The 71,381-nt window shown below is 48.1% G+C and overlaps 3 protein-coding genes across 5 annotated transcripts; all 3 read right to left on the reverse strand.

Annotated features, from left to right (window-relative positions):
* Window positions 1-723: 723 nt before the first annotated feature.
* On the reverse strand, window positions 724-13,543 carry HMGCL (3-hydroxy-3-methylglutaryl-CoA lyase). Of its 2 annotated transcripts, XM_038757843.1 has the most exons (9): window positions 13,432-13,543; window positions 11,320-11,403; window positions 7,784-7,891; window positions 7,259-7,354; window positions 4,792-4,940; window positions 3,817-3,880; window positions 3,460-3,648; window positions 1,492-1,617; window positions 724-924 (listed from the first exon to the last, which is right to left on the reverse strand). In XM_038757843.1, exons 1-9 carry the CDS (start codon window positions 13,531-13,533, stop codon window positions 823-825), a joined length of 1,020 nt encoding a protein of 339 aa, XP_038613771.1. In that variant the 5' UTR covers window positions 13,534-13,543; the 3' UTR covers window positions 724-822. The 2 variants fall into 2 exon arrangements, with proteins under 2 accessions (XP_038613771.1, XP_038613772.1); XM_038757844.1 differs by lacking the exons at window positions 11,320-11,403; window positions 13,432-13,543 and having other exon boundaries at window positions 7,797-7,872.
* Window positions 13,544-15,967: 2,424 nt separating this feature from the next.
* On the reverse strand, window positions 15,968-31,450 carry FUCA1 (alpha-L-fucosidase 1). Of its 2 annotated transcripts, none has more exons than XM_038758481.1 (8): window positions 31,070-31,450; window positions 27,760-27,894; window positions 24,563-24,700; window positions 22,379-22,484; window positions 19,974-20,174; window positions 19,692-19,882; window positions 18,558-18,657; window positions 15,968-17,056 (listed from the first exon to the last, which is right to left on the reverse strand). In XM_038758481.1, the coding sequence occupies exons 1-8, from the start codon at window positions 31,447-31,449 to the stop codon at window positions 16,922-16,924; spliced, it is 1,386 nt and encodes a 461-aa protein (XP_038614409.1). In that variant the 5' UTR covers window position 31,450; the 3' UTR covers window positions 15,968-16,921. The 2 variants fall into 2 exon arrangements, with proteins under 2 accessions (XP_038614409.1, XP_038614408.1); XM_038758480.1 differs by having other exon boundaries at window positions 18,558-18,660.
* Window positions 31,451-46,967: 15,517 nt separating this feature from the next.
* CNR2 (cannabinoid receptor 2) lies at window positions 46,968-48,005 on the reverse strand. The gene has a single exon (XM_038758645.1). The coding sequence runs from the start codon at window positions 48,003-48,005 to the stop codon at window positions 46,968-46,970; it is 1,038 nt and encodes a 345-aa protein (XP_038614573.1).
* Window positions 48,006-71,381: the final 23,376 nt, after the last annotated feature.

Genomic DNA, 71,381 nt, shown 5'->3' on the forward strand with positions numbered 1-71,381 from the left:
ACAGATTTATTACACTATTTTATTTGTGCCTATCTATTCTATTTATTTTATTTTGTTAGTATGTTTGGTTTTGTTCTCCGTCTCCCCCTCTTAGACTGTGAGCCCACTGTTGGGTAGGGACCGTCTCTAAATGTTGCCAACTTGGACTTCCCAAGCGCTTAGTCCAGTGCTCTGCACACAGTAAGCGCTCAATAAATACGATTGATGATGATGGCAGGGAGCAGAAGAGCCCTCCCCAGCCCTCCCTATCCCGGGGAGGAAACTCTCCGAGTCGCCGGCCAGGGCCAGAGAAGAAACAGCGGCAAGAGCTTCCTGAGGTTCGTCTTCATCCCAGCTTTAATTACATTGACTGGAAAATGGAATCCGACCCATAACGCCGCCTCCGTCATGCGGTAGTTGGGAAGAGCGTGGGTGAGGAGCCCGGCCTCATCCGCGGCTAAAGTGGCACAGGTCTTCGTGGGCACGGCTGCCCTCCCTCCTCCCGCCCGGGGTGGCTGCTGCCCGCTGGATGACTGGAAGCCCAGCGGGCAGGGGGGTGGAGAGACTGGCGCTCCGGTGGGCCGGTGCCCCTAATTCTCCAATCCTCCCCCGCCCCGGCTCCTTTGGGGGCCTCCCAACAGGGGCAACTTCAAGTTTCAGGGCCTTACGCCCCATTTCCAACTATATGTTGCCAACTTGGACTTCCCAAGCGCTTAGTACAGTGCTCCGCACACGGTAAGCGCTCAATAAATACGATTGATTGATTGATTGATTGATTTCCCTGCCCCTTTCCAGGGGCCGACCTCTCCGTCCGCGCCCCCCGGGCCGGGACCCCCCCCGGGCTCACAGCTTGCAGGAAGCCTGGGCCACCTTGGAGTTGGTTCTGCGGTTCAGGGCCCGGCAGATGAAGGCCCCCGCTTCCATCAGCTTCTGCAGGTTCACGCCCTGGGGGAGGACGGGATAAATAATTATAATAATAATAATAACGGCATTTATTAAGCGCTTATTATGCGCAAAGCACACTGTTCTAATGGCTGAACCTGCCACCCAGCTCGGTGCCCGCGGGGAATCATCATCCTCATCACCATCAGTCGTATTTATTGAGCGCTTACTATGTGCAGAGCACTGTACTAAGCGCTTGGGAAGTACAAATTGGCAACATAGAGAGACGGTCCCTACCCAACAGTGGGCTCACAGTCTAAAAGGGGGAAACAGAGAACAAAACCAAACACACTAACGAAATGAAATAAATAGAATAGATATGTACAAGTAAGATAAATAAATAGGGGAATGCGGGTAGCGCGGCCGGCTTCGGTCGGTTCCGGGGTTCTCCCCCTTTTAGACTGTGAGCCCACTGTTGGGTAGGGACTGTCTCTATGTGTTGCCAATTTGTACTTCCCAAGCACTTAGTACAGTGCTCTGCACATAGTAAGCGCTCAATAAATACAATTGATTGATTGACTGATTGATTCCGCCGGCAGCAGCGGGAGGGATTGGGAGGGGCGGCCTTACCGTTTGGACGCCCAGCCCGTGCAGCATGTAGACGAGGTCCTCGGTGGCCACGTTCCCTGACGCGCCCTGGGCGTACGGGCAACCCCCGAGACCGGCGACTGAGGAGTCCACCACTTTCACCCCCATCTGGAAGCCAAGGGACCGTGAGGTCGGGGCCGGGGGGCGGCCTTTTCTTTTTTTATGGGATCCGTTAGGCGCTTACCACGCGTCAGGCACTGCTCTAAGCGCTGGGGTGGATCCAAGCTAATCAGGGAGGACGCCGTCCCTGTCCCGCATGGGGCTCACGTGGCTCAGTGGAAAGAGCCCGGGCTTTGGAGTCGGAGGTCTTGGGTTCAAATCCCGGCCCCGCCACTTGTCAGCTGGGTGACTTTGGGCAAGGCACTTCACTGGGCCTCAGTTCCCTCATCTGGAAAATGGGGATGAAGACCGTGAGCCCCCCGTGGGACAGCCTGATTACCTTGTATCCGCCCCAGCGCTTAGAACAGTGCTTTGCACATAGTAAGTGCTTAACAAATACCAACATTATTATTATTATTATCCCCATTTTACAGATGAAGGAAGCGTTTGGTACGGTTGCTCTGCGCACAGTAAGCTCTCAATAAATACGACTGAATGAAGGGGCTGAGGCACAGAGAAGTGACTTACCCCAGGTCAGATACCAGACTAGTAGCAGATGCAGGATTAGAACCCAGATCCTTCTGACTCCCAAGCCTGGGCTCTAACCACTAGGCCACACCCGCCCAGTGAGTATTCTCAGTTCAGCTCCTCCCTCTTAATTTTTTTTAATGGTATTTGTTTCATTCATTCAATCATTTATTGAGCGCTTCCTGTGTGCAGAGCACTGTAATAATAATAATAATGGCATTTATTAAGCACTTACTATGTGCAAACCACTGTACTAAGCGCTTGGGAAGTACAACAACATACGACTGAATGAATGAATGAATTTATGAAAGTACAAGTTGGCAACATTTGTTAAGCGCTTACTATGGGTAGGGACCGTCTCTATATGTTGCCAACTTGTACTTCCCAAGCGCTTAGTACAGTGCTCTGCACACAGTAAGCGCTCAATAAATACAATTGAATGAATGAATGTGTCATGCATTGTACTAAGCACTGGGGTGGGCACTTCCCAAGCGCTTAGTACAGTGCTCTGTACACAGTAAGCGCTCAATAAATACGATTGAATGAATGACACAAGTTAATCAGGCTGGATACAGCCCATAGCCCATATCCATATTAGAGAAGCAGTGTGGCTCAGTGGAAAGAGCCCGGGCTTTGGAGTCGGAGGTCATGGGTTCAAATCCCGGCTCCGCCACTTGTCAGCTGGGTGACTTTGGGCAAGTCACTTCTCTGGGCCTCCGTTGCCTCATCTGTAAAATGGGGATGGAGATTGTGAGCCCCGTTTGGGACACTGGCCTGTGTCCAACCCTATTTGTTTGAATCTAGCCCTGCGCTTAGTACAGTGCCCGGCACATAGTGAGCACTTAGGTACCGTAATAATAATAATAATTATTATTAAGTCACTTCACTTCTCTGCGCCTCAGTTACCTCTTCTGGAAAATGGGGATTAAGACCGAGTCCTAGGTGGGGCGGAGACTGTGTCCACCCTGATTAGACTGCGAGCCCGCTGTTGGGTAGGGACCGTCTCTCTAGGTTGCCAACTTGGACTTCCCAAGCACCCAGTAAGCGCTCAATAAATACGACTGAATGAATGAATCATCATCAATCGTATTTATTGAGCGCTTACTGTGTGCAGAGCACTGCACTAAGCGCTTGGGAAGTACAAATTGGCAACATATAGAGACGGTCCCTACCCAACAGTGGGTGAATGAATGAATGATTAGCGTGCATCTACTTTAGCGCTTCGTACAGTGCCCGGGCACATAAGAAGCGCTTAACAAACGGGATTAAAAGAAAGCAAAACACAGAACTCGGGGCCCTCCCGCCCCGCCCGACCGCGGCTACCTGCAGAGCCATCAGGACGTTGGCGAGGGCTTGCCCGTACGTGTCGTGACAGTGAACGGCCAGGGCCTCGCCGGGCACCTCGCCCAGCACGGCCGACAGCATGTCCTTCATGCCCCCCGGGGTGCCCACGCCGATGGTGTCGCCGAGCGAGATCTCGTAGCAGCCCATCGAGTACATCTTCTTGGAGACCTGGGGGGCGGGCACGGCGGGCGCCCGCGGCCTCGTGAGCCCCGGGAACCCCGGCGGAGGGACGGTCGGGGCCCGCGGACGGAAGACGGCCGGGTTCGGCAGGGACGGCGGTGCCCAGCTCCCTCAGCCGGACGCCCGGTGCCCCTCGGGGGTGGGGGAGACGCTCACCTCCGCTACCTTGGCCGGTGCCACCTTCCCTTGGTACGGGCAGCCGAGGACACAGGACACATACCTGCGGGGACACGCGGGCAGCGGAGATGGACGAGGCCGGCCGGTGGGCCACGGTGGCATCCAGCACACTCCCCTTGGGACACTGGCAACTCAGGGAGGAGAGCCCCCTCCCCTCCCCCTGCCGCACCCACGGAGCCTGGTGCCCTGCACACGGTAAGCGCTCAATAAATACGACTGAATGGAGCCCCTGCTCCACTCACCGGATGAGACAATCTCCCCCCTCATTCATTCAATTGTACTGAGCGCTTACTGTGTGCAGAGCACTGTACCAAGCGCTTGGGAAGTACAAGTTGGCAACCGTCTCTATATGTTGCCAACCTGTACTTCCCAAGCGCTTGGTACAGTGCTCTGCACACAGTAAGCGCTCAATAAATACGACTGAATGAATGAATGAATGAATATAGAGACGGTCCCTACCCAACAGTGGGCTCACAGTCTAGAAGGGGGAGACAGAGAACAAAACATATTAACAAAATAAAATAAATAGAATATGTATAAAGACAGCAATAAATATAACAAAATAAAATAAATAGAATATGTATAAAGATAGCAATAAATACGTACAAACATATATACAGGTGCTGTGGGGAGGGGAAGGAGGTAAGGCGGGGGGGAAGGGGGAGAGGAAGGAGGGGGCTCAGTCTGGGAAGGCGTATTTATTCATTCATTCATTCATTCAATCGTATTTATTGAGCGCTTACAGCGTGCAGAGCACTGGACTAAGCGCTTGGGAAGTCCTAGGTGGCAACATCTAGAGACGGTCCCTACCCAACAACGGGCTCACAGTCTAGAAGGCTCCCCCTCCCCCAGGAGGGGCACGAACTAGTCTCCCGCTGCCTGTGGGGCCGGGGAGAGCCCACCCTGTGGCAGGATTAGCACCCAGACCCCTAGGCCCGGGCCGGGGCCACTCACCCCCGGACGGGAACACCAGCCCCCTTGGCCGCGGTCAGGACCTCCCCGAACCGCTGCAGGCTCTCGTCGATGCTGCAGTTGATGTTCTTCTTGGAGAACGGCTCGGAGGCGGCGCCGAAGATGGACACCTCCGTGGCCCCGGCGGCCAACTGACGACAACCGGACATTTCCATCGGGAGGGTCACGGGGGCCCGTCCCCTTCCTCCCCCCGACCCCGCCAGCGGCGTCCCGGGCTAACGGAGAAGCCCGGTGGGCTCGTGGGAAGAATCTGGGCCCAGGAGTCATGGGACCTGGAGAATCAATCAATCAATCGTATTTATTGAGCGCTTACTGTGTGCAGAGCACTGGACTGTACAAGCTGGCAACATAGAGAGACGGTCCCTACCCAACAGTGGGCTCACAGTCTAGAAGGGGGAGGGTCTAGAAAGGGGAGGCAAGCGTGGCTCAGTGGAAAGAGCCCGGGCTTTGGAGTCGGGGTCATGGGTTCAAATCCCAGCTCCACCACTGTCAGCTGGGTGACTCTGGGCAAGTCACTTCACTTCTCTGGGCCTCAGTGACCTCATCTGTCCACTGGGGATGAAGACTGTGAACCCCCTGTGGGACAACCCGATCACCTTGTAACCTCCCCAGCGCTTAGAACAGCGCTTAACAAATATCATCATTATTAGTATTAGTATTATTCTAACCCCGGCTCTGCCAAATGCTTCCCGTCTGACCTCGGGAGGGTCGCTTTTCTGGGCCACAGTTTCACCAACTGTGAAATGGGGATTCATTCATTCATTCAATTGCATTTATTGAGCGCTTACTGTGTGCAGAGCACTGGACTAAGCACTTGGGAAGTCCAAGTTGGCAACATCTAGAGACAGTCCCTACCAAACAGTGGGCTTACAGTCTAGAAGGGGGAGACAGGCAACAAAACAAAACATATTAACAAAATAAAATAAATAGAATATGTACAAGTAAAATACAGTAGTAAATACATACAAACATATATATATATATATATATATATATATTCATTCAATCATATTTATTGAGCGCTTACTGCGTGCAGAGCACTGTACTAAGCGCTTGGGAAGTCCAAGTTGGCAACATCTAGAGACGGTCCCCACCCAACAGCAGGCTCACAGTCTAGAAGGGGGAGACAGACAACAAAACATATTAACAAAATAAAATAAATAGAATATGGACAAGTAAAATAGAGTAGTAAATACGTACAAACATATATATATATATATATGAATATATATATATATATGAATATTCATTCATTTATTCAATCGTACTTATTGAGCGCTTACTGTGTGCAGAGCACTGCACTAAGCACTTGGGAAGTCCAAGCTGGCAACATAGAGAGACGGTCCCTACCCAACAGCGGGCTCACAGTCTAGAAGGGGGAGACAGACAACAAAACATATTAACAAAATAAAATAAATAGAATATGTACAAGTAAAATAGAGTAGTAAATACAAACATATATATATATATATATTCATTCATTCAATCATATTTATTGAGCGCTTACTGCGTGTAGAGCACTGTACTAAGCGCTTGGGAAGTCCAAGTTGGCAACACATAGAGACGGTCCCTACCCAACAGTGGGCTCACAGTCTAGAAGGGGGAAACAGAGAACACAACAAAACATATTAACAAAATAAAATAAATAGAATATATACAAATAGAGAAATACATACAAACATACATATATAGATATATACACATATGTACACACACACACACACACACACACACACACAGATTCGATACCCGTTTTCATTCCTGCTTAGACTGAGCCCCGTTTGGGACCCGGACAGTGTCCGACCTGATTTATGGTCAGGTCTTACCTCCTTCCCTTCCCCACAGCACCTGTATATATGTATATATGTTTGTACAGATTTATTACTCTATTTATTTATTTTACTTGTACCTATCTATTCTATTTATTTTATTTTGTTACTATGTTTGGTTTTGTTCTCTGTCTCCCCCTTTTAGACTGTGAGCCCACTGCTGGGTAGGGACCGTCTCTATATGTTGCCAACTTGGACTTCCCAAGCGCTTAGTACAGTGCTCTGCACACAGTAAGCGCTCAATAAATAGGATTGATTGATTGGTGTCTCTGGCCCAACGCTTGGCACCTAGGAAGGGCTTAACGAAGACGGCAATTATTACGGATTACGACCCGTCCCAGGCGGGCGGGGGCCTGTGTAGCCCTGGATTTTATCCTGCTTCTCAGATGGGTGCTGAATTTGGGCGGGGGGTGGCGGGGGGCGGTCCAGACGAGGTCACTGGTTTGGGAGCCGGGGGCTGCTGCGGATATCGTAGGGACCGTCTCTATATGTTGCCAATTTGTACTTCCCAAGCGCTTAGTACAGTGCTCTGCACACAGTAAGCGCTCAATAAATACGATTGATGATGATGATATCGTGTCCCCCCGCCCCCGGTCAGCATCCCCCCGGCCCCGGCTCACCGCGGCTTCGAATCCCTTAAGGTTGGGCGTCAGGACCGGATAGGCGACGCCAGGCGAGCGCCGGATTCCCTGCAGGACTTGGACGTGATCCGCCATCTGCGGGAGCCGAGGGGGGAACTTCAGAGGGCATCCTTCCCCCCTGCCTCCCACCTCCCCCTCGTCCCCCACCTCCTTGCAACCAGGGACCCCCGGGAAGCAGAGGGAGGAACATCAAATCAGTCAGTCGACTGTATTAATTGAGCGCTTACTGTGTGCAGAGCACTGGAAGAGTACAATAGAACAGACCCCTTCCCCGCCCGCAACGAGCTTAGAGTCTAGAGCTGTATCTATCCCAGTGCGTAATACAGCGCTCGGCACGTAGTAAGTGTATTTACTATTCTATTTATCTATTTATTCTGTACCCTCCCGGTGCTCCCCCGACAACAGGCGCTCAGTAAATGCCTGTGAACGACTGACCGAACCCCGCCACCCCGCAAACCCCGGGCTCCCCCGGGGCAGGGGCGGGCCCTTGGCGGCCGGGTTCACCTGCGGGACCCACTTGGGGGACACGAAGCTGGTGGCTTCGATGACCGGGAGGCCGGCGTCCGACAGCATGTCGATCAGCTGGATCTTCACCGGCGTCGGGACAACCCCCTGAAAGGCACAGGAGGGACCGCGGACATCAGGGGGTGGGAGACCGGCCCCCTCCCCGTGATCATCCCTTCCCCTCCCCACAGCACCTGCATATACGTTTGTACAGATTTATTACTCTATTTATTTATTTACTCCCCCTTCGACACTGTGAGCCCACTGTTGGGTAGGGACCGTCTCTATATGTTGCCAACTTGTACTTCCCAAGCGCCTAGTACAGTGCTCTGCACACAGTAAGCGCTCAGTACGATTGAATGAATGAATTTTACTTGTACATATTTACTATTCTATTTATTTTGTTAATGAGGTGTATCTAGCTTTATTTCTATTTATTCTGACGACTTGACACCTGCCCACATGTTTTGTTTTGTTGTCTGTCTCCCCCTTCTAGACTGGGAGCCCATTGTTGGGTAGGGACCCTCTGTATGTGTTGCCAACTTGTACTTCCCAAGCGCTTAGTACAGTGCTCTGCACACAGTAAGCGCTCAATAAATACGATTGAATGAATGAATGAATGACCACGTTTTGTTTTGTTGTCTGTCTCCCCCCTTCTAGACTGTGAGCCCATTGTTGGGTAGGGACCGTCTCTGTATGTTGCCAACTTGTACTTCCCAAGTGCTTAGTCCAGTGCTGTGCACACAGTAAACGCTCAATAAATACGATTGAATGAATGAATGAATATGTTGCCAACTTGTACTTCCCAAGCGCTTAGCACAGTGCTCTGCACACAGATAGCGCTCAATAAATAGGATTGAATGAATGAATGAATCTCTCCCACCCAACGACTCCCCACTTGGACCCCCTTTTTTTTTTTAATGGTATTTGTTAAGCGCTTACTCTGTGCCGGGCACTGTACTAAGTGCTGGGGTAGAAACAAGCTAATCAGGTTGGACCCAGTCCACGTCCAATCTGGGGCTCACAGTCTTCATCCCCATTTTCACGGATGAGGGAACTGAGGCCCAGAGAAGTGAAGTGACTTCCCCGAGGTCGCACAGCAGACAGCTGGGTGACTTTGGGCAAGTCACTTCACTTCTCTGGGCCTCAGTTCCCTCATCTTTTTATTATTATTACAATTAAGTAGCGGAGGTGGGATTAGAACCCAGGTCTTTCAGACTCCCAGGCCTGTACTCATTCATTCATTCATTCAAATTTATTGAGCGCTTACTGTGTGCAGAGCACTGTACTAAGCGTTTGGGAAGTACAACTTGGCAACATATAGAGATGGTCCCTACCCAACAGTGGGCTCACACTCAAGAAGGGGGAGACAGATAACAAAACAAAACATATTAACAGAATAAAATAAATAGAATACGTACAGATAAAATAAATAGAGTAATAAATACATAGAGGCATATATACAGGTGATATACATATATACAGGTATATACATAGTAAGCGCTTAACAAATACTATTATTATTATTAAGTAGCGGAGGCGGTATTAGAACCCAGGTCCTTCAGACTCCCAGGCCTGTACTCATTCATTCATTCAATCGTATTTATTGAGTGCTTACTGTGTGTAGAGCACTGTACTAAGCACTTAGGAAGTACAAGTTGGCAACATCTAGAGACGGTCCCTACCCAACAGTGGGCTCACAGTCTAGAAGGGGGAGACAGAGAACAACACAAAACATATTAACAAAATAAAATAGAATAAATATGTACAGATAAATAGGAATAATAAATACGTAGAGACATATATACAGGTGATATTATATATATATATGTACAGGTACATACATAGTAAGCGCTTAACAAATACTGTTATTATTATTATTATTGTTATTAAGTAGCGGAGGTGGGATTAGAACCCAGGTCCTTCAGATTCCCGGGCCTGTACGCTACATGCTAGGCGAAGTTATGTCTCAATGTTTGACCTTTTTCCAACCCTCCCGCCCCCCTCCAGAGTCAGGTGCTTCCATGAGTCCGGGAAGAGGTGAGCTTTTCCCAACGCAGCCCCTCCCCCAGAGTCCCGGCTGGGAGGACCTAACAGGGAATTCCGTTCAGCAACAAACACACAGGGCTACCTGTACATAATAATAGCATTTATTAAGCACTTACTATGTGCAAAGCACTGTTCTAAGTGCTGGGGAGGTTACAAGGCAATCAGGTTGTCCCACGGGGGGCTCACAGTCTTAATCCCCATTTTACAGAGGAGGTAACTGAGGCCCAGAGAAGCGAAGTGACTTGCCCAAAGTCACACAGCTGACAATTGGCAGAGCTGGGATTTGAACCCACGACCCCTGACTCCAAAGCCCGGGCTCTTTCCACTGAGCCACGCTGCAGGACTTTTCGCCACGGCCCCCGGGGGTAGCACGAATCTCGGGGAAAGGGCAGGAGTGCTTCCCAAGCGCTTAGTACAGTGCTCTGCACACAGTAAGCGCTCAATAAATACGATTAAATGAACGAGTTGGGCCAAAACCCCGGGGTGTGCTTGGGACTTTGGGTTGGGAGATTTGGAAGCACGTGCGTTGGGAGAGGCCCGCATTCCCCGGGAGCATGCTCCAAGTTCCAGACCCAAAACAGTGCTAAGCGCTTAGTACAGTGCTCGGCATACAGTAGGCAGCGTGGCTCAGTGGAAAGAGCACGGGCTTTGGAGTCAGAGGTCATGGGTTCAAATCCCGGCTCCGCCACTCGTCAGCTGTGTGATTTTGGGCAAGTCACTTAACTTCTCTGGGCCTCAGCTGTAAAATGGGGATTAAGACTGTGAGCCCCACACTGGACAACCTGATCACCTTGTAAATTCCCCAGCGCTTAGAACAGTGCACTGCACATAGTAAGCGCTTAATAAATGCCATTATTATTATTAAGCGCTCCATAAATCATCATAATCAATCGTATTTACTGAGCGCTTACTGTGTGCAGAGCACCGTACTAAGCGCTGACTGAATGAATGAACATGACGAAACTGTGTGAACTGGAAAATGGGCTTCTGCAGAGCCTGGAAATGCAAACTGGTAATAATCCTGGGGCAGGGAGGTGGAGTGGGGATGGGGGCAAACTAGTAATATTCCTGGGGTAGGGAATGGGGCCGGGGGCAGTAAGAAACCCCAGCTAGTTGATCTGGCATACTGACAGAGTGGAGGCTCCTTGGGGGCAGGGACAATGTCACTTTTTTGTCTGCACTTCCCAAACACCCAGTACAGTGCACCAGGAAACTGCAGAGGGCAAGTCAGACATAATCATAATATTTAACTATGGGCCAAACACCGTGCTAAACATTGGGATAGGTGCACGACATTCCCATCGGATGTCATCCCCGTCCCACGAGGGTCTCACAGCCTGAGGGGGAAGGAGAGGTTTCTCTACTCCGTTGGGCAGATGAGGAAACTGAGGCCCAGAGAGGTTAAGGTACCTGCCCCAGGTCAGCCAGCGGGCCGGGGGAAGAGCCGGGTATTTCGGTTCCCGGCTTCTCCCGACGTGGACACGCACCTTTTCGTTCTGCAGCCCGTCCCGGGGTCCGACCTCGACGACCTTCACCCGCTTCGGGAAGCCCTCGGCCACGGCGGAGCTAAGCTGGACGGGGAGAGAAGACGAGGAGGAGAGGAAGGAGCCGACCGCCAGCCCCAGATCGCCGGGAAACAGGTGGGAGAAGGGAAGGGAAGCAGGCTTGCGAGTCAGGAGGACCCGGGTTCGAATCCCCACACTGCCACTTGTCCGCTGTGTGACCTTGGCAAGTCACTTCACTTCTCTGGGCCTCAGATTTCTCATCTGTAAACTGGGGGTTAAGACTGTGAGCCCACTGTTGGGTAGGGACCATCTCTATATGTTGCCAACTTGTACTTCCCAAGCGCTTAGCACAGTGCTGTGCACACAGTAAGCGCTCAATAAATACGATTGAATGAACGAATGAATGCGGGACAGGGGTCGGGTCCAACTTGGATCACCTTGAATCTACCCCAGCGCTTAGAACAGTGCTTGACAAATAGTAAGCGCTTAATAAATACCATCATTATTATTATTATTATGACTGGCTCACGATGGAGGGAAAGTGTTACCACATCTGAAACGGTCATTTTGCCACCCACTGGGCTACAAAGAGGGTCTCTGGTAGTCCAGGCCCACTGCCCCCACACCCACTGAGGCACAGGGGTGGGAGGAGGCTAATGATCTTCACCTTGGGCTTCACCGCCCCAGCTCCCAGCCCCAGCCCCAACAATATCTCTCTACCATATGGAAGTGTCTCCCCACGCCCCGCCACCCCCCAGCTGCTGGAATTTAATGGCTGTGGGGGGGATGGGGGTATTTATTCCTCCTACCCCGGGAGTGGGGTTGGGGGGGGCAGGGAGTGGGGAGTTTAGCTCTGGCCTTCTTACTCTGTCTTTGCTCTTTATCTCTTTCACTCTGTCTCTGTTCTGTCACTGTCTCTGTACTGCCTCTATCTCTGTCTCTGCTCACTTTGTCTCTATCTGTTATCTCTGCTCTTTATCTCTTTCACTGTCTCTGCTCTCTCCCTCTGTGCTCACTATCTCTCTTACTCTATTATCTCTCTCACTTTGTCTCTGCTCTATCTCTCTCACTCTCTGCCTTTCTCTGTCTCTGCTCACTCTCCATCTCTGTCTCCTGCCTCGCACTCTGTCTGCCTTACTCTGTCTCTGCTCTCTCTGGGTCTATCTCTGTGTCTCTCTGGATCGATCTCTGTGTCTCTCACTCTGTCTCTGCTCTGTGTCTCACTCTGTCTCTGCTCCCTGCGTCTGTCTCTCACTCTCTCTGCTCCTCCCTGTCTCTGCTCCGTGTCTCCCTCTGCCCGTGTCTCTCACTCTGTCTCTGCTCTGTGTCTCCGTCTGTTCTCTTTGTGTCTCTCACTGTCTCTGCACCTCCCTCTCTGTTCTCTGTGTCTCTCACTCTGTCTCTGCTCTGTGTCTGTCTCTGGTCTCTCCGTCTCTACTCTGTGTCTCCCTCTGTCTCTGCTCTCTGTGTCTCCGTCTCTAACCTGTGTCTCCCTTTGTCTCCGCTCTGTGTCTCCCCCTCTCTCTGCCTCTCACTCTGTCTCTACTCTGTGTCTCTCCCTGTCTCTGCTCTCTCTGTGTCTCCCTGTCTCTGCCTCTGTGTCTCTCCCTGTCTCTGTGTCTCTCACTCTGTCTCTGCTCTCTGTGTCTCTCCCTCTGTCTCTGCTCTCTGTGTCTCTCACTGTCTCCGCCTCTACTGGCAGCGTGGCTCAGTGGAAAGAGCCCGGGCTTTGGAGTCGGAGGTCGTGGGTTCAAATCCCGGCTCCGCCAATTGCCAGCTGGGTGACTTCGGTCAAGTCACTTCACCTCTCTGGGCCTCAGTTCCCTCATCTGGAAAATGGGGATGAAGACTGTGGGCCCCCCGTGGGACAACCTGATCGCCTTGTAAACTCCCCAGCGCTTAGAACAGTGCTTGGCACTTAGTAAGCGCTTAATAAATGCCATCATTACCATTATTATTATTACTCTCTGCGTCTCCCTCTGTCTCTGCTCTCTCTGTCTCTCCCTTTCTGTTCTCTCTGTGTCTCTCCCCGTCTCTGTCTCTGCTGTCTGTGTCTCTGTGGTGTCCCTGTCTGTCTCCCAGAGGGGCACTTACGGCCCGGAAGGAGGAGGAGGAGGAGGAGGATGAGGAAGAGAAGGCTGCTGCGGCCGAGGCCCCCGCCAACCTCCACGCCAGGCCCGCCCCGCCCGGCCCCATCTTGCTCTCCTTCTCGGACATCAACTCTCCTCACACTCGCCCCTCCCCCACCGCCTCAGAGTCACGTGACTCCAGGCCCCGCCCCAATTGGCCCCGCCTCAGAGTCACGTGACGCCAGCCCCGCCCCCACCGCCTCAGAGCCGCGTGACTCCATCCCCTCCCCCTCATCAGAGTCACGTGACGCCAGGCCCCGCCCCGACTGACCCTCGCCTCAGAGTCACGTGACGTCAGCCCCTCCCCCACCGCCTCAGAGCCGCGTGACGCCCGCCCCGCCCCGATTGGCCCCCGCCTCAGAGTCACGTAACGACAGCCCCTCCCCCACCGCCGCAGAGTCAAGGCCCCGCCCCGATTGGCTCCGCCTCAGAGTCACGTGACGCCAGCCCCTCCCCTCCCCGCCGCCTTAGAGTCACGTGATGCCAGCCACCGCCCCGATTGGCCTCCGCCTCAGAGCCACGTGATGCCAGCCCCTCCCCTTCGATTGGCCCCCGCCTCAGAGTCACGTGATGCCAGCCCCTCCCCCACCGCCTTAGAGTCAAGGCCTCGCCCCGATTGGCCCCGCCTCAGAGCCACGTGACGCCATCCCCTCCCCCCCGACTTCCCTCAGGGCCACGTGACGCCAGCCCCTCCCGCAGATTGGCCCCGCCTCAGAATCACGCGACGCCAGACCCCGCCCCCTATTGGCCACCGCCTCAGCTTCACGTGTCCCCAGGTCCCGCCCCCTCGCCGCCTCAGCATCACGTGGCGGCCTCCCGGAGAGGTGGGGGAGGGGCCTGGCGGGCGGTGACGTCAGGGAGCGGGACCATAATCATTCATTCATTCAATCGTATTTATTGAGCGCTTACTGTGTGCAGAGCACTGGACTAAGCGCTTGGGAAGTACAAGTTGGGTAATAATAATAATAATAATGATGGCATTTGTTAAGCGCTTACTATGTGCGAAGCACTGTTCTAAGCGCTGGGGCAGATACAAGGTGATCAGGTTGTCCCACGTTGGGGCTCACAGTCTTAATCCCCATTTTACAGATGAGGTGACTGAGGCCCAGAGAACCCCTCCCCACAGCACATGTATATATGTTTATACGAATTTATTACTCTATTTTATTTGTGCATATTTATTCTATTTATTTTATTTTGTTAATATGTTTAGTTTTGTTCTCCGTCTCCCTCTTCTAGACTGTAAGCCCGCTGTTGGGTAGGGACCATCTCTATAGGTTGCCAACTTGGACTTCCCAAGCACTTAGTACAGTGGTCTGCACACAGTAAGCGCTCAATAAATACGATTGAATTGAATGAATGAATGAAGTGACTTGCCCAAGGTCACACAGCTGACAAGTGGCGGTGCTGGGATTCGAACCCATGACCTCTGACTCCAAAGCCCGGGCTCTTTCCATTGAGCCACGCTGCTTTTTACCTCTACTGTGAGCCCCATGCGGGACAGGAACTCTGTCCGACCTAATTAATTTGCACCTACCCCAGTGCTTAGAACAGTTCATTCATTCATTCATTCATATTTATTGAGCACTTACTGTGTGCAGAGCACTGTACTAAGCGCTTGGGAAGTACAAGTTGGCAACATCTAGAGACGGTCCCTACCCAACAGTGGGCTCACAGTCTAGAAGGGGGAGACAGACAACAAAACAAAACATATTAACAAAATAAAATAAATAGAATAAATATGTACAAATAATAGTAATAAATATGCACAAACATATATACATATATAAACAGTGTTTGACATATAGTATTTCAAATACCGGGGGAAAAGAAAACAGTACGGGAGACAAATACCATTAGGTAGTAGACCCTTAGGAATACACCACGGAAGAGAAAGACTTGGATCCTTCCCCAGGGAGTTCTCAGGCTCAACTTTCTTCCAGCATCAATTAAAATGATTATTTTTAATCCCTTTGGGTCAAATGTCCTAGTTTTCCTCTCCTTATGGACTCAAAGAGGCTCTAAATCCCATTTTGCAGGAGTGCGACTTTAAACTGAAAACCCCCTTTGGGTGTCCCCTGCTGAGCTTTTTGTGGTTTGGGAAGAAACTAAAAGCCCTTTTCTCTCTCCCTTTCTCTTCTACAACCCCCACCCCAACCTGATTATACTGGATCTACCCCAGCACTTAGTACAGTGCTTGGCACACGGTAAGTACTTAATACAACTAGCATTATTATTTTGTTATTAATAATGAAATGTAAAATTCAAGGGGCTCCGGCCTACCCCAACGGAGTTTCAAACTGAGTCTGAATGGGAATCGCAGACGCTACAGCACCGGAGGATCTTGTGTGTGTTTGTGGCGGGCAAGGGGAAGGAAGGAATATGGGAATTTGGGACATGTTGGGAATGAGTGGTTGAGAAGCCAGAACGTCAGGCATATTTGGCATGAGCTAATTCGCCACCGTCAACCAAAAAACCAAGACGCCGACAACCTTTTTTCCAAAAAAAAAGCTTCATTTCTCATACCGATGATTGAAAACATATTGTACATGAAAATCTAAGCACAGTGCACAGTCATTTATTGAATGCATTTTAAGTGATTTTATTAAGATATTGGAATGAGTACCTCCCCCCGCCCTCAAATAAGCCCGACAATGTAAACAAAGGCAACATCCCTTGTCCCCTCGGGTCAGCTGAATCTCCCAGGGTTCACAAACCAGTTCAGAGATTGTCGACTGGTGAGAAGCAGCTGGCATTAGCCGGGTCCAGCTCCCGTCGGACGGTGCCGGGGCTCGCGTGACTCGTTAATCGTCCGTGGCCCCGTTTCTTCCGGCTCATCCCGCGCTCCCTTCCCAAGTGAAAATGCTACCAGGGTGTCTATTCCCGTCGGACAGGCCGGAGCCGGCAGGACTGAACTTTTCGGAGGTCCCACCTCGAGGAACCAGAAGATGCAAGACCCCCCCGATCTGTACTTTCCTTTGTATCTCTGCAGGGTCTGGGAATGGTAAACGCCGGTTTTGCCCTTCACGGCCCACGGGACGGAATTTCCGGACCCTCCCGGCTTCATTTTGCGGCAGGAGGAGATCAGGGTCCGAGCGGACGTTCCTTTGGACGGGGTTGGGGTCTTTCGGGAGAAACCTTCGACTCCCGACATTCCCGGGGGTCTGGTCCTCTCCGGCCTCCGCCTGCTCTCCTTGCCCGTTTTGGCGCCCGCCGAGAAGGGGAACGGAAAAGCCGCCAAGTCGTCGTTCAGGCCCGGCCGCGAGGGCTTCCTCGTGGAGGGAGAAGGGTCTTTGGGGTGTGTTCCGTTCCTTTGGGTTAAAATCCGTCAGAAAATGCCCATTCCGGGTAGGAGGGGATGGAGGTGATTTATTTCAATTTCCCTTCGATTTGACTCTTGGGCGGCAGAGAGGTAGAGAGGCCCGCCTCTCCTTTTCCACGCTAAGTTTTGGTGCTCATCTCACTCCTTCCAGCTTGACGGTCCAGGCAAACTCCGTGGGCAGCGCTGAAGGGGGAACCACGGGCAGGGAGACCCGGAGACCCGAGGCCTCCTCCCACTTCACCTGCCCCGAGAATCCCAACAGGGACACCTGCGGGAGGCAAACGGGCGGCCTGACGGATCCGTGGGCTACCGGCCCCCGGGACCCGGCGGCCACGCTGGTGGCTGCCAGGCTGCAGAGCTCCTCGAGGGTAGGGACCGTAACCCACGCTCATTTGGACTCCTCATTCACTCCATCGTATTTATTGAGCGCTTACTGTGTGCACAGCACTGGACTAAGCGCTTGGGAGGGGACAACAGAACAATAAACAGACCCATTCCCTGCCCGAGCGGCGAGTTTACGGCCTAGAAGGGGAGAGAAACGAGGAGGGGAAATGAAGAAAGGGAGGAAGGCAGGGCGACGCAGAAGGGAGTGGGAGACTGAATGAATAAATGAATGAATGAATGTTGCCAGCTTGTACTTCCCAAGCGCTTAGTACAGTGCTCTTGCTCACAGTAAGCGCTCAATAAATACGATTGAATGAATGAAGATTTAGTACTCTATTTTACTTGTATATGTTTATTCTATTTATTTTATTTTGTTAATATGTTTTGTTGTCTGTCTCCCCCTTCTAGACTGTGAGCCTGCTATTGGGTGGGGACCGTCTCTAGATGTTGCCAACTTGGACTTCCCAAGTGCTTACTACAGTGCTCTGCACACAGTAAGCACTCAATAAATACGATTGAATGAATGAATATTTAGTACACTACCTGTACATATTTATTCTATTTATTTTATTTTGATAAAATGTTTTGTTTTGTTGTCTGTCTCCCCCTTCTAGACTGTGAGCCTGCTATTGGGTGGGGACCGTCTCTAGATGTTGCCAACTTGGACTTCCCAAGCGCTTACTACAGTGCTCTGCTCACAGTAAGCGCTCAATAAATACGATTGAATGAATGAATATTTAGTACTCTATTTTACTTGTACATATTTACTTTATTTATTTTATTTTGTTAATATGTTTTGTTTTGTTGTCTGTCTCCCCCTTCTAAACTGTGAGCCTGCTATTGGGTAGGGACTGTCTCTAGATGTTGCCAACTTGGACTTCCCAAGTGCTTACTACAGTGCTCTGCACACAGTAAGCGCTAAATAAATACAATTGAATGACTGAATATTTAGTACTCTATTTTACTTGTACATATTTATTCTATTTATTTTATTTTGTTAATATGTTTTGTTGTCTGTCTCCCCCTTCTAGACTGTGAGCCTGCTATTGGGCAGGGACCGTCTCTAGATGTTGCCAACTTGGACTTCCCAAGCGCTTAGTACAGTGCTCTGCACACAGTAAGCGCTCAATAAATACGACTGACTGAATGACTGAATAAATAGGACTGAATGAACGAATGAGAGGATAAGTGAAGCAGAGAAGTGACGTGCCTGATATCACGCAGCAGACAAGGAATGGAGCCGGGATTAGAACCCAGGTCCCTCTGGCTCTCAGGCTCGTGCTCTAGCCACTGGATCCCGCTGCTTCAGGGTGGGGAGAAGCGGTTTCACACTTTCCTTCCTGAGGCACGGGTGACCAGAGGGCCGGAAATCTGGGTTTTCTTACCTTGGTGCCCGACTGGACGACGGGTGAGGTCAGCGTCAGGACGTTATTCTCCGGCCACTGGGTGAAAATGGCGTAGACGTCCTGCCCCTTGGATGTGTACCTGCCAAGTGCAGAAACGCTCTGGGCATGTTACTCCCCTCCTCAAAAATCTCCAGTGGCTACCAATCAATCTGCACTTCAGGCAGAAACTCCTCACCCTGGGCTTCCAGGCTGTCCATCCATCCCCTCGCCCCCTCCTACCTCACCTCCCTTCTCTCCTTCTATTGCCCAGCCCGCAACCTCCGCTCCTCCACCGCTGATCTCCTCACCGTACCTCGCTCTCGCCTGTCCCGCCATCGACCCCCGGCCCACGTCCTCCCCCGGGCCTGGAATGCCCCCAATCCCTCCGCCCCTCCGCCAAGCTAGCTCTCTTCCTCCCTTCAAGGCCCTACTGAGGGCTCACCTCCTCCAGGAGGCCTTCCCACACTCAGCCCCCTCCTTCCTCTCCCCCCGCCCTACCTCCTTCCCCTCCCCACAGCACCTGTATATCTGTTTGTCCAGATTTATTACTCTATTTATTTTACTTGGACATATTTACTATTCTGTTTATTTTGTTAATATGTTTTGTAGTCTGTCTTCCCCTTCTAGACCGTGAGCCCGCTGTTGGGTAGGGACCGTCTCTATATGTTGCCAACTTGTACTTCCCAAGCGCTTAGTACAGCGCCCTGCACACAGTAAGCGCTCAACAAATACGACTGAATGAATGAATGAAGCCGACCAGCGGCGAGACACACTCAGCACTGTCCAGCCCAGGCTCTAGTCAGCAACCCCTGTGCCCCCTGCTTTATCGTTATTCTTATTATTATCATTATTATTGTATTTGTTAAGTGCTTACTATGCGCCAGGCACGATATAGCTTTAATTCTATTTGTTCTGACGATTTTCACACCTGTCTATGTTTTGTTTTGTCGTCTGTCTCCCCCTTCCAGACTGTGAGCCCGCTGTTGGGTAGCGACCGTCTCTAGATGTTGCTGACTTGTACTTCCTAAGCGCTTAGTACGGTGCTCTGCACACAGTAAGCGCTCAATAAATATGATTGATGATGATGACGGTCCGATCCCTTCGACCCCTGAGGTGGGGAGAGGCCGCGCTCACCAGATTCTGCTTTCGTTTCTCTCCACCTGCACCCGCCAGGGCCTGGAGGCGTAGATGGCCTCCCCGTTGATGCTCAGCCACTTGCCCACGGCCAGGAGCTTCTCCTGGAAGATGGGCACGATCACCCCATCCTTCGTGGGCCCCACGTTGAGGAGGTAGTTGCCGCCGAAACTCACCGTCTCCACCAGCTCCTGCAGGGGAAGCGGGGCTCCGCTGAAGCAGCCGGAGGGGGAGCGGGCCCGGGGAGGGGTCCCGGAGGGGCGGGCGCCCACCGCTTCCTACCGAGATGATGTCCGCCTCGCTCAGGAGCTGGACCACCTCCATGTTGCGCCGGTAGCCCCAGGACAGCTTGTCCACGGACGTGCACATCTCCCACTTGTGGGCCGGCAGGGTCCCGGGCTTGTATTTGTCCGCGCAGTTGTAGTAGCCGCCGTGGTGGCAGGGGCAGTCCTTGCCCCAGCGGTCGTTCACCACCACCTCGTCCTGAGGGCCGGAGGGAGAGACGGAGACGGGGAGGGACGCCGGACCCGGCTGGGGGGAGCCAGTTGGGTCCGGGAGATCGGGGGGCCTCCCCCCCGCCTTCCCTCCTTCCCTTTCCCACAGCACTTGGGTATATGTCGGGCAGGAAGCGAAGCCCGGACGTGCTGAGCCGGATTCGAGGGGGGCTGCCGCCCTTGGGGAGGTGGGCAACGATGAGGACAGAGCGAGAACCCTCTTAAATGTTGGGGTTTACGCCCTCGGGGACCACACTCTGTCCTCAGTCAGTCAAGCAGTTGTATTTATTGAGACCTTACTGTGTACTGAGCTGTGTGCCAGAAGGCCCTACTGAGAGCTCAGCTCCTCCAGGAGGCCTTCCCAGACTGAGCCCCTTCCTTCCTCTCCCCCTCTCCATCCCCCCCCATCTTACCTCCTTCCCTTCCCCACAGCACCTGTATATATGTATATATGTTTGTACATATTTGTTACTCTATTTATTTTACTTGTACATATCTATTCTATTTATTTTATTATGTTAGTATGTTTGGTTTTGTTCTCTGTCTCCCCCTTTTAGACTGTGAGCCCACTGTTGGGTAGGGACTGTCTCTAGATGTTGCCAATTTGTACTTCCCAAGCGCTTAGTACAGTGCTCTGCACATAGTAAGCGCTCAATAAATACAATTGATGATGATGATGATGATGAAAGAGCCCGGGCTTTGGAGTCAGAGGTCAGGGGTTCGAATCCCGGCTCCGCCACATGCCTGCTGTGTGACCTTGGGCAAGTCACTTCACTCCTCTGGGCCTCAGTTGCCTCATCTGTAAAATGGGGATTAAGACTGGGAGCCCCCCGTGGGACAACCTGATCCCCTTGTAACCTCCCCAGCGCTTAGAACAGTGCTTTGCACATAGTAAGTGCTTAATAAATGCCATCATCATTATCATTATTATTATTATTCAGTGCCGGACTGGAGGCTGTTCTTCTGGGGCCTCTCACCTCCCAGAAGAGCCTCAATCAATCAATCATATTTATTGAGCGCTTACTGTGTGCAGAGCACTGTACCTCAGGCCCCGGAGGAGGTGAGCCCGTCATCTAGTCCATCCCCCTGCCTTCAAGCGGGACTGTCCACGAACCCCCGTCCCCTTGGCTGACGGTGGGGTCTTCTATTCTTCCAGCCCCCCAGGGAAAGTGAATCTCCAGCCTCCCTCCAGTTCTCCGAGAAGCAGCGTGGCTCCGTGGAAAGAGCCCGGGCTTTGGAGCCAGAGGTCATGGGTTCAAATCCCGGCTCTGCCACTTGTCAGCCGTGTGACTTCGGGCAAGTCACTTCGCTTCTCTGGGCCCCAGTTTCCTCATCTGTAAAATGGGGATGAATAATAATAATGATAATAATGGCATTTATTAAGCGCTTACTCCGTGCAAAGCACTGTTCTAAGCGCAGGGGAGGTTGCAAGGTGATCAGGTTGTCCCTCAGGGGGCTCACAGTCTTCATCCCCATTTTACAGATGAGGGAACTGAGGCCCAGAGAACTGAAGTGACTTGCCCGAAGTCACCGAGCTGACAGTTGGCGGAGCCGGGATTTGAACCCATGACCTCTGACTCCAAAGCCCGGGCTTTTTTCCACTGAGCCACGCTGCTTCTCTAAGCAGTCTTCTGATGAAGACTGTGAGCCCCCCGTGGGGCAGCCTTATCACCTTGTACCCTCCCCAGCGCTTAGAACGGTGCTTTGCACATAGTAAGCGCTTAATAAAGGCCATTATTATTATCATCAATCAATTGTATTTGAGCGCTTACTGTGTGCAGAGCACTGTACTGAGCACTTGGGAAGTACAAGTTGGCAACATATAGAGACAGTCCCTACCCAACAGTGGGCTCACAGTCTAAAAGACTATTAGTCTATTATTATTATTATTATTATCCACTGCCGGCACCCCAAAGGGATGGGGGTGCTCAGAAGCAGGCCGGAACCGAGATGGGAAGCGGCGAGCTCGGACCAAAGTTGCCCGGGCTTGCGGCCCTGAACGGAATAGTCGCCCCACGGCTTGAAAACCACCTCCCCGCCCCCCAGGAAGACTCGGCCTCCTCCCGGCCCCGGCCTCTACCCCCCGACCCCTCGACCCTCCGATCATCAGTCGTATTTATTGAGCACTTACTGTGTGCAGAGCACTGTACTAAGCGCTTGGGAAGTCCAATTTGGCAACCCCAGCTACGGTACCTTGACGGGACTCTCGTTGTAGAGCCAGGCGAGGAAATTTGTCGCGTTCCAATAGGTGTCCGGGGCCTCCCATTCGCCGTCAGACCAAATCAGGTCCGGTCTGTACCTGGAAGAAGCGCCGATTCAGTCCCCGTCGAGGGGACCCTCTCCCAGGCCGCCTGGCTGACCCTCAATCAATCAATCAATCAATCAATCGTATTTATTGAGCGCTTACTGTGTGCAGAGCACTGGACTAAGCGCTTGGGAAGTACAAGTTGGCACCATATAGAGACGGTCCCTACCCAACAGTGGGCTCACAGTCTAGAAGGGGGAGACAGACAACACAACAAAACATACTAACAAAATAAAATAAATAGAATAGATATGTACAAGTAAAATAGAGTAATAAATATGTACAAACATATATACACTTATACAGGTGCTGTGGGGAAGGGAGGGAGGTAAGATGAGGGGGATGGAGAGGGGGAGTCATCCAAAGCGCTCAATCCAACCCTCCCCAGGGGAGTCATCCAAAGCGCTCAATAAATACAACTGACTGAATGAATGTATATATGTTTGTACATATTTATCACTCTATTTTACTTGTACATATTTATTCTATTTATTTTATTTTGGTAATATTCATTCATTCATTCATTCAATCGTATTTATTGAGCGCTTACTGTGTGCAGATATGTTTTGTTGTCTGTCTCCCCCTTCTAGAGTGTCAGCCCGCTGTTAGGTAGGGACCGTCTCTATATGTTGCCAGCTTAGTACAGTGCTCTGCACACAGTAAGCGCTCAATAAATACGATTGATTGAATGAATGAATAATAATAATAATGATGATGATGGCATTTATTAAGCACTTACTATGTGCAAAGCACTGTTCTAAGCACTGGGGTAGATACAAGGTGATCAGGTTGTCCCACGGTGGGGCTCGCAGTCTTAACCCCCATTTTACAGATGAGGTAACTGAGGCCCAGAGAAGTGAAGTGACTCGCCCAAAGTCCCACAGCTGACAACTGGCAGAGCCGGGATGTGAACCCGTGACCTCTGACTCCAAAGCCCGGGCTCTTACCACTGAGCCACGCTGCTTCTCATGAATGAATGAATGAAAGGGAGTGCTAAGCAACAGGCAGAATATTGGGGAACCACTTCACGGGGTAGTCTTTTTCAGTTGAGCAACTGACGGTACGTACTGAGCGCCTACCGTGAGCGAAGCTCTGTACTAAGCCCTTGGGAGAGTACAATAGGGTTAGCAGACTTGACTCTGCCCTCAAGGACCACGAGAAGCAGCGCGGCTTAACGTATAAAGCGTCAGAAGGACCCGGGTCCTAATCGTGGCTCTGTCACTTGTCTGCTGTGTGTCCTCGGGCAATACAGCGCTTAGAACAGTGCTCGGCACATAGTAAGCGCTAAGCAAGTACCATAATTATGATTAATAATAATAATAATAATAATAATAATAATGATGGCATTTATTAAGCGCTTACTATATGCAAAGTACTGTTCGAAGCGCTGGGGAGGTTACAAGGTGACCAGGTTGTCCCACGGGGGGCTCACAGTCTTAATCCCCATTTTACAGATGAGGTCACTGAGGCCCAGAGAAGTGAAGTGACTTGCCCAAAGTCACACAGCTGACAATTGGCGGAGCCAAGGTTTGAACCTATGACCTCTGACTCCAAAGCCCGTGCTCTTTCCATTGAGCCATGCTGCTCCTCTAAGATTAAGATTATTATGATTAAGATCATTAATATAATGATTATATTATATTGTTATATTATGATATAGTATGTTAAGCGCTTAGTACCGTGCTCTGCACATAGTAAGCGCTCAATAAATACGATTGATGATGATGATAATAATATATTATTATATAATTAAGATAATTATGATTAAGTCCTTTCACTTCTCTGTGCCTCGGTTACCTCATCCGTAAAATAAGGATTGAGACGGTGAGCCCCACATGGGACGGGGGCTGTGTCCAACCTGATTTGCTTGTGTCCATTCCAGCGCTTAGTACAGTGCCCGGCACATAGGAAAGCGCTTAACAAATGCCACGATTATTATTATTTATTATTATTATTATTATTATTATTATTATTATTATTATCTGAGTGAGGAAATGCATCACGAAAACTCACAACTCTGACGCCCCCCTCCCCAAAAAGCGACGGTGGGGCAGAAACCCCTGCTTTCTCACCTTGTGACAAGGTCATACAGCTCTGGCATCGTCTTGGCATAGACGAAATATTGTGACTCGAAGCCATTCTTTTTGTCCATTAGATAGAGCGGGTGGAACCATTCCAACAGTGAGTGATACAGTCCATAGCGAATTTTCCTGCGATTAAGCGGGGAGAGAGAGAGAGAGAACTCTGTCACGTATTAAGTCGAGCAAACAGAGAAGGATTTGGGGAGAGACAGAGCTCGGTAGTAATATTTTCATTATCACTAGTGGCGTGGAAAAAAAAATAAATGCAGAAGAGTGGTCTTATGGTCTACCTCATGCAAGAGCTCCGTCATGCAAGGCAAATGACACAATCTTGTGATTATTAGGGCGGGAACCATCAAGTGCTTTTGAAGCTCTGGCAATAACACCACTAATTGCCCTTGAGAAATAAGTAGGACCGCTTCAAAAAGTTAGGAGAGGGGAAACAGCTAAGGGAGGGAGGGAGAAAGAGAGAGAGTGGAAAAAAAAATAAATGCAGAAGAGTGATCTTATGGTCTATCTCATCTGCAGGGTGACCGTTTGCTCCTAGGGCAAAGACAGGCAAATGACACAATCTCCTGATTATTAGGGTGGGAACCATCAAGTGCTTTTGAAGCTCTGGCAATAACACCACTAATTGCCCTTGAGAAATAAGTAGGAAAAAAGTTAGGAGAGGGGAAACAGATAAGGGAGGGAGGGAGAAAGAGAGAGAGTGGAAAAAAAAAATAAATGCAGAAGAGTGATCTTATGGTCTACCTCATCTGCACGGTGACAGTTCGCTCCTAAGGCGAAGACAGGCAAATGACACAATCTCGTGATTATTAGGGCGGGAACCATCAAGTGCTTTTGCAGCTCTGGCAATAACACTGCTAATTGCCCTTGAGAAATAAGTAGGACCGCTTCAAAAGTTAGGAGAGGGGCAACAGATAAGGGAGGGAGGGAGAAAGAGAGAGAGTGCAAAAAAAATAAATGCAGAAGAGTGATCTTATGGTCTACCTCGTGCACGGTGACAGTTCGCTCCTAGGGCGAAGACAGGCAAATGACACAATCTCGTGATTATTAGGGCGGGAACCATCAAGTGCTTTTGCAGCTCTGGCAAATACACCACTAATTGCCCTTGAGAAATAAGTAGGACCGCTTCAAAAGTTAGGAGAGGGGCAACAGATAAGGGAGGGAGGGAGAAAGAGAGAGAGTGCAAAAAAAATAAATGCAGAAGAGTGATCTTATGGTCTACCTCGTGCACGGTGACAGTTCGCTCCTAGGGCGAAGACAGGCAAATGACACAATCTCGTGATTATTAGAGCGGGAACCATCAAGTGCTTTTGCAGCTCTGGCAAATACACCACTAATTGCCCTTGAGAAATAAGTAGGACCGCTTCAAAAGTTAGGAGAGGGGCAACAGATAAGGGAGGGAGGGAGAAAGAGAGAGAGTGCAAAAAAAATAAATGCAGAAGAGTGATCTTATGGTCTACCTCGTGCACGGTGACAGTTCGCTCCTAGGGCGAAGATAGGCAAATGACACAATCTCCTGATTATTAGGACTGGAACCATCAAGTGCTTTTGAAGCTCTGGCAATAACACCACTAATTGCCCTTGAGAAATAAGTAGGACCGCTTCAAAAGTTAGGAGAGGGGAAACAGATAAGGGAGGGAGGGAGAAAGAGAGTGGAAAAAAAAATAAATGCAGAAGAGTGATCTTATGGTCTACCTCCTGCACGGTGACAGTTCGCTCCTAGGGCGAAGACAGGCAAATGACACAATCTCCTGATTATTAGGGCAGGAACCATCAAGTGCTTTTGCAGCTCTGGCAATAACACCACTAATTGCCCTTGAGAAATAAGTAGGACCGCTTCAAAAGTTAGGAGAGGGAAACAGATAAGGGAGGGAGGGAGAAAGAGAGAGAGAGAGAGAGAACGCAAACGCTAAAGGCTTGAGTTTTGAACCCATTGGAAATGAAATGAGGAATCTGGGCTCCTATGGTCTCTGCTCTGGACACTTCTGGCCCGAAATAAAGTGATCCGGCCCACTACGTGGAGACAGGCTCTGAGGTGGGGCATCAAACTTGGACTTCCCAAGCGCTTAGTCCAGTGCTCTGCACACAGTAAGCGCCCAATAAACACGATTGAATGAATGAATGAATATATGTTTGTACATATTTATTACTCGATTTATTTTACTTGTACATATTTATTCTATTTATTTTATTTTGTTAATGTGCTTTGTTTTGTTGTCCGTCTTCTAGGCTGTGAGCCCGCTGTTGGGTAGGGACCGTCTCTATATGTTGCCAACTTGCACTTCCCAAGCGCTTAGTACAGTGCTCTGCACACAGTAAGCGCTCAATAAACATGATTGAATGAATGAATATATTTTTGTACGTATTTATTACTCTATTTTACTTGTACATATTTATTCTATTTATTTTATTTTGTTAATGGGTTTTGTTTTGTTGTCTATCTTCTAGGCTGTGAGCCTGCTGTTGGGTAGGGACCGTCTCTATACGTTGCCAACTTGCACTTCCCAAGCACTTAGTCCAGTGCTCTGCACACAGTAAGCGCTCAATAAACACGACTGAATGAATGAATATATGTTTGTACGTATTTATTACTCTATTTATTTTACTTGTACATATTTATTCTATTTATTTTATTTTGTTAATATGCTTTGTTTTGTTGTCCATCTTCTAGGCTGTGAGCCCGCTGTTGGGTAGGGACCGTCTCTATATGTTGCCAACTTGGACTTCCCAAGCGCTTAGTCCAGTGCTCTGCACACAGTAAGCGCTCAATAAACACGATTGAATGAATGAATTCTATTTGGTTTATATGTTTGGTTTTGTGGTCTGTCTCCCCCTTCTAGACTGTGAGCCCGCTGTTGGATAGGGACCGTCTCTAGATGTTGCCAACTCGGACTTCCCAAGTGCTTAGTCCAGTGCTCTGCACACAGTAAGTGCTCAATAAATACAACTGAATGAATGAATGAATGAATCAAAGGCCCAGCTCTCAACGGTGGCTGAATGAATGAATGAATGAATCAATGAATCAATCAATCAAAGGCCCAGCTCTCAATGGTGGCAGTGTGAGCGCCGTGCTACTCGCCGACCCCGGGAAACTGACTTTAGAGGGAAGAGAGGTGAAGGGAGTGATGGGGATTTGGGAGAAGGGTCCACCTCCCTTGTCTTCCCGATCCAAGCGGTACCTTTTCCGGAGGGCCTGTCCCAGTTCCCCGACGAGGTCCCGGTGCGGTCCCACATCCTGAGAGTTCCAGTTCCAGGAGACGGGCGAGCCCCAGTTCGTGAAGCCTTCGTGGTGCTTCGTGGTCAGGACTACGTATCTGCCAAAAACCAAAAGTGGATGTGAGCGAGGGGGACGGCACGGGGGCTGTGGACCCCCCGACAGTGGCCCTTCGGCATGCGGAGGAGCAGTGTGGCCTGGTGGAAGGGACGGAAGGGAACTTGGGTCCTAACTCCGGCTCTGCCTCTTGCCTGCTGTGTGAACTTGGGCAAGTTACCTCACTTCTCCGGGCCTCAGTTCCCTCGCCTAGAAAACGGGGATAAGATACCTGTTTCCCCTCCCTCTCAGGCTGTGAACCCCCATGTGGGACAGAGACCGTCTCTGATCCGACGATCCGCATCCACCGCAGTGCTTAGTACACTGCTCGGCACAGAGTGAGCGCTTAATAACCACCATCATTATTACTATTAGAAAGCGTTCTCCTACCCAAACGAAGGAGACCTGCTCCCTCTCCCCTAATGTGGTGTGGAGAGGACAAGATGCAGAACACAGAGACCAGGAGCTCCTTGACAGCAGGAATCATGTCCACTTTTACAAGCGCTTAGTACAGTGCACACCCAGTAGGCGCTCAGTAAATACCACTGACCGATCGATTGGAGACACGGGGAGGGAACACGCTTTACGGGAAAGGCTGCGGTTCTGGGAGATGATGATGGCATTTATTAAGCACTTACTATGTGCAAAGCACTGTTCTAAGCGCTGGGGAGGTTACAAGGTGATCCGGTTGTCACAGTCTTAATCCCCATTTTCCAGATGAGGTAACTGAGGCCCAGAGAAGTGAAGTGACTTGCCCAAAGTCACACAGCTGACAAGCGGCCGAGCCGGGATTTGAATCCGTGACCTCCGACTCCCAAGCCCGGGCTCTTTCCACCGAGCCACGCTGCTTCTGAAGACCCACTTATTGAAAGCCCATCTCCTCCAGGAGGCCTTCCCTGACTAAATCCTCCTTTCCTCTTCTCCCACTCCCTTCTGCGTGGCCCTGACTTGCTCCCTTTATTCACTCATTCATTCAATCATATTTATTGAGCACTTACTGTGTGCAGAGCACTGTACTAAGCATCTCCCCCAACCAGCCCCACAGCATTTATGTCTATATCTATAATTTATTTACTTCTACTGTCTATCTCCCCATCTAGACTGTAAGCTCACTGAGGGTGGGGCATGTGTCTGTCGTACTGTTCTCTCTCAAGCGTTTAGTACGCTGCTCTGCTCACAGGAAGCGCTCAGTAAATTTACCATCGACGGACTGACTGCTTCTATCACCTTCCACTCTCAGTTGGCCAATAGACCATTCTGCTGAAGAACTATCTAAGCACGTGACGGGATCAGAGTTTCCCAAGGAGGAAGGAAGTTTTATGTCAGGTGATTTGGTTGCCAAACAAACACAACCCAAGTTCCCTGTTCATCTTGCCGGCTCTTGGGCCTAGGATTGTGTCCGATCCGAGTGCACCTTCTGGCTCCCCCCGACCCCCGTCCTCCAGCATCCGGCCCCCAGCCCAGCCCACCCCAATCTTTCAGCACCTGTCCCCTGTCCCCCCGCAAATCCTCCAGCCCCCTGGCTCCCACTTCTCCCCTCCATCCTTTGGCACCTGCCCCCCTAGTCCTTCCCCAACCTCCAGCCCCTGGCCCCCCCGCCCCCCATCCTCCAGCCCCTGCTCCCCCACCCCTCCATCCTCCAGCCCCTGCTCCCCCAGGCCCCCTACAATCCTCCAGCCCCTGCTCCCCCAGCCCCCCTCCATCCTCCAGTCCCTGACCCCCGGCCCCCCGTCCTCCATCCCCTGACCTCCCGCCCCCCTCACCCTCCAGCCCCTGACCCCCGGGCCCCCATCCTCCAGCCCCTGACCCTCCAGGCCCCTCCATTCCCCCAGCCCCTGATCCCCGGCCCCCCATCCTCTGGCCCGAGGCCCCCATCCTCCGGCCCCTGACCCCCGGCCCCCATCCTCTAGCCCCTGACCCTCCAGGCCCCTCCATTTCCCCAGCCCCTGCCCCCCGGCCCCCCATCCTCTGACCCGAGGCCCCCATCCTCCGGCCCCTGACCCCCGGCCCCCACCCTCCAGCCCCTGCCCCTCCGCCCCTCCATTCCCCCATCCCCTGACCCCCGGCCCCCCATCCTCCGGCCCCTGACCGCCCGCCCCCCTCACCCTCCAGCCCCTGACCCTCCGCCCCTCCATCCCCCAGTCCCTGACCCCCGGCCCTCCATCTCCCGACCCCAGGCCCCCGACCTCCCGCCCCTCCCAACCTCCAGCCCCTCCATCCCCCAATTCCTGACCCCCGGCCCCCCATCCTCCAGCTCCTGCCCCTCCGCCCCCCATTCCCTGCCCCCAGGTCTCCCATCTTCCGACCCCTAACCCTGTCCCACCGTCGCCCTCCAGCCCACGTCCTCCCCCTGGCCCGGAATGGCCTCCCTCCGCACATCCGCCAAGCTCGCTCTCTTCCTCCCGTCAAAGCCCTACTGAGAGCTCACCTCCTCCAGGAGGCCTTCCCACACTGAGCCCCCTCCTTCCTCTCCCCAAGCCTTACCCCCTTCCCCTCCCCACAGCACCTGTATATGTTTGTCCAGATTACTCTATTTACCTTACTTGTACATATTTACTATTTATTTTATTTTGTTAATATGTTTGGTTTTGTTGTCTGTCTCCCCCTTCCAGACTGTGAGCCCGCTGTTGGGTAGAGACCGTCTCTAGATGTTGCCTCCTTCCTCTCCCCCTCCTTCCCCTCCCCACAGCACCTGTATATCTGTTTGTACAGATTTATTACTCTACTTACTTTACCTGGACATATTTACTATTCTATTTGATTTTGCTAATATGTTTTGCTTTGTCGTCCGTCTCCCCCTTCTAGACTGCGAGCCCGCTGTTGGGTAGGGACCCGTCTCTACATGGTGCCGACTTGGACTTTCCAGGCGCTTAGTCCAGTGCTCTGCACACAGTAAGCGCTCAATAAATACGACTGACTGAATGAATGAAAGAATGTATAACCCCCCCCCAGGCCCCCCATCCCCTGACTCTCCACCCCTCCATCCCCCTGCCCCCCCCCCATTAATTCAATCGTATTTATTGAGCGCTTACTGTGTGCAGAGCACTGGACTAAGCGCTTGGGAAGGACAAGTTGGCAACATCTAGAGACGGTCCCTACCCAACAGTGGGCTCACAGTCTAGAAGATCCTCCATGCCCTGATCCCCCGGCCCCCCAGTCCCTTCGGCAGCCGGTCTCACTTGGCCCCAGCCTGCTGGAAGAGCCGGGCCCAGCCGTCGGGGTCGAAGAAGGCGGCGGAGAACTGCGGGCCGAAGTCGGCGTAGCTGAAGCCGGGCGGGTAGTTGGCGCGCATGAAGCCGTCGTACTCGGGCCGCCGCTCGCCCTTCCAGTGCCACCAGAACCACTCGCTGCCCCAGCTGGGCACGGAGAACACCCCCCAGTGCACGAACACCCCGAATTTGGCCTCGTCGAACCAGGCGGGCAGAGGCCGGGAGTCCAGGCTGGCCCAGTCCGGGCTGTACGGGCCGGGAGGAGCCCCGGGGGACGCCGGCGAGGCCGCCCCTACCAGCGGCAGCAGCAGCAGCATCAGCGGGCACGGTCCTGCCCCCGCCGCTGCCATGGTGCCAGCCGGCGATGCTGGGCCGCTCTCACTGAGCATGCGCCGGGATGCCGGGGGTGGTCGGCGCGGAGGCTCCGCCCATCCTCCCTTCCTATTGGTCGAGCGGAAGAGACCGGCGTCATGGTTACCGGTACCCGGACGGACGCCATCGGCTTTTGATTGGCTGAGCGGGCGGGGAGCCGCTGGGGGGGGGGTGGTCGGCGCTGAGACTCCGCCCTCCTTCTCTTCCTATTGGTCGAGAGGACGAGAGGGGGCGTGTCTTCATCGGCGTTCTGGGATTCTGATTGGCTGAGCGGGCCTGGAGCCTCCGGAGGGGGTGGTCGGCGCTGAGACTCCGCCCTCCATCTCTCCCTATTGGTCTAGCGGACGAGAGCGGGCGGGTCTTCATCGGCGTCCTGGGATTCTCATTGGCTGAGCGGGCTTGGAGCCGCCGGAGGGCGTGGTCGGCGCTGAGGCTCCGCCCTCCCTCTCTCCCTATTGGTGGAGAGGGCGAGAGGGGGCGGGTCTTCATCGGCGTTCTGGGATTCTGATTGGCTGAACGGGGGGGAGCCGCCGGGGGTGATCGGCGCTGAGGCTCTGCCCTCTCTCCCTTCCTATTGGTCGGGCGGACGAGAGGGGCGATTTGTGATTGGCTGAGCGGGCGTGGAGCCGCCGGGGAGTGGTCGGCTTTGAGGCTCCGCCCTTCCTCCTTTACTATTGGTCGAGCGGATGAGAGGGAGCGGTTTCTGATTGGCTGAGCGGCCGCGGAGCCGCAGGGGGTGGTCGGCGCTGAGGCCCCGCCCTGTCTCCCTTCCTATTGGTCTAGAGGACGAAGGGGGCGAGTCTCCCCGCCGCTCTGGGCTTCTGATTGGCTGAGAGAACGACGAGCGGCCAAGGGTTGTATGCGCTAAGGCTCCGCCCTCCCTTCATTCCTATTGGTCGAGAGGACGAAAGGGGGCGGGTCTCCTTCGTCGCCATGGCTACCGGGGCCAGGACGCGCGGCATTGGCTCCTGGTTGAGCCGGCGCCAGCCCAGGCCGCGGAAAGCGACTGTTGCCTGTCAATCATTCCGTTGTATTTCATTCATTCATTCATTCATTCATTCATTCATTCGTATTTATTAGGCACTTACTGTGTGCAGAGCACCGTACTAAGCGCTTGGGAAGTACAAATCGGCAACATATAGAGACGGTCCCTACCCAACAACGGGCTCACAGTCTAGAAGGGGGAGACAGAGAACAAAACAAAACCTATTAACAAAATAAAATAAATAGAATAAATATGTACAAGTAAAATTAAATAAAAAAATAGAGTAATAAATATGTACAAACATATATACATATATACAGGTGCTGTGGGGAGGGGAAGGAGGTAAAGCGGGGGGATGGGGAGAGGAAGGAGGGGGCTCAGTCTGGGAAGGCGTATTTATTGAGCGCTTACAGTGTGCAGAGCACTGTACTAAGCGCTTGGGAAGTCCAAGTTGGCAACATCTAGAGACAATCCCTACCCAACAACGGGCTCACAGTCTAGAAGCGGGAGACAGGCAACAAAACAAGTAGACAGGCATCAATAGCATCAAAATTATTAATCAATGGTATTTATCAATCAATGGTATTTACTGAGCGCTTGCTATATGCAGAGCACTGATCTGAGCGCTTGGGAGAGGACAGTATAACAGATTTAACAGACACGTTCCCTGCCCAGAATGAGTTTATTCGTTCATTCATTCATTCAATGGTATTTATCAATCAGTGGCATTTACTGAGCGCTTGCTATGTGCAGAGCACTGATCTGAGCGCTTGGGAGAGGACAGTATAACAGATTTAACAGATACGTTCCCTGCCCAGAATGAGTTTATTCATTCATTCATTCATTCATTCATTCATTCAATGGTATTTATCAATCAGTGGTATTTACTGAGTGCTTGCTATGTGCACAGCACTGGTCTGAGCGCTTGGGAGAGGACAATGTAACAGATTTAACAGACACGTTCCCTGCCCAGAATGAGTTTATTCATTCATTCATTCATTCAATGGTATTTATCAATCAGTGGTATTTACTGAGCGCTTGCTATGTGCAGAGCACTGATCTGAGCGCTTGGGAAAGGACAATGTAACAGATTTAACAGACACGTTCCCTGCCCAGAATGAGTTTATTCGTTCATTCATTCATTCATTCATTCATTCAATGGTATTTATCAATCAATAGTATTTACTGAGCGCTTGCGATGTGCAGAGCACCGATCTGAGCGCTTGGGAGAGGACAATGTAACAGATTTAACAGACACGTTCCCTGCCCAGAATGAGTTTATTTGTTCATTCATTCATTCATTCATTCATTCATTCAATGGTATTTATCAATCAATGGTATTTACTGAGCGCTTGCTATGTGCAGAGCACTGGTCTGAGCGCTTGGAAGAGGATAGTATAACAGATTTAACAGACATGTTCCCTGCCCAGAATGAGTTTATTCGTTCGTTCATTCATTCATTCATTCATTCACTCAATGGTATTTATCAATCAATGGTATTTACTGAGTGCTTGCTATGTGCAGAGCACTGATCTGAGCGCTTGGGAGAGGACAATGTAACAGATTTAACGGACACGTTTCCTGCCCAGAATGAGTTTATTCATTCATTCATTCATTCAATGGTATTTATCAATCAATAGTATTTACTGAGCGCTTGCTATGTGCAGAGCACTGGTCTGAGCGCTTGGGAGAGGACAGTATAACAGATTTAACAGATACGTTCCCTGCCCAGAATGAGTTTATTCGTTCATTCATTCATTCATTCAATGGTATTTATCAATCAATGGTATTTACTGAGCGCTTGCTATGTGCAGAGCACTGATCTGAGCGCTTGGGAGAGGACAATATAACAGATTTAACAGACACGTTCCCTGCCCAGAATGAGTTTATTCGTTCATTCATTCATTCATTCATTCAATGGTATTTATCAATCAATGGTATTTACTGAGCGCTTGCTATGTGCAGAGCACTGGTCTGAGCGCTTGGGAGAGGACAATATAACAGATTTAACAGACACGTTCCCTGCCCAGAATGAGTTTATTCGTTCATTCATTCATTCATTCAATGGTATTTATCAATCAATGGTATTTACTGAGCGCTTGCTATGTGCAGAGCACTGATCTGAGCGCTTGGGAGAGGACAATATAACAGATTTAACAGACACGTTCCCTGCCCAGAATGAGTTTATTCGTTCATTCATTCATTCATTCATTCAATGGTATTTATCAATCAATGGTATTTACTGAGCGCTTGCTATGTGCAGAGCACTGGTCTGAGCACTTGGGAGAGGACAATATAACAGATTTAACAGACACGTTCCCTGCCCAGAATGAGTTTATTCGTTCATTCATTCATTCATTCAATGGTATTTATCAATCAATGGTATTTACTGAGCGCTTGCTATGTGCAGAGCACTGATCTGAGCGCTTGGGAGAGGGCATTATAACAGATTTAACAGACACATTCCCTGCCCAGAATGAGTTTATTCATTCATTCATTCATTCATTCATTCATTCATTCATTCAATGGTATTTATCAATCAATGGTATTTACTGAGCGCTTGCTATGTGCAGAGCACTGGTCTGAGCGCTTGGGAGAGGACATTATAACAGATTTAACAGACACATTCCCTGCCCAGAATGAGTCTATTCATTCATTCATTCATTCATTCATTCATTCAATGGTATTTATCAATCAGTGGTATTTACTGAGCGCTTGCTATGTGCGGAGCACTGGTCTGAGCGCTTGGGAGAGGACATTATAACAGATTTAACAGACACGTTCCCTGCCCAGAATGAGTTTATTCGTTCATTCATTCATTCATTCATTCATTCATTCAATGGTATTTATCAATCTATGGTATTTACTGAATGCTTGCTATGTGAATGCTTGCTATGTGCAGAGCACTGGTCTGAGCACTTGGGAGAGGACAATGTGATAGATTTAACAGACACGTTCCCTGCCCAGAATGAGTTTATTCATTCATTCATTCAATGGTATTTATCAATCAATGGTATTTACTGAGCGCTTGCTATGTGCAGAGCATTGGTCTGAGCGCTTGGGAGGGGAAAATATAACAGATTTAACAGACACGTTCCCTGCCCAGAATGAATTTATTCGTTCATTCATTCATTCAATGGTATTTATCAATCAATGGTATTTACTGAGCGCTTGCTATGTGCAGAGCACTGGTCTGAGCACTTGGGAGAGGACAATGTGATAGATTTAACAGACACGTTCCCTGCCCAGAATGAGTTTATTCGTTCATTCATTCATTCATTCATTCAATGGTATTTATCAATCAATAGTATTTACTGAGTGCTTGCAATGTGCAGAGCACTGATCTGAGCGCTTGGGAGAGGACAATGTAACAGATTTAACAGACACGTTCCCTGCCCAGAAAGAGTTTATTCGTTCATTCATTCATTCATTCATTCATTCATTCAATGGTATTTATCAATCAATGGTATTTACTGAGTGCTTGCTATGTGCAGAGCACTGGTCTGAGCGCTTGGAAGAGGACAATGTAACAGATTTAACAGACATGTTCCCTGCCCAGAATGAGTTTATTCGTTCGTTCATTCATTCATTCATTCATTCATTCATTCATTCATTCACTCAATGGTATTTATCAATCAATGGTATTTACTGAGCGCTTGCTATGTGCAGAGCACTGATCAGAGCGCTTGGGAGAGGACAATGTAACAGATTTAAAAGACACGTTTCCTGCCCAGAATGAGTTTATTCATTCATTCATTCATTCATTCACTGGTATTTATCAATCAGTGGTATTTACTGAGCGCTTGCTATGTGCAGAGCACTGGTCTGAGCGCTTGGGAGAGGACCATATAACAGATTTAACAGACACGTTCCCTGCCCAGAATGAGTTTATTCATTCATTCATTCATTCATTCAATGGTATTTATCAATCAATGGTATTTACTGAACGCTTGCTATGTGTGGAGCACTGGTCTGAGCGCTTGGGAGAGAACAATATAACAGATTTAACAGACATGTTCCCTGCCCAGAATGAGTTTACTCATTCATTTATTCATTCAATCGTATTTATTGAGCGCTGACTGTGTGCAGAGCACTGTACTAAGCGCTTGGGAAGTACAAGTCGGCAACACCTAGAGACGGTCCCTACCCGACAACGGGCTCACAGTCTAGAAGGGGGAGACGGACAACAAAACCAGACACGGAGACAGGTGTCAAAACCGTCAGAACAAATCGAATTGAAGCTATATGCACATCGTTAACAAAATAAATAGAATAGTATCTATCCCAGCGCTCAGTACAGTGCTTGGAACAGAATAAATGCTTAAGAAACACCACAATTGTTATTATTAGACTGTGAGCCCACTGTTGGATAGGAACTGTCTCTATATGTTGCCAACTTGGACTTCCCAAGCGCTTAGTCCAGTGCTCTGCACACAGTAAGCGCTCAATAAATACGATTGATCGATTGATTGATTAGCAGTACCTGCCTTAGCCTTTTCCACACCACCACACTCTGGCCTGAACAGTTCCCGCACTCTGGGGCTCTAATTTTCTTTTTCAGCGGTATTTGTTAAGCGCTTACTATGTGCCAGGCACTGTACTAAGCTGTGGGATAGATACAAGTTAATCAGATTGGACACAGTCTCTGCGGGGCTCCCAGTTTTAATCCCCATTTTCCAGACGACGGAGCCGAGGCCCAGAGAAGTGAAGTGACTTGCCTAAGGTCGCACAGCAGATGTGGCGGAGTCCCTCATATTTATAGAGCGCTTATTCTTGGGCCTGGCGCTGCCCAAATAGTAAGTAAATAGTAAATAGACTTCGTAAACACGCCCTTAGTGATTTCATACTCTCAGGAGACGGGGACAGAGTCACAGACACAAATTACAGGAAGAGAGGAAGCCCAAAAATACTACCTGTGGTATTTGTTAAGCGCTTACTAGGTGCCAGACACTGTACTAAGCGGTGGGGGAGATGCAAGATGATCAGATCGGATGCCGTCCTTGAACTGAGGCCCAGAGAAGTTGAGACTTGCCCAGTGTCCCGCAGTAGGCAATCAATCAATCAATCAATCGTATTTATTGAGCTCCTACTGTGTGCAGAGCACTGTACTAAGCGCTTGGGAAGTCCAAGTTGGCAACATATAGAGACAGTCCCTACCCATCAGTGGGCTCACAGTCTAAAAGGGGAACTGGCGATTTAAATATAAGGGCGGTGGGGAGAGGAGATGGGGTGAATATTTCTGTTTTCATCATCATCATCATCATCAATCGTATTTATTGAGCGCTTACTATGTGCAGAGCACTGTACTAAGCGCTTGGGAAGTACAAATTGGCAACATATAGAGACAGTCCCTACCCAACAGTGGGCTCACAGTCTAAAAGGGGAGAAACAGAAGTGGGGAATAGAGTGGGGAGATGAGAAGGCTTCCTGGGGGAGATGTGATTTTACTCCAGCAGTGATGTTTATTTAGGGCTTACTGTGTGCAGAGCACTGTACTAAGCGCTTGGGAGAGGACCATCTAACAGAGTCGCTGGGTTTGTTGAGACTAGCGTCCGGAGACTGTAGATTCTAGTTCCCAGACTGAGCCCCTTCCTTCCTCTCCCCCTCGTCCCCCTCTCCATCCCCCTCATTTTACCTCCTTCCCTTCCCCACAGCACCTGGATATATGTAGATATGTTTGTACATATTTATTACTCTATTTATTTATTTATTTATTTATTTTACTTGTACATTTCTATCCTATTTATTTTATTTTGTTGGTATGTTTGGTTCTGTTCTCTGTCTCCCCCTTTTAGACTGTGAGCCCACTGTTGGGTAGGGACTGTCTCTATGTGTTGCCAATTTGTACTTCCCAAGCGCTTAGTTCAGTGCTCTGCACATAGTAAGCGCTCAATGAATACGATTGATTGATTGATTGATTAGTTGGGTTTTAATGGGATCTTTCCGGGGGCAGGCTTCATGTTTGTAACCCCCCAGCGCTTAGAACAGTGCTTCATTCATTCATTCATTCATTCCGTCGTATTTATTGAGCGCTTACTGTGTGCAGAGCACCGGGCTAAGCGCTTGGGAAGTAGGGAAGCAGCGTGGCTCAGCGGAAAGAGCCCGGGCTTTGGAGTCAGAGGTCATCGGGTCCAATCCCGGCTCCGCCACTTGTCAGCTGGGTGACTTGGGGCAAGTCGCTTCACTTCTCTGGGCCTCAGTGACCTCATCTGTAAAATGGGGATTAAGACTGTGAGCCCCACGTGGGACAACCTGATCACCTTGTAACCTCCCCAGCGCTTAGAACAGTGCTTTGCACCTGTATATATGTACACATGTACATATGTATATATGTTTGCACATATTTATTACTGTATTTATTTATTTATTTATTTTACTTGCACGTATCTATTCTATTTATTTTATTTTGTTAGTATGTTTGGTTTTGTTCTCTGTCTCCCCCTTTTAGACTGTGAGCCCACTGTTGGGTAGGGACTGCCTCTAGATGTTGCCAATTTGTACTTCCCAAGCGCTTAGTCCAGTGCTCTGCACATAGTGAGCGCTCAATAAATATGATTGATTGATTGGTTGAAGTGACTTGCCCAAAGTCACCCAGCTGACAAGTGGCGGAGCCGGGATTTGAACCCATGGCCTCTGACTCCAAAGCCCGGGCTCTTTCCACTGAGCCACGCTGCTTCCGTTAATAATAATAATAATAATAATATAGTTTTATATAATAATAATATGCAATGACAATTATTATTATATTATTGTAATTATATTATCATATAATTATATTATATTGTAATTATTATTGTTATAATAATAATTATATACTTTATATTATATAATATAATATATTATATATAATATAATATATAATTATAATTATAATTATAATAATATTATGACAATTTATTATTATTATTATTATTATTATTATTATTATTATTATTATTATTATTATTATTATTATTACAGATGAGGGAACTGAGGCCCAGGGAAGTGACTTGTCCAAAGTCACACAGCTGAGAAGAATCTCTTCAGCACTTTCATCTTCTGTTGCCCCCAGTTCCCCATGCCGGGAGGCAGGGTGGTCTAATGGAAAGAGCAGGCGACCTTTATTTGTTTCCCAATCCCCCGCCTATCCATAAGAGGACCTTGGACAAGTGGCTTAATCCCTCCTTGCCTTCCTTTCCTTATCCGTAAAATAGAGATAAGACACCTAGTTTCCTTCTTAAATTGGGAGCCCCTTGCGGGCCGGACTATGCCCGATCTGATTATCTTCTGTCGACCCAAGCGCTTAATAAATAGCATCATTCTCATTCTTTCCCTAACTTAACAAACGACCCGGCCTCCGACCCCGGAATTCCTCAGGCTAGATGCGGGCCATAATTCCCGGCTGGAAGTTCAGTCTGAGCGGATCATTCCAAGCTCTTCATCATCAATCGTATTTATTGAGCGCTTACTATGTGCAGAGCACTGTACTAAGCGCTTGGGAAGTACAAATTGGCAACATAAGTACAAATTGGCAACATAATTGGCTCTTGAGGAGAGAGCGGGAAGCACCCGGCATTCAGTTAGCGCTCAGTAAATACGATTGATTTCTAGACTGTGAGCCCGCTGTTGGGTGGGGACCGTCTCTCTATGTTGCCAACTTGGACTTCCCAAGCGCTTAGTACAGTGCTCTGCACACAGTAAGCGCTCAATAAATATGATTGAATGAATGAGAGAAGCAGCGTGGCTCAATGGAAAGAGCCCGGGCTTGGGAGTCAGAGGTCATGGGTTCAAATCCGATGGATTATTTTCATTTATCTATTGAATATTCTATTGAATATTCATTTATCTATTTTCATTTATCATTTCATTTCTAGACTGTGAGCCCCCTTCTAGACTGTGAGCCCACTGTTGGGTAGGGACTGTCTCTATATGTTGCTAACTTGTACTTCCCAAGTGCTTAGTACAGTGCTCTGCACACAGTAAGCGCTCAATAAATACGACTGATTGATTTTCATTTCTCTATTTATCTATTTATTTGTCATTTCATCTCTAGACTGTGAGCCCACTTCTAGACTGTGAGCCCACTGTTGGGTAGGGACTGTATCTAGATGTTGCCAACTTGGACTTCCCAATCGCTTAGTACAGTGCTCTGCATACAGTAAGCACTCAATAAATACGATTGATTATTTTCATTTATCTATTTATTTATCATTTCATTTCTAGACTGTGAGCCCCCTTCTAGACTGCGAGCCCACTGTTGGGTAAGGAGTGTCTCTATATGTTGCCAACTTGTACTTCCCAAGCGCTTAGTCCAGTGCTCTGCACCCAGTAAGCGCTCAATAAATACAATTGATTGATTTTCCTTTCTCTATTTATCTATTTATTTATCATTTCATTTCTAGACTGTGAGCCCCCTTCTAGCCTGTGAGCCCACTGTTGGGTAGGGACTGTCTCTAGATGTTGCCAACTTGGACTTCCCAAGCGCTTAGTACAGTGCTCTGCACACAGTAAGCACTCAATAAATACGATTGATTGATTTTCATTTCTCTATTTATCTATTTATTTATTTCATTTCTAGACTGTGAGCCTCCTTCTAGCCTGTGAGCCCACTGTTGGGTAGGGACCGTCTCTATATGTTGCCAGCTTGTACTTCCCAAGAGCTTAGTACAGTGCTCTGCACACAGTGAGCACTCAATAAATATGACTGATTGATTTTCATTTATCTATTTATTTATCATTTCATTTCTAGACTGTGAGCCCCTTTCTAGACTGTGAGCCCACTGTTGGGTAGGGACTGTCTCTAGATGTTGCCAACTTGGACTTCCCAAGCGCTTAGTACGGTGCTCTGCACACAGTAAGTGCTCAATAAATACGATTGATGGATTGATTGATTGATTTATCCCCGTCGAGGCCATCGAACCGAATCCAGCTTCTGACTCCCATGTGACTATCTCTCCTCTAGACTCGAAGCTCCTTGTAGGCAGGGGACGTATCTACCAACTCTACTATACTGTACTCTCCCAAGTGTTTTTAGACTGTGAGCCCACTGTTGGGTAGGGACGGTCTCTATATGTTGCCAATTTGTACTTCCCAAGCGCTTAGTACAGTGCTCTGCGCATAGTAAGCGCTCAATAAATACGATTGATGATGATGATGATGAAGTGTTTAGTACAGTGCTCTGTGCACAGTAAGCGCTCAATAAATACCATGAAACCAAACTGAATCCCGCGATGCCACTGTTCGGTCAGATTGCCCGGTTCGCCTCCGGGCCAGCCCGGGGAAAGGGAAGCGGTGGCCGGGGGAGGTGGTCGGATTTGGGTCAGATTTAATTTTCTTGTATGTGTGTGTGGGTTTTTTTAATGGTATTTATTAATCTCTGTGTGCCGAGCACTGTACTAAGCGCTGGGGTAGATACAAGCTAATCAGGTTGGACACAGCCCATGTCCCACATGGGGCTCATTCTCTTTATCCCTGTTTAACAGATGGGAAAGTTGAGGTCCAAAGAAGATAAAAGTGACTTGCCCAAGGTCACACGGCGGACAAGTGACGGATTTAGGATTAGGACCCGGGTCCTTTTGACTCCCGGGGCTGGGCTCTATCCAGTGGTGGCCAAAGAAGCAGCGCGGCTCAGTGGAAAGAGCCCGGTCATGGGTTCTAATCCTAGCCCCGCCACTTATCGGCTGTGTGACTTTGGGCAAGTCACCTCACTTCTCTGGGCCTCAGTTCCCTCATCTGGAAAATGGGAATGAAGACCGTGAGCCCCACGTGGGACAACCTGATTACCTTGTATCCCCCCAATGCTTAGAATAGCGCTTTGCACATAGTAAGCGCTTAATAAATACCAATATTATTACTATTACAGAGAGATGGGCGTAAATTTTCAGAGTAACTGCAAATCTGACCTCAACCGCTTAGCTCTGGGAGGCTCTTAACCTGCCGAGAACCGACCAGAGTATTGAATAATTTATAATAATTGCGGTATCTGTTAAACGCCTTTTATGTGCCAAGGACTGTACTAAGTGTTGGGATAGATACAAAGATGGTCCCTGTCCGACATGGGGCTCGCATTCAAAGGGGGAGGGAGAACAGCTATTGAATTCCCATTTTATAGACAGGTAAGTGAGGCCATGAGACTTGAAGGGGACTTGTCCAAAGTCACCCAGCCGGTAAGTGGAAGCATTCATTCAATCGTATTTATTGAGCGCTGACTGTGTGCAGAGCACTGTACTAAGCGCTTGGGAAGTACAAGTTGGCAACATATAGAGACGGTCCCTACCCAACGAAGCAGCCTGGCCTAGTGGACGGAGCCTGAGCCTGGGAGTGGGAAGGACCCGGGTTCTAATCCTGACTTCACTTCATGTCTGCTGTGTCTCCTTGGGCAGGTCATTTCATTCTCTGTACCTCAGGTACCTCATCTGTAAAATGGGCATTAAGAGGGTGAGCCCCGTATGAGAAGCAGCGTGGCTCAGTGGAAAGAGCCCAGGCTTGGGAGTCAGAGGTCATGGGTTCTAATCCCGGCTCCCCCACTTGTCCGCTGTGTGACCTTGGGCAAGTCACTTCACTTTTCTGAGCCTCAGTTCCCTCATCTGTAAAATGGGGATGAAGACTGTGAGCCCTACGTGGGACAACCTGATCACCTTGTATCCTCCCCAGCGCTTAGAACAGTGCTTCGCACATAGTAAGCGCTTAACAAATGCCATCATTATTATTATATGGGGGCAGGGAATGTGACCGACTTGATTAACTTGTGTGCGCTTAGTACAGTACAGTGTTCTGCACATAGTAAGCGCTCAATAAATACGATTGATGATGTTTTGTTTTGTCGTCTGTCTCCCCCTTCTAGACTGTGAGCCCGTTGTTGGGTAAGGACCAGCTCTATAGGTTGCCAACTTATACTTCCCAAGAGCTTAGTACAGTGCTCTGCACACAGAAAGCGCTCAATAAATACGATTGAATAATAATAATAATAATAATGGCATTTATTAAGCACTTACTATGTGCAAAGCACTGTTCTAAGCGCTGGGGAGGTTACAAGGAGATCAGGTTGTCCCACAGGAGGCTCACAGTCTTCATCCCATTGTACAGATGAGGGAACTGGGGCACGGAGAAGTGAAGTGACTTGCCCAGAGTCACACAGCTGACAATTGGCAGAACCGGGATTCGAACCCATGACTGAACATAACAACCGCCATTAAAACCCCCCTGAAAAGGCCAGGTCCTCTGGGTCTGTGCTTTTTTCAGTAGGTGCATCTCTGGTGTGAGGTGGCCACATTTTAGTTCCTCGCATTCATCTCAAGGGAGCGAGAGCTGAAATGCTACTTTACATCCTCTAACCTGTGAGCTCATTGTGGGCAGGAAACGTGTCTGTTTATCTTTCTACCGTCCTTTCCCAAGCACCTCGTCCAGGCCTCTGCACACAGTGAGCGCTCAATAAATACAGCCGACTGACTGACAAGACCGTAAGCTCTCTGTGGGGAGGGAATGCGTCTCTTTATCATTCTACCGTCCTTTCCCAAGCACTTAGTCTAGGCCTCTGCACACAGTAAGTGCTCAATTAATACAACTGACTGACTGACAAGACCGTAAACTCGCTGTGGGCAGGGAATGTGTCTCTTTATCGTTCTACCGTCCTTTCCCAAGCACTTCGTCTAGGCCTCTGCACACAGTAAGCGCTCCATAAATACAACCGACTGACAGACAAGACCGTAAGCTTGCTGTAGGCAGGAAATGTGTCTATCATTCTAGCGTCCTTTCCCAAGCACTTCATCCAGGCCTCTGCACACAGTGAGTGCTCAATAAATACAACTGACTGATTGACAGCACCTTAAGCTTGCTGTGGGCAGGGAATGTGTCTCTTTCATTCTACCGTCCTTTCCCAAGCACTTTTTCCAGGCCTCTGCACACAGTAAGCGCTCAATTAATACAACTGACTGATTGACAAGACCGTAAGCTCGCTGTGGGCAGGGAATGTGTCTGTTTATCGTTCTACCATCATTTCCCAAGCACTTCGTCCAGGCCTCTGCACACAGTGAGCGCTCAGTAAATACAACCGACTGACTGACAAGACCGTAAGCTCGCTGTGGGCAGGGAGTGTGTCTCTTTATCATTCTACCGTCCTTTTCCAAGTATTTCGTCCAGGCCTCTGCACACAGTGAGCGCTTAATGAATACAACCGACTGACTGACAAGACCGTAAGCTGGTTGTGGGCAGGGAACGTGTCTGTTTATCATTCTACCGTCCGTTCCCAAGCACTTCGTCCAGGCCTCTGCACACAGTGAGCGCTCAATGAATACAACCGACTGACTGACAAAACCGTAAGCTTGCTGTGGGCAGGGAACGTGTCTGTTTATCATTCTACTGTCCTTTCCCAAGCACTTAGTCCAGGCCTCTGCACACAGTAAGTGCCAAATAAATACAACTGACTGACTGACAAGACCGTAAGCTCGCTGTGGGCAGGGAATGTGTCTCTTTATCATTCTACCGTCCTTTCCCGAGCACTTAGTCCAAGCTTCAGCACACAGTAAGTGCTCAATATATACAACCGACTGACTGACAAGACCGTAAGCTCGCTGTGGGCAGGGAACGTGTCTCTTTATCATTCTACCGTCCTTTCCCAAGCACTTCGTCCAGGCCTCTGCACACAGTAAGCGCCAAATAAATACAACTGACTGACTGACAAGACCGTAAGCTCGCTGTGGGCAGGGAATGTGTCTCTTTATCGTTCTACCGTCCTTTCCCAAGCACTTAGTCTAGGCCTCTGCACACAGTAAGCGCTCCATAAATACAACCGACTGACAGACAAGACCGTAAGCTTGCTGTAGGCAGGAAATGTGTCTATCATTCTACCGTCCTTTCCCAAGCACTTCATCCAGGCCTCTGCACACAGTGAGCGCTCAATAAATACAACCGACTGATTGACATCACCTTAAGCTTTCTGTGGGCAGGGAATGTGTCTCTATCATTCTACCGTCCTTTTCCAAGTATTTCGTCCAGGCCTCTGCACATAGTGAGTGCTCAATAAATACAACCGACTGACTGACAAGACCGTAAGCTCGCTGTGGGCAGGGAATGTGTCTGTTTATCGTTCTACCATCATTTCCCAAGCACTTCGCCCAAGCCTCTGCACACAGTGAGTGCTCAATAAATACAACCGACTGACTGACAAGACCGTAAGCTCGCTGTGGGCAGGGAATGTGTCTCTTTATCATTCTACCGTCCTTTTCCAAGTATTTCGTCCAGGCCTCTGCACATAGTGAGTGCTCAATAAATACAACCGACTGACTGACAAGACCGTAAGCTCGCTGTGGGCAGGGAATGTGTCTGTTTATCGTTCTACCATCATTTCCCAAGCACTTCGTCCAAGCCTCTGCACACAGTGAGTGCTCAATAAATACAACCGACTGACTGACAAGACCGTAAGCTCGCTGTGGGCAGGGAATGTGTCTCTTTATCATTCTACCGTCCTTTTCCAAGTATTTCGTCCAGGCCTCTGCACGTAGTGAGTGCTCAATAAATACAACCGACTGATTGACAAGACCGTAAGCTCGCTGTGGGCAGGTAATGTGTCTCTTTATCATTCTACCGTCCTTTCCCAAGCACTTCATCCATGCCTCTGCACACAGTAAGCGCTCAATGAATACAACCGACTGACTGACAAGACCGTAAGCTCACTGTGGGCAGGGAATGTGTCTCTTTATCGTTCTACCGTTATTTCCCAAGCACTTCGTCCAAGCCTCTGCACATAGTGAGTGCTCAATAAATACAACCGACTGACTGACAAGACCGTAAGCTCGCTGTGGGCAGGGAACATGTCTGTTTATCATTCTACTGTCCTTTCCCAAGCACTTCATCCAGGCCTCTGCACACAGTAAGCACTCAATAAATACAACCGACTGACTGACAAGACCGTAAGCTTGTTGTGGGCAGGGAATGTGTCTGCTTATCGTTCTACCATCCTTTCCCAAACACTTCGTTCAAGCCTCTGCACACAGTGAGCGCTCAATGAATACAACCGACTGACTGACAAGACCATAAGCTCACTGTGGGCAGGGAATGTGTCTCTTTATCATTCTACCGTCATTTCCCAAGCACTTTGTCCATGCCTCTGCACACAGTAAGCGCTCAATAAATACAACTGACTGACAAGACCGTAAGCTCGCTGTGGGTAGGGAATGTGTCTCTTTATCATTCTACCGTCCTTTCCCAAGCACTTCATCCATGCCTCTGCACACAGTAAGCGCTCAATAAATACAACCGACTGACTGACAAGACCGTAAGCTCGCTGCAGGCAGGGAACGTGTCTCTTTATCATTCTACCGTCCTTTCCCAAGCACTTCGTCCAGGCCTCTGCACACAGTGAGCGCTCAGTGAATACAACCGACTGACTGACAAGACCGTAAGCCCGCTGCGGGCAGGGAACGTGTCTGTTTATTGTTGCGCTGTCCCCTCCCAAGCGCTTAAGACAGCTCACGGGAAGCGTTCGGTAAGTACGACTGTCTGACTGAGTGCGTTGGGGCGGGGAAGGCGGGAATATCAGGCCCCCGGCCCGCCCTCCGTCTCCGTGGCCGAAGATTTGCGGGGATCGTCGGGGTCCTGGGCCCCCCTGGGCCCCCTCCTCCAGCCGGCCAGCTGGCGACGGGCGGCGGTCCGGAGGTCGCCGCTCCTCAGGGCGTAGACCACCGGGTTGACGGCGGAGTTGAGCAGGCACAGGATGGAGCAGAAGGCGAAGGCCCGCTTGGCGGGCCCGCTCAGAGGGGCGGCCAGGCTGTAGGCCATGAAGGCCAGCACGGGCGCCCAGCATCCGATCAGCAGGGCCAACACCAGCCCCAGGGTCTTGGCCAGCTGCACGTCCAGCCTCAGGCGGGACCCGGCGGCCCGGCGGCCGGCCAGGCCGGCGGCGTGCCGGCGGGCCAGCCGCAGGACGTACGCGTAGGCCAGCACGATGGCCAGGAGCAGCCCCGTCAGGAGGACGATCCAGGAGAGGAGGAAGGCGCCCGGCACCCAGGGGAACAGCTGCGAGCAGCTCGGCCCGCAGCAGCCCCAGCCCAGGAGCGGGAGGAAGGACAGGGCCGCCGTGGCCAGCCACATGCCCGCCAGGGCCGCCACGGCCCTCCCCGGCGTGAGGAGGGCCTTGTAGCGAGCCGGCCGGCCCAGGCACAGGTAGCGGTCGCCCGCCGTCAGCAGCAGGCTGCCCACGGAGCCCGTGAACACCAGGGTCACCCCCCCGAGCTTCAGCAGGTAACCCTCCCGGGAGGCCGCCCGGTTGAGGACGTGGAAGTCCACGAAGCTGCAGACGAAGACGGGGCCGGCCAGGAGGTCGGCCCCCGCCAGGCTGCCGAGGAACAGGTAGGAGGGTTTGCGCCTCAGATGGCGGCACGAGGCGATGAGGAAGAGGACGGCGGCGTTCTCCAGGCTGCACAGGGCCCCCGCCACCGAATACAGGGCGGCCACCGCCGTTTTCTGGGGGACGCTCAGCACCATGTATTCCGTCAGGTCCGGCCCGGCCGGGCTGGCGTTGGGAGGGCCACCTCCTGGGCAGCCACCCGTGAGCACCGTGTGATTCGAACCCATGTCCTCGCGGGCGACGGGGGGTGGGCACGGCCCTCCCTTCGGGGAAAGGGAAGGAAACCAAAATGTCCGCGATGCCTGGGTCAGTGGTATATAGTCAATATATGTTTGTATGTTTCCTCTCCCCCTCGTCCCCCTCTCCATTCCCCCATCTTACCTCCTTCCCTTCCCCACAGCACCTGTATATATGTTTGTACATATTTATTACTCTATTTATTTAACCTGTACATATCTATTCTGTTTATTTTATTTTGTTAGTATGTTTGGTTTTGTTCTCTGTCTCCCCCTTTTAGACTGTGAGCCCACTGCTGGGTAGGGACCGTCTCTATATGTCGCCAACTTGTACTTCCCAAGCGCTTAGTACAGTGCTCTGCACACAGTAAGTGCTCAATAAATACGATTGATTGATTGTACGTATTTATTACTCTATTTTACTTGTACATCTTCTATTTATTTTATTTTGTCAATATGTTTTGTTTTGTTCTCTGTCTCCCCCTTCTAGACTGTGAGCCCACTGTAGGGTAGGGACTGTCTCTATATGCTGTCAACTTGTACTTCCCAAGCACTTAGTCCAGTGCTCCGCACACAGTAAGCGCTCAATAAATACGATTGATTGATTGTACGTATTTATTACTCTATTTTACTTGTACATCTTCTATTTATTTTATTTTCTTAATATGTTTTGTTTTGTTCTCTGTCTCCCCCTTCTAGACAGTGAGCCCGCTGTTGGGTAGGGCCCGTCTCTAGATGTTGCCAACTTGGACTTCCCAAGCGCTTAGTCCAGTGCTCTGCACACAGTGAGTGCTCAATAAATAGGATTGAATGAATGAATGAATAGTCATTCAGTCAGCCAATCATACTGATTGAGCGCTTACTGTGTGCAGAGCAGTTTAATACTACTACTACTACTAATAATGATCATAATAATTCATTCATTCATTCAATCGTATTTATTGAGCTCTTACTGTGTGCAGAGCACTGGACTAAGCTCTTGGGAAGTCCAAGTCGGCAACAGAGACAGTCCCTACCCAACAACGGGCTCCCGGTCTAGAATCCATCAATTGTATTTATTGAGCGCTTACTGTGTGCAGAGCACTGGACTAACCGCTTGGGAAGTACAAGTTGGCAACATATAGAGATGGTCCCGACCCAACAGTGGGCTCACAGTCTTGAAGGGGGAGACAGAGAATGAAACCAAACATATTAACAAAATAAAATAAATAGAATAGATATGTACAAGTAAAATAAATAAATAGAGTAATAAATACAAACAAACATATATACATATACATATATACAGGTGCTGTGGGGAAGGGAAGGAGGTAAGGCGGGGGGGATGGAGAAGGGGAGGAGGGGGAGAGGAAGGAGGGGGCTCAGTCTAGGAAGGCCTCCTGGAGGAGGTGAGCTCTCAGTAGGGCCTTGAAGGGAGGAAGAGAGCTAGCTTGGCGGATGTGTGGAGGGAAGGCATTCCGGGCCAGGGGGAGGACGTGGGCCGGGGGTCGATGGCAGGACAGGCAAGAACGAGGCCTGGTGAGGTGGTTAGCGGCAGAGGAGCGGAGGGTGCGGGCTGGGCAGAAGGACAGAAGGGAGGTGAGGTAGGAGGGGGCCAGGGGATGGATGGACAGCCTTGAAGCCCAGGGTGAGGAGTTTCTGCCTGATGCGTAGGTTGATTGGTAGCCACTGGAGATTTTGGAGGAGGGGAGTAACATGCCCAGAGCGTTTCTGGACAACGACAATCCAGGCAGCGGTGTGAAGTATGGATTGAAGAGGGGAGAGACACGAGGATGGGCGATCAGAGAAGAGACTGATACAGTAATCCAGTTGGGATAGGATGAGAGCTTGAACGAGCAGGGTAGTGGTTTGGATGGAGAGGAAAGGGCGGATCTTGGCAATGTTGCGGAGCTGAGACCGACAGGTTTTGGTGACGGCTTGGATGTGAGGGGTGAATGAGAGAGCGGAGTCGAGGATGACACCAAGGTTGCGGGCTTGTGAGACGGGAAGGATGGTAGCGCCGTCAACAGTGATGGGAAAGTCAGGGAGAGGGCAGGGTTTGGGAGGGAAGACAAGGAGTTCAGTCTTGGACATGTTGAGTCCAAGCACTTAGTACAGTGCTGTGCACACAATAAGTGCTCACTAAGTACTATTGACTGACTGACCGCACACATCTTCCACACCCAACTACTTACGCACTAACTCCCAAACATAATCCCTGTCCCTTCTTCCCCCCATCAGTATTTTTAATGTCCATCTTCCCCACGGGACTGTAAACTCCTTGAGGGCAGGGATCAGGTCTACTTAAGAGCAGCAGCGTGGCTCAGTGGAAAGAGCCCGGGCTTTGGCGTCAAAAGTCGTGGGTTCAAATCCCAGCTCCGCCAATTGTCAGCTATGTGACTTTGGGCAAGCTGTCTTACCTCCTTCTCTTCCCCACAGCACCTGTATATATGTTTGTACATATTTATTACTCTATTTATTTATTTATTTTACTTGTACATATCTATTCTATTTATTTTATTTTGTTAATATGTTTGGTTTTGTTCTCTGTCTCCCCCTTCTAGACTGTGAGCCCACTGTTGGGTAGGGACTGTCTCTAGATGTTGCCAACTTGGACTTCCCAAGCGCTTAGTCCAGTGCTCTGCACACAGTAAGCGCTCAATAAATACGATTGATTGATTGATTGATTGATTCTCTGTGCCTCAGTTCCCTCATCTGTAAAATGGGGATAAAGACTGTGAGCCCCCCGTGGGACAACCTGGTCACCTTGTAACCTCCCCAGCACTTAGAACAGGGCTTTGCACATAGTAAGCGCTTAATAAATGCCATTATTATTATTATTACTTACCCTATCGGACTCTCCCAAGCGCTCAGTACAGTCCGCAGTCGCTCAGCCAATACTATCAATCGACAGACTGAGGTATGATCATCCTGGTGGCACAGAGCCCCCGAGAAGCGATGTTTCGGTGATGAAAATTCTCATTCATTCATTCATTCATTCAATCGTATTTACTGAGCGCTTACTGTGTGCAGAGCACTGTACTAAGCTCCCCGATTGAAGCTCGTTTGTGTGAACAGAAGGGTAGTTAGGCTCCTTGAGAGGAACAGGAAGCATTTTTCACCCATCCCCTGCCTCAGCCCAACCAGGCCCACCCCCATCCTTTTCCGGAGGGGTGGTCTCTTGAGGGCTGAGGGGAGAGGAGGGTTGGGACAAACCGGTGGTGGTTAGAGGATCAGACAATAATAGTAATAATAATAATGGCATTTATTAAGCACTTACTATGTTCTAAGCGCTGGGGAAGTTACAAGGTGATCAGGCTGTCCCTCGGGGGGGCTCACAGTTTTAATCCCCATTTTACAGATGAGGTCACTGAGGCCCAGAGAAGTGAAGTGACTTGTCCGCAGCTGACAGTTGGCAGAGCCGGAATTTGAACCCATAACTTCTGACTCCAAAGCCCGGGCTTTTCCCACTGAGCCACGCTGCTTCTCTAAGCAGCGTGACCTAGTGGGAAAGGCAGACGCTTGGGAGTCAGAGGTCGTGGATTCTAATCCCGTCTCCTGCCACCCACACATATAGATATATGATGGCATTTGTTAATTGCTATGTGCTAAGCGCTGGGGAGATCCAAGGTGATCAGGTTGTCCCACGTGGGGCTCGCAGTCTTCATCCCCATTTTACAGATGGGGGAACTGAGGCCCAGAGAAGTGAAGTGACTTGCCCAAAGTCCCACAGCTGACAAGTTAGAGAAGCAGCGTGGCTCAGTGGAAAGAGCCCGAGCTTTGGAGTCAGAGGTCATGGGTTCAAATTCCGGCTCTGCCACTTGTCTTTTAGACTGTGAGCCCACCGTTGGGTAGGGACTGTCTCTATATGTTGCCAACTTGTACTTCCCAAGTGCTTAGTCCGGTGCTCTGCACACAGTAAGCGCTCAATAAATACGATTGATTGATTGATTGATTGGTCTCAACCATCGTCTAGTATTTCTGCAGACTCAATCGCTTGGCAAAGTCCCCTTGCTGCCCTGGTACGGACTGTCCTCCATTTAAGGGGGGGGGAAACCGAGGCACGAACCGTCACTATCGTGTTCCCCAGAGCCCTTCTCACGAAACACAGGCCACCGGGAGCTGGAATCGAGTCACACCCGTGGAGGCGCAGAGATAGGGCAGATGGTGCGCAGATAAATCCGACGGGGCGGAGGGGAAGTCAGGCGATGCGTGACCTGCCCGCGTTGCAACATCCAAACTCGGGTTATGATAACCGTCTCTTTGGAGGAACGGCCAAGCTAATTCTCTCCTGATCTCCAGTTTAAACAGAAAGAAATGGAGCCTTTTTCTCCCCGTCACGAACATTTATGACCCACCTTCTGTGGAAAACGCGGTTTAAGGTCTAAAACATGGAACTTGGTTAAGATACAACTTTTGACCTTCCACAGAGGCCTCGCAATCTCTCCTTCTCCTCCCCCTCACCCACCCACACATCTCCTTTCCCCTCCTCGAAATATCCGTCCTGCTGTGTGACCTGGGGCAAATCACTTCACTTCTCTGGGCCTCAGTTTCCTCGGCTGTCTCTACATGTTGCCAACTTGTACTTCCCAAGCGCTTAGTACAGTGCTCTGCACACAGTAAGCGCTCAATAAATGCGATTGATGACGATGATAGAATGGGGATTAAGACAGCGAGTCCCCGTGTGGGACGGAGACCGCGTCCAACCTGATTTGGTTGTAGCCGCTCCAGCACTTAGTACAGTGCCTGTCACATAGTAAGCACTTAAATACCATTATTATTAGTAGTATTAACAATAATGATAATATCCACCCCAGCACTTAGTACAGTGCCTGTCACATAGTAAGCACTTAAATACCATTATTATTAGTAGTATTAACAATAATGATAGTATCCACCCCAGCACTTAGTACAGTGCCTGTCACATAGTAAGCACTTAAATACCATTATTATTAGTAGTATTAACAATAATGATAGTATCCACCCCAGCACTTAGTACAGTGCCTGTCACATAGTAAGCACTTAAATACCATTATTAGTAGTAGTATTAACAATAATGATAGTATCCACCCCAGCACTTAGTACAGTGCCTGTCACATAGTAAGCACTTAAATACCATTATTAGTAGTAGTATTAACAATAATGATAGTATCCACCCTAGCACTTAGTACAGTGCCTGTCACATAGTAAGCACTTAAATACCATTATTAGTAGTAGTATTAACAATAATGATAGCATCCACCCCAGCACTTAGTACAGTGCCTGTCACATAGTAAGCACTTAAATACCATTATTATTAGTAGTATTAATAATAGTAATAATATAAGTCCTTTGGGAATATTGGGAAAAAGTCAAAATGGCATCCCTCAGGGCACAGAAAATGCCCTCAGGACACAGAAAATCTAAAGGGAGTCACTAGACATAAATGGACAAATAAAAGTTAATTACGAGAGAGAAAATAGCTATAATAGTAATAATAGGAGTAACAGGGATACCCTGCCGCTTTCCTGCTGCTTGAGCAGCGTGGCTCAGGGGAAAGAGCCCGGGCTTTGGAGTCAGAGGTCATGGGTTCAAATCCCAGCTCCGCCAATTGTCAGCTGTGTGACTTTGGGCCAGTCACTTCACTTCTCTGGGCTTCAGTTCCCTCATCTGGAAAATGGGGATGAAGACCGTGAGCCCCCCGTGGGACACCCACTGTTGGGTAGGGACCGTCTCTATATGTTGCCAACTTGTACTTCCCAAGCGCTTAGTACAGTGCTCTGCACACAGTAAGCGCTCAATAAATACGATTGATTGATTGATTAATTGATGGATTGATTGATGGATTGATTGATTGAGTCTCTGGGCTTCAGTTCCCTCATCTGTAAAATGGGGATGAAGACCGTGAGCCCCCGTGGGACGCCCACTGTTGGATAGGGACCGTCTCTATATGTTGCCAACTTGTACTTCCCAAGCGCTTAGTACAGTGCTCTGCACACAGTAAGCGCTCAATAAATACGATTGAATGAATGAATGAATGACAACCTGATCACCTTGTAACCTCCCCAACACCTAGAATCAATCAATCGTATTTATTGAGCACTAACTGTGTGCAGAGCTTTGTACTAAGCGCTTGGGAAGTCCAAGTTGGCAACATATAGAGACAATCCCTACCCAACAGTGGGCTCAACAGTGCTTTGCACATAGTAGGCGCTTAATAAATGCCATTATTATTATTATTATTAAGTCACTTAACTTCTCGGGGCCTCAGTTTCCTCATCTGGAAAATGGGGATTCAATACCTGTTCTCCTTTCACTTGAGTCCCTTGGGGGACAGGGACTGTGTCCCGGTGCTTTGCATTGTGTCTACTCTGGTGCTTAGTACCGGCTTATTTATTAATTCAGTCGGTCGATCGCATTTGCTGAGCGCTTACCGTGTGCAGAGCACTGTACTAAGCGCTTGGGAGAGGACAGTACAACAATAAACAGATGCGTTCCCTGCCTACGCACAGAGTAGGCGTTTAACCTATATTGTACATATTTATTACTCTATTTATTTATTTTACTTGTACATATCTATTCTATTTATTTTATTTTGTTAGTATGGTTGGTTTTGTTCTCTGTCTCCCCCTTTTAGACTGTGAGCCCACTGTTGGGTAGGGACCGTCTCCATGTGTTGCCGACTTGGACTTCCCAAGCGCTTAGTACAGTGCTCTGCACACAGCGAGCGCTCAATAAATACGAATGATTGATTGATTGATTAACCAAATATCGCAATTATTATTCGTGGTGATAGTAGTAGTAGTATTTTTAGTTTGATGTGATCTTTGACTTGTAGAGGCGGCCCGGGGGCTATTCAGAGCGAAACCCCACCAAGTTCCTCTGAGAGGCTCAGAAATAGGAAATTAATTCTCCCACCAGCCAGCCAAGGATACCCTCAGAAGCGAAGTGAAAGTGTGAAGACAAAGGATGCTAAATCAATGTTCCACATCGACCGGGGGCTTTCTAAAGATGGCCAGATCCGCACCCACAACCCTTCCCTGTGTTTGAAGGCGACGCTCTAATTTACGTGTCTACCTAGACTGGAAGCTCCCTGGAGACGGGGGTCATATCTACTAATTATTAGTAATAATAATAATAATAATGGCATTTGTCAAGCGCTTACTATGTGCAAAGCACCGTTCTAAGCGCCGGGGGGGATACAAGGTGATCAGGTTGTCCCACGTGGGGCTCACAGTCTTAATCCCCATTTTACAGATGAGGGAACTGAGGCACGGAGAAGTGAAGTGACTTGCCCAATGTCACACAGCTGACAATTGGCAGAACTGGGATTTGAACCCACGGCCTCTGACTCCAAAGCCCGGGCTCTTTCTGCTGAGCCACGCTGCTTCTCTACTAGTTATTATTACTACTAGTAGTAGTAATAATAATAATAATAATGACATTTGTTAAGCGCTTACTATGTGCTAAGCACCGTTCTAATCAATCAACCGTATTTATTGAGCGCTTACTATGTGCAGAGCACTGTACTAAGTGTTCTAAGCGCTGGGGTGGGGGCTACAAGGTGATCAGGTTGTCCCACGGGGGGCTCACAGTTTTCATCCCCATTTTCCAGATGCTTCCCACGGCTGTAATAATAATAATTATATTATATAATAATCAATCAATCAATCATATTTATTGAGCGCTTACTGTGTGCAGAGCACTGTACTAAGCGCTTGGGAAGTACAAGCTGGCAACATATCATCGTCAATCGTATTTATTGAGCGCTTACTGTGGGCAGAGCACTGTACTAAGCGCTTGGGAAGTACAAGCTGGCAACGGATAGAGACGGTCCCTACCCAACAGTGGGCTCACAGTCTAGAAGGGGGAGATGAGAGAACAAAACCAAACATACTAACAAAATAAAATAAATAGAATAGATAGGTAACAAGCAAAATAAATAAATAAATAAATAGAGTAATAAATATGTACAAACATATATACAGGTGCTGTGGGGAAGGGAAGGAGGTAAGATGTGGGGGATGGAGAGGGGGACGAGGGGGAGAGGAAGGAATAATATTATTAATCATAATTATTATTAATTATATTATTATTTTTACAGCTGTAATAATAATAATGATGGTATTTGTTAAGCACTTACTATGTGCCAGGCACTGTAGTAAGCACTGAGGGGGATACAAGCACTTAGAACAGTGCTTTGCACATAGTAAGCACTTAACAAATACCATCATTATTATTATTATTACAAGCAAATGGGGTCGGACACAGTCCCTGACCCACATGGGGCTCACACTCTCAATCCCCATTTTACAGATGTAGGAACTGAAGCTCAGAGAATAATAATAATAATAATGATGGTATTTGTTAGTAATAATAACAATAATAATGTTGGCATTTATTAAGCGCTTACTATGTGCAAAGCACTGTTCTAAGTGCTGGGGAGGTTACAAGGTGATCAGGTTGTCCCACGGGGGGCTCACAGTCTTAATCCCCATTTTACAGATGAGGTAACTGAGGCCCAGAGAAGTGAAGTGACTTGCCCAAAGTCACACAGCTGACATTTGGCGGAGCCGGGATTTGAACCCATGACCTCTGGCTCCCAAGCCCATGCTCTTTCCACTGAGCCACGTTGAGCTCTTACTATGTGCCAAGCACTGTTCTAAGCGCTGGGGGAGATACAAGGTAATCAGGTAGTCCCACGTGGGGCTCACAGTCTTCATCCCCATTTTACAGATGAGGTCACTGAGGCACAGAGAAGTGAAGTGACTTGTCCAAGGTCACCCAGCAGGCAAGTGGCGGAGCCGGGATTAGAACCCATGACTTTCTGATCCCAGGCCCGGGCTCTATCCACTCTGCCGGGCAGCTTCTCCTAGAGTACTTAATTTATGATACTCTCCTAAGCGTTTAGTACAGTGCCCTGCCCATAGCAGGTGGTCATCATCATCATCATCATCGATCGTATTTATTGAGCGCTTACTGTGTGCAGAGCACTGTACTAAGCGCTTGGGAAGTACAAGTTGGCAACATATAGAGACAGTCCCTACCCAACAGTGGGCTCAGTAAATGTTAATGACAGGGCAGCTGGTGAGATTTGAGTCATGGATTCGAGGGCGGAGGCAAAGACAGAGGTGACCAATAAATCCTTTCTACCCCAGGCATTTCTTCCCAACATCCTTTGCCCTTCCCGATCCTGGTTTCGAGTTTACCTTTTCATTTTATTTTTTTATGGTATTTGTTAAGCACTTACTATAACAATAAAAATGATGATGATGGTATTTGTTAAGCGCTTACTATGTGCGAAGCACCGTTCTAAGCGCTGGGGAGGTTCCAAGGTGATCAGGTTGTCCCACGGGGGGCTCACAGTCTTCATCCCCATTTGACAGATGAGGGAACCGAGGCCCAGAGAAGTGAAGTGGCTTGCCCAAAGTCACCCAGCTGACAGTTGGCGGGATTTGAAGCAGCGTGGCTCAGTGGAAAGAGCCTGGGCTTTGGAGTCCGAGGTCAGGGGTTCAAATCCCGGCTCCGCCAATTGCCAGCTGGGTGACTTTGGGCAAGTCACTTCAATCAATCAATCGTATTTACTGAGCGCTTACTGTGTGCAGAGCACTGTACTAAGCGCTTGGGAAGTCCAAGTTGGCAACGCATAGAGACGGTCCCTACCCAACAGTGGGCTCACAGTCTTGAAGACTTGTCACCTTGTAACCTCCCCAGTGCTTAGCACAGCACTATGCTAAGTGCTAAGTGCTTTGCACATAGTAAGCGCTTAATAAATGCCATCATCACCATCATTTCCCTGCTGTGTGTCCTTGGGCAAGTCACTTCATGGCTCTGTGCCTCAGTTACCTCACTTCCCAAGCTCTTAGTCCAGTGCTCTGCACACAGTAAGCGCTCAATAAATATGATTGAGTGAATGAATGATAGTCCCTGTCCCACATGGAACTCACAGCCCAAGTCAGAGGGAGGATAGTTTCAGCCCCATTTTACAGATGAAGAAGCTGAGGCACAGAGCCATGAAGTGACTTGCCATGACCTCTGACTCCAAAATACTCTTTCCACCGAGCCACGCTGCTTCGGATCTATCCTCTCTCCGGCCCGACCTCTTTCCACTAGGCCCTGCTGCTTGAAATCGACTCCTATTTTCTTTTTTAAAGGTACTTGTTAAGCGCTTAGTATGCTCCAGGCACTGTTCTAAGCGCTGGGGTAGATGCAACCCAGTCAGTTTGGCCACAGCCCAGGTCCCACAGAGAAGTCAAGTGACTTGCCCCAAGTCACACAGCTGACAGGCTCACAGTGGTAATATCCGTTTTAATCAATCAATCAATCGTACTTATTGAGCGCTTACTGTGTGCGGAGCACTGTGCTAAGCGCTTGGGAAGTCCAAGTTGGCAACATATAGAGTCAGTCCCTACCCAACAGTGGGCTCACAGTCTAAAAGATAAGGAAACCGATAAGGAAACCGAGGCACGGAGAAGTGAAGTGACCAAGGTGACCGCAAGCGGACCGAAAAGGCGGAGCCGGGATTAGAACCCAGATCCTTCTGACTCCCATCCCGGGCTCCACCCTCTAGGCCACACTGGTCCTACTGGGAGAAACTGGTTGACAAGTCAGTTGAGGAGAGGGGAGGGGGCAGGGAGCTTTTTGATGCATCATCAAATCAATCAATCGTATTTACTGAGCGCTTACTGTGTGCAGAGCACTGTATTAAGCGCTTGGGAAGTACAATTTGAAAGAAATTGAAAGCCACGGGGAAGATTTGCTTAACCTAATTAGGCCAAGAAAAAAAGGAAGCAAGACCGAATGCTATCTAATACAGCATGAGAGCCGGGGAATGATTAAAAATAGTTCCTGCTTCTATCTTTCACGCCTATTAAAGTCACCCCACCAACAGGGCCCGAGTTTCAAAATTCCTCCTCAGTCAGAAGGGAAGCGGAGGACAAGGAAAGATAAGGGAGCTGCCAGTTTATGGGCCATTTGCAAACCCAGGGGGGGAAATCTGGGAATTCGGATAGGAAAAGGAGGAGTAATCGTGGTATTCGCCCAGCGCTTAGAACAGTGCTTTGCACATAGTAAGCGCTTAATAAATGCCGACATTATTATTATTATTATTATTCATTAAGCGCTGAGCACTGAAATACATACAAGATACTCAGGTCTCAAATGGGCTCAAAGCCTAAGTAGGAGGGAGAACAGATATTGAATCCCCGTTTGGCAGATGAGGGAACCAAGGCCCAGAGAAGTAATAATAATAATAATGATAGCATTTATTAAGCATTTACTATGTGCAAAGCACTGTTCTAAGCGCTGGGGAGGTTACAAGGTGATCAGGTTGTCCCACTGGGGGCTCACAGTCTTAATCCCCATTTTACAGATGAGGGAACTGAGGCCCAGAGAAGTTAAGTGACCTGCCCAAAGTCACCCAGCTGACAAGTGGCGGAGCCGGGATTTGAACCCATGACCTCTGACTCCAAAGCCCGGGCTCTTTCCACTGAGCCATGCTGCTTGCCTGTAAGTGATGTGACTTGCCCAAGGTCACACAGCGGGCAAGTGGCAGAGCCGGGATTAGAATCCGGGTCCTCTGACTCCGAGGCCCGAGCTCTTTCCAGCAGGGTCACACTGCTTCTCTAGTGGTAGAACCATAATAATAATAATGATGATGGCATTTGTTAAGCGCTTACTAGGTGCAAAGCACTGTTCTAAGCGCCAGGGAGGTTACACGGTGATCAGGTTGTCCCATGGGAGGCTCACAGTTTTAATTCCCATTTTGCAGATGAGGTAACTGAGGCCCAGAGAAGTGAAGTGACTTGCCCAAAGTCACACCGCTGACAGTTGGCAGTGCTGGGATTTGAACCCATGACCTCTAACTTCAAAGCCCGGGCTCTTTCCACTGAGCCACGCTGCTTCTCTGAACTAGAACTAGTAATAGTAGTAGAAACCTCCTAAAAGAAAAAATCACATTTCCTCCGAGAGGCCTTCCCTGGCAAAGCCCCTATTTCATTCAGTCATTCAATCGTATTTATTGAGCACTTACTGTGTGCAGAGCACTGTACTAAGCGCCTAGGAAGTACAAACTGGCAACATATAGAGACGGTCCCTTCCCAACAACGGGCTCACAGTCCAGAAGACTGTGTTTCCCCTGTTCCCATTTAATAATAATAATAATAATAGCATTTATTAAGCACTTGCTATGTGCAAAGCACTGTTCTAAGAGCTGGGGAGGTTACAAAGTGATCAGGTTGTCCCACGGGGGGGCTCACAATCTTAATCCCCATTTTACAGATGAGGTAACTGAGGCCCAGAGAAGTGAAGTGACTTGCCCAAAGTCACACAGCTGACAATTGGCAGAGCAGGGATTTGAAACCATGACCGCTGACTCCAAAGCCCAGGCTCTTTCCACTGAGCCACGCTGCTTCTTCTGATGGCTTTGACATCTGCACACAGTAAGCGCTCAATAAATACAATTGAATGACTGAATATTTAGTACTCTGTTTATTTTACTTGTACATATTTACTCTATTCATTTTATTTTGTTAATATGTTTTGTTTTGTTGTCTGTCTCCCCCTCCTAGACTGGAAGCCCGTTGCTGGGTAGGGACCGTCTCTACATGTTGCCGGCTTGTACTTCCCCAGCACTCAGTACAGTGCTCTGCGCACAGGAAGCGCTCAATAAATACGATTGAATGAGTGAATGAATCCTCATCCTTCACCCCAAGCTCATCTATAAAATGGGGTTTAGGACTGTGAGCTCCTTGTGGGACAGGGAGAGTGTCCCTCCCTGATTGTCCTGTATCTACTTCAGCGCTTAATACAGTGCCTGGCACATAGTAAGCGCTTAACAAATTTTATTTAAAAAAAAAGCTATTTCTAGGAATCGTCTTGATTGTCCCTGTGAGAGGAAATGATTACTAGCCCCAGAACCCCCTTCGGAAGCCAAGAAGCTGCACCTCAAGTGCATTACAACAAAAAACAAGTTTCTTCCACTTTGGTCTTGACTACTAAACCTTCATGATCAATCAATCAATCAATCGTATTTATTGAGCGCTTACTGTGTGCAGAGCACTGTACTAAGCGCTTGGGAAGTCCAAGTTGGCAACATATAGAGACGGTCCCTACCCAACAGTGGGCTCACAGTCTAGAAGGGGGAGACAGAGCTTAGGGTGTCATTTGCCTATTTTTGTTGTTGTTGGTAATGATAATAATACTAATAATGGCATTTATTAAGTGCTTACTATGTGCAGAGCACTGTTCTAAGCGCTGGGGAGGTTACAAAGTGATCAGGTTGTCCCACGGGAGGCTCACAGACTTCATCCCCATTTTACAGATGAGATAACTGAGGATCAGAGAAGTGAAGTGACTTGCCCAAAGCCACACCGCTGACAAGTGGCAGAGCCGGGATTTGAACTCATGACCTCTGACTCCAAAACCCGGGCTCTTTCCACTGAGCCATGCTGCTTCTCTGTTGGTATTTGTTAAGCGCTTGCTATGTGCCATTCATTCATTCATTCAATTGCATTTATTGAGCTCTTACTACGTGCCAAGTACTCTATAATGATGGCATTTATTGAGCGCTTACTTTGTGCAAAGCACTGTTCTAAGCGCTAAGTGCTGGGTCGGACACAATCCGTGTCCCACATGGGGCTCAATCAATCAATCAATCAATCAATCGTATTTATTGAGTGCTTACTGTGTGCAGAGCACTGTACTAAGCGCTTGGGAAGTACAAGTTGGCAACATATAGAGACGGTCCCTACCAACGGTGGGCTTCCAGTCTAGAAGGGGGAGACAGAGAACAAAACCAAACATATTAACAAAATAAAATAAATAGAATACCATCTTATTCTACCATCTCTACCTTCTCACCATCTTAATCCCCATTTTTCAGAGGAGGTAACTGAGGAGGCCCAGGGAAGTGAAGTGACTTACCCAAGGTCACTCAGCAGCCAAGTGGCAGAGCTGGGATTATTCATTCATTCATTCAATCATATTTATTGAGCGCTTACCGTGTGCAGAGCACTTGACTAAGCGCTTGGGAAGTACAAGTCGGCAACATCTAGAGACGGTCCCTACCCAACTGCGGGCTCACAGTCTACATATATATACCTGTATATATGTTTGTACGTATTCATTACTCTATTTATTTTATTTGTAAAATAAAAGCCCGGGCTTTGGAGTCAGAGGTCATGGGTTCAAATCCCGACTCCACCACATGTCTGCTGTGTGACCTTGGGCAAGTCACTTAACTTCTCTGAGCCTCAGTTACCTCATCTGTCAAATGGGGATGAAGACTGTGAGCCCCACGTGGGACACTTGATCACCTTGTACCCCCTCCAGCGCTTAGAACAGTGCTCTGCACCTAGTAAGCGCTTAACAAATGCCATCATTATCATCATCATCATCATATTTATTCTATTTATTTTATTTTGCTAATACCTGTACATATGTATATATGTTTATATGTATTTATTACTCTATTTTATTTGTACATATTTATTCTATTATTTTATTTTGCTAATACCTGTATATATGTATATATGCTTGTACATATTTATTACTCTATTTATTTTATTTGTACATATTTATTCTATTTATTTTATTTTGCTAATACCTGTATATATGTATATATGTTTGTATGTATTACTCTATTTATTTTATTTGTACATATTTATTCTATTTTATTTTGCTAATACCTATATATGTATATATGTTTGTATGTATTTATTACTCTATTTATTTTATTTGTACATATTTATTCTATTTATTTTATTTTGCTAATACCTGTATATATGTATATATGTTTGTACGTATTTATTACTCTATTTATTTTTTTGTACATATTTATTCTATTTATTTTATTTTGCTAATACCTGTATATATGTATATATGTTTGTACGTATTCATTACTCTATTTTATTTGTACATATTTATTCTATTCATTTTATTTTGCTAATACCGGTATATATGTTTGTATGTATTTTATTTGTACATATTTATTCTATTTATTTTATTTTGCTAATACCTGTATATATGTTTGCATGTATTTATTTTATTTGTACATATTTATTCTATTTATTTTATTTTGTTGATATGTTTTGTTTTGTTGTCTGTCTCCCCCTTCTAGACTGTGAGCCCGCTGTTGGGTAGGGACCGTCTCTAGATGTTGCCGACTTGTGCTTCCCAAGCGCTTAGTACAGTGCTCTGCACACAGTAAGCGCTTAATAAATACGACTGAATGAATGAATGAATTCTCTGGACCTCAGTTCCCTCATCTGTAAAATGGGGATGAAGATTGTGAGCTCCACGTGGGACAACCTGATATAACCTCGCATCTCCCCCGGCGCTTAGAACAGTGCTTGGCACATAGTAAGCGCTTAACAAATCCCATGATTACTATTCACAGATATCATAATGTACTTCACTCCTCTGGGCCTCAGTTTCCTCATCTGTAAATTGGGGATGAAGACTGTGAGCCCCACGTGGGACAACTGATATAACCTCGCATCTCCCCCGGCGCTTAGAACAGTGCTTGGCACATAGTAAGCGCTTAACAAATCCCATGATGACTATTCACAAATATCATAATGCACTTCACTTCTCTGGGCCTCAGTTCCCTCATCTGTAAAATGGGGATGAAGACTGTGAGCCCCACGTGGGACAACCTGATATAACCTCGCATCTCCCCCAGCGTTTAGAACAGTGCTTGGCACATAGTAAGCACTTAACAAATCCCATGATTATTATTCACAAATATCATAATGCACTTCACTCCTCTGGGCCTCAGTTCCCTCATCTGTCAAATGGGGATGAAGACTGTGAGCCCCACGTGGGACAACCTGATATAACCTCGCATCTCCCCCAGCGCTTAGAACAGTGCTTGGCACATAGTAAGCGCTTAACAAATCCCATGATGACTATTCACAAATATCATAATGCACTTCACTCCTCTGGGCCTCAGTTCCCTCATCTGTCAAATGGGGATGAAGACTGTGAGCCCCCTGAGGGACAACCTCCTCACCTTGTAACCTCCCCAGCGCTTAGAACAGTGCTTGGCACATAGTAAGCGCTTAACAAAGCCAATGATTGCTATTCACAAATATCATAATGCACTTCACTCCTCTGGGCCTCAGTTCCCTCATCTGTCAAATGGGGATGAAGACTGTGAGCCCCCTGAGGGACAACCTGATCACCTTGTAACCTCTCCAGCGCTTAGAACAGTGCTTGGCACATAGTAAGCGCTTAATAAATGCCATTATTATTATTATTATTATAATGATTGTTATTATTGTAGTATATGTCCGTGGGCGTGCTGCCCCCTGCTGGCCGTTTTGAGGCGGTGTCGCGAATTCATTCATTCATTCATTCAGTCGTATTTATTGAGCGCTTACTGTGTGCAGAGCACTGTACTAAGCGCTTGGGAAGTCCAAGTTGGCAACATAGAGAGACGGTCCCTACCCAACAAAGGGCTCCCAGTCTAGAAGGGGGAGACAAACAACAAAACATGTGGACAGGTGTCAAAATCTCTGCACACAGTTAGCACTCAGTGAATATTTATGTACATATTTATTCCATTTGTACATATTTATTCTATTTGTACATATTTATTCTATTTATTTTATTTTGTTGGTATGTTTTGTTTTGTTCTCTGTCTCCCCCTTCTAGACTGCGAGCCCGCTGTTGGGTAGGGACCGTCTCTATATATTGCCAACTTGTACCTCCCAAGCGCTTAGTACAGTGCTCTGCACACAGTAAGCGCTCAATAAATACGATTGAGTGGATGAATGAATGAATACGATTGATTGAATGAATGAATGTATATACCTGTGCTTACTTAGTACAGTGCCTGGCACATAGTAAGCAGCTAACAAATACCATTAAACAAACAAGTTAAATAATTAAAATTGCTAGGATGAAAAACTTGAAACTTTGCTGACCCAATAAGGAAAGGAACCAAGAAAATGTTAATAAGTTTTGTTTTATTGTCTGTCTCCCCCTTCTAGATTGTGAGCCCGCTGTTGGGTAGGGACCGTCTCTATATATTGCCATCTTGTACCTCCCAAGCGCTTAGTACAGTGCTCTGCACACAGTAAGCGCTCAATAAATACGATTGAGTGGATGAATGAATGAATACGATTGATTGAATGAATGAATGTATATACCTGTGCTTACTTAGTACAGTGCCTGGCACATAGTAAGCAGCTAACAAATACCATTAAACAAACAAGTTAAATAATTAAAATTGCTAGGATGAAAAACTTGAAACTTTGCTGACCCAATAAGGAAAGGAACCAAGAAAATGTTAATAAGTTTTGTTTCATTGTCTGTCTCCCCCTTCTAGATTGTGAGCCCGCTGTTGGGTAGGGACCGTCTCTATATATTGCCAACTTGTACCTCCCAAGCGCTTAGTACAGTGCTCTGCACACAGTAAGCGCTCAATAAAAACGATTGAATGGATGAATGAATGAATACGGTTGATTGAATGAATGAATGTAGCTACCTGTGCTTAGTACAGTGCCTGGCACATAGTAAGCAGCTAACAAATACCATTAAACAAACAAGTTAAATAATTAAAATTGCTAGGATGAAAAACTTGAAACTTTGCTGACCCAATAAGGAAAGGAACCAAGCAAATGTTAATATGTTTTGTTTTATTGTGCTCAATAAATACGATTGAGTGGATGAATGAATGAATACGATTGAATGAATGAATGTATCTACCTGTGCTTAGTACAGTGCCTGGTACATAGTAAGCAGCTAACAAATACCATTAAACAAACAAGTTAAATAATTAAAATTGCTAGGATGAAAAACTTGAAACTTTGCTGACCCAATAAGGAAAGGAACCAAGAAAATGTTAATAAGTTTTGTTTTATTTTCTGTCTCCCCCTTCTAGACTGTGAGCCCGCTGTTGGGTAAGGACCGTCTCTATATATTGCCAACTTGTACCTCCCAAGCGCTTAGTACAGTGCTCTGCACACAGTAAGCGCTCAATAAAAACGACTGAATGGATGAATGAATGAATACGGTTGATTGAATGAATGAATGTATCTACCTGTGCTTAGTACAGTGCCTGGCACATAGTAAGCAGCTAACAAATACCATTAAACAAACAAGTTAAATAACTAAAATTGCTAGGATGAAAAACTTGAAACTTTGCTGACCCAATAAGGAAAGGAACCAAGCAAATGTTAATATGTTTTGTTTTATTGTCTGTCTCCCCTTTCTAGATTGTGAGCCCGCTGTTGGGTAGGGACCGTCTCTATATATTGCCAACTTGTACCTCCCAAGCGTTTAGTACAGTGCTCTGCACACTGTAAGTGCTCAATAAATATGATTGAATGAATGAATATGATTGAATGAATGAATGTAGCTACCTGTGCTTAGTACAGTGCCTGGCACATAGTAAGCAGCTAACAAATACCATTAAACAAACAAGTTAAATAATTAAAATTGCTAGGATGAAAAACTTGAAACTTTGCTGACCCAATAAGGAAAGGAACCAAGCAAATGTTAATATGTTTTGTTTTATTGTGCTCAGTAAATACGATTGAGTGGATGAATGAATGAATACGATTGAACGAATGAATGTATCTACCTGTGCTTAGTACAGTGCCTGGCACATAGTAAGCAGCTAACAAATACCATTAAAAACACGAGTTAAATAATTAAAATTGCTAGAATGAAAAACTTGAAACTTTGCTGACCCAATTAAGAAAGGAACAAAGCAAATGTGACCAGAGTCAAATGGAATGAAAGACCTACATACCAGGCTTGCTTGGAAGGAGTTGTTTTCCCGCTTTTCCTTCTAGAAATTGTTTGAGGTAATTAAATTGGATTAAATTGGCGCTATTCAAGGGTAAGGGTTTGTCCAGGAATTTATTTTTGAGGCATTTTTGTGCTTTGTCAAAAGTAAGGCCATTCCAGAAACTGTTTGCCTGTAACGAAGATCATTCATTCATTCATTCAATTGTATTTATTGAGCGCTTACTGTGTGCAGAGCACTGGACTAAGCGCTTGGGAAGTACAAGTCGGTAACATATAGAGACGGTCCCTACCCAACAGTGGGCTCACAGTCTAGAAGGGGGAGACAGACAACAACAAAAAACACATATTAACAAAATCAAATAAATAGAATAAATATGTACAAGTACAATAAATATAATAATAATAATAATGATGGCATTTATTAAGCAGTTACTATGTGCAAAGCACTGTTCTAAGCGCTGGGGTAGATACAAGGTAATCAAGTTGTCCCACGTGGGGCTCACAGACTTAATCCCCATTTTCCAGGTGAGGGAACTGAGGCCCAGAGAAGTGAAGTGACTTGCCCAAAGTCAATCAATCAATCGTATTTATTGAGCACTTACTGTATGCAGAGCACTGTACTAAGCACTTGGGAAGTCCAAGTTGGCAACATATAGAGACGGTCCCTACCCAACAGTGGGCTCACAGTCTAGAAAGGGGAGACAGAGAACAAAACAAAACATATTAACAAAATAAAATAAATAGAATAAATATGTACAAGTAAAATAAATATAATAGTAATGGCATTTATTAAGCGCTTACAATGTGCAAAGCACTGTTCTAAGCGCTGGGGTAGATACAAGGTAATCAAGTTGTCCCTCGGGGGCTCACAGTTTTAATCCCCATTTTACAGATGAGGGAACTGAGGCACAGAGAAGTTAAGTGACTTGTCCAAAGTCACACAGCTGACAGTTGGCGGAGCTGGGATTTGAACCCATGACCTCTGACTCCAAAGCCCATGCTCTTTCCACTGAACCATGCTGCTTCCCCTCTCAGGATCACACGTGGAGAGTTTGGGCAAGTCACTTAACTTCTCTGGGCCTCAGTTCCCTCATCTGTAAAATGGGGATGAAGACTGTGAGCCCCCCGTGGGACAACCTGATCACCTTGTAACCTCCCCAGTGCTTAGAACAATGCTTTGCACATAGTAAGCACTTAATAAATGCCACCATTATTATTATTATAATGATAACGATGATGATGATGACCCCTCGCAGGATGCATGTGGAGAGTTTGGGCAAGTCACTTAACTTCTCTGTGCCTCAGTTTACTTCATCTGTAAAATGGGGCTGAAGACTGTGAGCCCCCCCGTGGGACAACCTGATCACCTTGTAACCTCCCCAGCGCTTAGAACAGTGCTTCGCACATAGTAAGCACTTAATAAATGCCACCATTATTATTATTATAGTGATAATGATGATGATGACCCCTCTCAGGATCGCACGTGGAGAGTTTGGGCAAGTCACTTCACTTCTCTGGGCCTCAGTTACCTCATCTGTAAAGTGGGGATGAAGACTGTGAGCCCCCCGTGGGACAACCTGATCACCTTGGAACCTCCCCAGCGCTTAGAACAGTGCTTTGCACATAGTAAGCACTTAATAAATGCCACCATTATTATTATTATAGTGATAATGATGATGATGACCCCTTTCAGGATCGCACGTGGAGAGTTTGGGCAAGTCACTTCACTTCTCTGGGCCTCAGTTACCTCATCTGTAAAGTGGGGATGAAGACTGTGAGCCCCCCGTGGGACAACCTGATCACCTTGGAACCTCCCCAGCGCTTAGAACAGTGCTTTGCACATAGTAAGCGCTTAATAAATGCCATCATTATTATTATTATTATTATTATTATTATTATTAGGGAGCAGAGCACTGAACTAAGCGATAAGCGATTGGAAGAGTTCAGTACAGTAGAGTTGGTAGACAAAATCCCTGCCCTCAAGACACTTAGAAAGCAAGGAGTCAGACATTAAAATAAATCCCAGATAGGGGAAGGGGCTGAGGCGAGATGAGTGCCAAAGTGTTCAGTCAGTCAGTTGTATTTACTGAGCGCTTACTGTGCGCAGAGCACTGTACTAATAGCTTGGGAGAATACAATGTAACAGACACATTACCTGTGTACAATGGCAGCGTGGCTCAGTGGAAAAGATTACGGGCTTTGGAGTCAGAGGTCACGGGTTCAAATCCCTGCTCCGCCACTTATCAGCTGGGTGACTTTGGGCAAATCGCTTAACTTCTCTCAGTGGAAAGAGCCCGAGCTTTGGAGTCAGGGGTCAAGGGTTCAAACTCTGGCTCTGCCAATTATCAGCTGTGTGACTTTGGGCAAGTCACTTCACTTCTCTGGGCCTCAGTTCCCTCATCTGTAAAATGGGGGTGAAGACTGTGAGCCCCCCGTGGGACAACCTGATCACCTTGTAACCTCCCCAGTGCTTAGAACAGTGCTTTGCACACAGTAAGTGCTTAATGAATGCCTTTATTATTATTATTATTCTCTGGGCCTCAGTTACCTCATCTGTAAAATGGGGACTAAGACTGTGAGCCCCCGTGGAACAACCTGATCACCTTGCTCCAGCGCTTAGAACAGTGCTTTGCACATAGTAAGCGCCTAACAAATACCATTATTATTATTATTATTGTAACCTCCCCAGTGCTTAGAACAGTGCTTTGCACATAGTAAGCGCTTAATGAATGCCTTTATTATCATTATTATTCTCTGGGCCTCAGTTACCTCATCTGTAAAATGGGGACTAAGACTGTGAGCCCCCTGTGGAACAACCTGATCACCTTGCTCCAGCGCTTAGAACAGTGCTTTGCACATAGTAAGCGCCCAACAGAAACCACTATTATTATTATTATTATTGTAACCTTCCCAGTGCTTAGAACAGTGCTTTGCACATAGTAAGCGCTTAATGAATGCCTTTATTATCATTATTATTCTCTGGGCCTCAGTTACCTCATCTGTAAAATGGGGACTAAGACTGTGAGCTCCCTGTGGAACAACCTGATCACCTTGCTCCAGCGCTTAGAACAGTGCTTTGCACATAGTAAGCGCTTAACAAACACCATTATTATTATTATTGTAACCCCCCAGTGCTTAGAACAGTGCTTTGCACATAGTAAGCGCTTTATAAATGCCATTAGTATTATTACTATGGCTGCTGAGTGTGAAGCACTGTAGTAGTAGTAGTATTCGTTTTTATTAAGTGCTTAGTACAGTGTCTTGCACCAGTTAGCACAACAGAATATGATTCATTCATTCAATCGTATTTATTGAGCGCTTACTTTGTGCAGAGCACTGTACTAAGCGCCTGGGAAGTACAAGTTGGCTTCAGTTCCCTCATCTACAAAATGGGGATTGAGTTTGTGAGCCTTCTAGACTGTGAGCCCACTGTTGGGTAGGGACCGTCTCTATAGGTTGCCAACTTGTACTTCCCAAGCGCTTAGTACAGTGCTCTGCACACAGTAAGAGCTCAATAAATACAATTGAATGAATGAATGAAGGAATGAGCCCCATGTGGGACAGGGACTGTGTCCTATCTGATTAACTTGTATCTATCCCAGTGTTTCAAACAATACCTGGCACATAGTAAGCGCTTCCAAGTGCTTGTACAGTACAGTGCTCTAAACACAGTAAGCGCTCAATAAATACAATTGAATGAAAATACAATTATTATTGTTTTTACTCTCTGCGCCTCAGTTAGCTCATACTGTAACGCGGGAATTAGGACTGAGAGCCCTCTGTGGGACAGGGACTGTGTCCTATCTGATTAACTTGTATCTATCCCAGTGTTTCAAACAATACCTGGCACATAGTAAGCGCTTCCAAGTGCTTGTACAGTACAGTGCTCTAAACACAGTAAGCGCTCAATAAATACAATTGAATGAAAATACAATTATTATTGTTTTTACTCTCTGCGCCTCAGTTAGCTCATACTGTAACGCGGGAATTAGGACTGAGAGCCCTCTGTGGGACAGGGACTGTGTCCTATCTGATTAACTTGTATCTATCCCAGTGTTTCAAACAGTACCTGGCACATAGTAAGCGCTTCCAAGTGCTTGTACAGTACAGTGCTCTAAACACAGTAAGCGCTCAGTAAATACGATTGAATGAAAATACAATTATTATTGTTTTTACTCTCTGCGCCTCAGTTAGCTCATACTGTAACGCGGGAATTAGGACTGAGAGCCCTTCGTGGGACGGGGACTGTGTCCTATCTGATTAACTTGTATCTATCCCAGTGTTTCAAACAGTACCTGGCACATAGTAAGCGCTTCCAAGTGCTTGTACAGTACAGTGCTCTAAACACAGTAAGCGCTCAATAAATGCGATTGAATGAAAATACAATTATTATTATTTTTACTCTCTGCGCCTCAGTTAGCTCATACTGTAACGCGGGAATTAGGACTGAGAGCCCTCCGTGGGACGGGGACTGTCTGATGATCTCGCACCCACGCCTAGCACATAGTAAGCGCTTAACAAATATCATAAAAATAAAGCAAAGCTATTTGGGAATCTATTCCAGACGATCCTCAGCCCCTGCCCCTGCGCCCTGCTAACCTAACTCCGACTGAACAAGGGTTCTTGTGTGTCTCAGTCCTTCCAGGAAGT

This window comes from Tachyglossus aculeatus, chromosome 16 (assembly GCF_015852505.1).
Source record: "Tachyglossus aculeatus isolate mTacAcu1 chromosome 16, mTacAcu1.pri, whole genome shotgun sequence".
Lineage (NCBI taxonomy): Eukaryota > Metazoa > Chordata > Mammalia > Monotremata > Tachyglossidae > Tachyglossus > Tachyglossus aculeatus.

Bases quoted from the DNA above. Each gene is read 5' to 3' on its own strand.
- HMGCL (XM_038757843.1), bottom strand. From the start codon at position 13,533: ATGGGGCCGGGCGGGGCGGGCCTGGCGTGGAGGTTGGCGGGGGCCTCG. The intron at 11,404-13,431 runs GTAAGTGCCCCT...CTCCCCGTCCAG, and splicing joins CCTCCTCCTCCTTCCGGGCC to CTTAGCTCCGCCGTGGCCGA. The intron at 925-1,491 runs GTAAGGCCGCCC...GTCCTCCCCCAG, and splicing joins ACGGGCTGGGCGTCCAAACG to GGCGTGAACCTGCAGAAGCT.
- FUCA1 (XM_038758480.1), bottom strand. From the start codon at position 31,449: ATGGCAGCGGCGGGGGCAGGACCGTGCCCGCTGATGCTGCTGCTGCTG. The intron at 22,485-24,562 runs GTGAGAAAGCAG...CGCTTCTTCCAG, and splicing joins CTGTATGACCTTGTCACAAG to GTACAGACCGGACCTGATTT. The intron at 18,661-19,691 runs GTGAGCGCGGCC...TTCTGCACTTGG, and splicing joins AGAAACGAAAGCAGAATCTG to CAGGTACACATCCAAGGGGC.
- CNR2 (XM_038758645.1), bottom strand. From the start codon at position 48,005: ATGGGTTCGAATCACACGGTGCTCACGGGTGGCTGCCCAGGAGGTGGC.